This window comes from Mercurialis annua, linkage group LG6 (genome assembly GCF_937616625.2).
Source record: "Mercurialis annua linkage group LG6, ddMerAnnu1.2, whole genome shotgun sequence".
Taxonomy (NCBI): Eukaryota; Viridiplantae; Streptophyta; class Magnoliopsida; order Malpighiales; family Euphorbiaceae; genus Mercurialis; species Mercurialis annua.
Genome location: NC_065575.1, coordinates 24,093,938 through 24,166,026, shown reverse-complemented (window position 1 = coordinate 24,166,026; position 72,089 = coordinate 24,093,938). Strand labels below are relative to the sequence as shown.

General features: G+C 35.0%; 1 long non-coding RNA gene across 1 annotated transcript; it reads right to left on the bottom strand.

Moving 5' to 3' along the window:
* Positions 1 to 41,157: 41,157 nt before the first annotated feature.
* Positions 41,158 to 42,407, bottom strand: LOC126686353 (uncharacterized). The gene is made up of 3 exons (XR_007643922.2): positions 42,338 to 42,407; positions 42,190 to 42,243; positions 41,158 to 41,262 (listed from the first exon to the last, which is right to left on the bottom strand). It is a non-coding gene; the product is annotated as an uncharacterized LOC126686353 (long non-coding RNA).
* Between the last annotated feature and the right edge of the window lie 29,682 nt (positions 42,408 to 72,089).

Sequence of the window (72,089 nt, the reverse complement as noted above, 5' to 3'; positions counted from 1 at the left end):
AAACAAATCCAAACGTTTCACCTTTTTAGCGATTGAAACGAAACGTTTACAAATGTTATAAAACAAATCCACACGTCTCACCTTTTTAGCGATTTAAGCCAAAAGTTTACAAACGTTACGAAACAAATCCAAATGTTTCCCCTTTTTAGCGATTTAAGCCAAACGTTTACAAACGTTACGAAACAAAACCAAATGTTTCACCTTTTTTAGAGATTTAAGCCAAACGTTACAAAACAAATCCAAACGTTTCACCTTTTTGGGGATTTAAGCCAAACGTTTACAAACATTACGAAACAAAACCAAATGTTTTACCTTTTTAGCGATTTAAGCCAAACGTGTCAACTTTTAGCGATTTAAGCCAAATGTTTACAAACGTTACAAAACAAATCCGAACATTTCCCCTTTTTAGAAACGTTTGGATTAAATCGCTAAAATGGGGAAACATTTTGTCTTGTTTCGTAACGTTTGTAAATGTTTGGCTTAAATCTCTAAAAAGGTAAAACATTCAGATTTGTTTTGTAATGTTTTAAACGTTTGGCCTAAATAGCTAAAATGGGGAAACGTTTGAATTAGTTTCGTAACGTTTGTAAACGTTTGGCTTAAATTGATAAAAAGGTGAAAAGTTTGAATTTGTTTCATAACGTTTGTAAACATTTGGCTTAAATTGCTAAAAATATAAAACGTTTGGATTTGTTTCTTAACGTATGTAAACGTTTGGATTAAATTGCTAAAAAGGTGAAATGCTTGGATTTGTTTTGAAACGTTTGTAAACGTTTTGCTTAAATTGCTAAAAACCTGCAACGTTTAGATTTGTTTCGTAAAGTTTGTAAACGTTTGGCTTAAATCGCTAAAAAGGTGAAACGTTTGGATTTGTTTCGTAACGTTTGTAAACTTTTGGCTTAATTAGCTAAAATGGGGAAACGTTTGGATTTGTTTGGTACTGTTTGTAAACGACTGGCTTAAATTGCTAAAAATGGGAAATGTTTGGATTTGTTTCGTAACGTTTGGCTTAAATCGCTAAAAAGGTGAATCACTTGGATTTGTTTCGTAACGTTTGTCAACGTTTGGCTTAAATTGCTAAAAAGGTGAAATGTTTGGATTTATTTCGTAATGTTTGTAAACGTTTAGCTTAAATCGCTAAAAAATTGAAACGTTTGGATTTGTTTCGTAATGTTTGTAAACGTTTGGCTTAAATTGCTAAAATGAGGTAACGTTTGGATTTGTTTCGTAACTTTTGTAAACGTTTGGTTTAAATCGCTAAAATGGGGAAGCGTTTGGATTTGATTCGTAACATTTGTAAACGATTGGCTTAAATCGCTCAAATGGGGAAACGTTTGGATTTGATTCGTAACGTTTGTAAACGTTTGGTTTAAATCGCTAAAATGGGGAAGCGTTTGGTTTTGTTTCGTAACGTTTGTAAACGTTCGGCTTAAATCGCTAAAAAGGTGAAACATTTAGATTTGTTTCGTAACGTTTTAAACGTTTGGCTTAAATCGCTAAAATTGGGAATCATATAAATTTGTTTCGTAACATTTGTAAACGTTTGGCTTAAATCGGTAAAAACGTGAAACGTTTGGATTTGTTTCGTAACGTTTGTAAATGTTTGGCTATAATTGCTAAAAAGGTGAAACGCTTGGATTTGTTTCGTAACGTTTGTAAACGTTTGGCTTAAATTGATAAAAAGGTGAAATATTTGGATTTGTTTCGTAACGTTTGTAAACGTTTGGCTTAAATCGTTAAAATGGGGAAATATTTGGATTTGTTTCTTTACGTTTGTAAACGTTTGGCTTTAATTGTTAAAAATATGAAACGTTTGGATTTTATTCGTAGCGGTTGTATACGTTTGGCTTAAAATCGTTAAAAAGGGGAAATGTTTGGTTATGTTTCATAATGTTTGTAAACATTTGGCTTAAATCGCTAAAAAGTGAAACGTTTGGATTTTATTCGTAACGGTTTTAAACGTTTGGCTTAAATCTCTAAAATGGGGAAACGATTTGATTTGTTTCGTAACGTTTGGCTTAAATTACTAAAAATGTGAAACGGTTGGATTTGTTTCATAATATTTGTAAACGTTTGCCTTAAATTGCTAAAAAGGTGAAACATTTGGATTTATTTCGTAACATTTGTAAACGTTTGGCTTAAATCGCTAAAATGGGGAAACGCTTCGATTTGATTCGTAACGTTTGTAAACGTTTGGCTTAAATCGCTAAAATGGGGAAACGTTTGGTTTTGTTTAGTAACGTTTATAAATGTTCGGCTTAAATCGCTAAAAAGGTGAAACATTAGGATTTGTTTCGTAACGTTTTAAACGTTTCGTTTAAATCACTAAAATTGGAAAACATTTAAATTTCTTTCGTAGCGTTTGTAAACGTTTGGCTTAAATTGGTAAAAAGGTGAAACGTTTGGATTTGTTTCGCAACGTTTGTAAACGTTTGACTGCAATTGCTAAAAAGGTGAAACTCTTGGATTTGTTTCTTAACATTTGTAAACGTTTGGCTTAAATAGCTAAAAAGGTGAAACGCTTGGATTTTTTTAGTAACGTTTGCAAATGTTTGGCTTTAAACGCTAAAAAGGTGAAACGTTTGGATTTGTTTCGTAACGTTTGTGAACGTTTGGCTTAAATCGCTAAAAAGGGGAAACGTTTGGATTTGTTACGTAACGCTTATAAATGTTTGGCTTAAATCGCTAAAAAGGGGAAACGTATGGATTTGTTTCGTAATGTTTGTAAATGTTTGGCTTAAATTGCTAAAAAGGTGAAATGCTTGGATATGTTTCGTATCGTTTGTAAAGTTTTGGCTTAAATCGATAAAAATGTGAAACGTTTGATTTTGTTTCGTAACGTTTGTAAACGTTCGAATTAAATTGCTAAAAAGGTGAAACGCTTGGATTTGTTTCGTAACACTTGTAAACGTTTGGTTTAAATCGCCAAAAAGGAGAAACATTTGGATTTGTTTCGTAACGTTTGTAAATGTTTGGCTTAAATCGCTAAAAAGGTGAAACATTTGGATTTGTTTCGTAACGTTTTAAACGTTTGGCTTTAATTGCTATAATGGGGGAACGTTTGGATTTGTTTCGTAACATTCGTAAACGTTTGGCTTAAATCGCAAAAAAGGTGAAACGTTTGGATTTGTTTCGTAACGTTTGTAAATGTTTGGCTTAAATCGCTAAAAAGTGGAAACATTAAGATTTGTTTCGTAAAGTTTTAAACGTTTGGCTTAAATCGCTAAAATTGGAAAACATTTAAATTTGTTTCGTAACGTTTGTAAACGTTTGGCTTAAATCGGTAAAAAGGTGAAAAGTTTGGATTTGTTTCGTAACGTTTGTCAACGTTTTGCTTCAATTGCTAAAAAGGTGAAATGCTTGGATTTGTTTCGTAACGTTTGTAAATGTTTGGCTTAAATCGCTAAAAAGGTGAAACGCTTGGATTTGTTTCGTAACGTTTGTAAATGTTTGGCTTAAATCGCTAAAAAGGGGAAACGTATAGATTTTTTTCATAATGTTTGTAAACGTTTGGCTTCAATTGCTAAAAAAGTGAAACGCTTGAATTTGTTTCGTATCGTTTGTAAACTTTTGGCTTAAATCGATAAAAATGTGAAACGTTTAATTTTGTTTCGTAACGTTTGTAATCGTTCGGATTAAATTGCTAAAAAGGTGAAACTCTTGGATTTGTTTCGTAACGTTTGTAAACGTTTGGTTTAAATCGCTAAAATGGGGAAATGTTTGAATTTGTTTCGCAACGTTTGTAAACGTTTTGCTTAAATTGCTAAAAAGGTGAAACGCTTCAATTTGTCTCGTAACGTTTTTAAAGGTTTAGCTTAAATAGCTAAAAGGGTGAAACATTTCGATTTGTTTCGTAGCGTTTGTCACCGTTTGGCTTAAATTCCTAAAAAGGTTAAACGTTTGGATTTGTTTCGTAACGTATATAAACGTTTGGCTTAAATTGCTAAAAAGGTGAAACGCTTGGATTTGTTTCGAAACGTTTACAAACGTTTTGCTTAAATTGCTAAAAAGCTGAAACATTTGGATTTGTTTCGTAAAGTTTGTAAACGTTTTGCTTAAATTGCTAAAAAGCTGAAACGTTTGGATTTGTTTCGTAACGTTTGTAAACGTTTGGCTTAAATCGCTTAAAAGGTGAAACATTTGGATTTGTTTCGTAACGTTTGTAAACGTTTGGTTTAAATCACTAAAATGGGGAAACGTTTGGATTTGTTTCGTAAAGTTTGTAAACGTTTGGCTTAAATTGCTAATAATGGGAAACATTTGTATTTGTTTCGTAACGTTTGTAAACGTTTGGCTTAAATCGCTAAAAAGGAGAAACGCTTGGATTTATTTTGTAACGTTTTTAAACGTTTGGCTCAAATCTATAAAAAGGTAAAACGTTTGGATTGTTCTCGTAACGTATATAAATGTTTGGCTTAAATCGATAAAAAGGTGATATATTTGGATTTGTTTCGTAAGGGTTGTAAACGTTTGGCTTAAATCGGAAAAAATGGGAAACGTTTGGATTTTTTTCGTAGCGTTTGTAAACCTTTTGCTTAATTTACTAAAAATTTGAAACGTTAGGATTTTATTCTTATCCTTCGCAAAAGTTTAGTGAAATCGCTAAAACGGTGAAATGTTTGGATTTGTTTCGTAACATTTATAAAAGTTTGACTTAAATCTCTAAGAAGGTGAAACGTTTGGATTTGTTTCGTAACGTTTGTAAATGTTCGACTTAAATCACTAAAATGGGGAGACGTTTGGATTTGTTTCGTAACGCTTGTAAACGTTCGGCTTAAATCGCTAAAATAGGGAAACATTTGGTTTTGTTTCGTAACATTTGTAAAATGCGGAAACATTTGAATTTATTTGGTAACGTTTGTAAACGTTCATCTTAAATCACAAAAAAAGGTGAAACGTAAGGATTTATTTCGTAAAGTTTTAAACGTTTGGCTTAAATCGCTAAAAGGGGGAAACATTTGAATTTGTTTCGTAACGTTTGTAAACGTTTGGCTTAAATTGCTAAAAATGTGAAACGCTTCGATTTGTTTCGTAACGTTTGTAAACGTTTGGCTTAAATCGCTAAAAAGGTGAAATGCTTCGATTTGTTTCGTAACGTTTGTAAACGTTGGGCTTAAATCGCTAAAAAGGTGAAACGTTTGGATTTGTTTCGTAACGTTTGTAAATGTTTGGCTTAAATTGCTAAAAGAGGAAACGTTTGGATTTGTTTCGTAACATTTGTAAACGTTCGTCTTAAATCGGTAAAAAGGTGAAATGTAAGGATTTTTTCGTAACGTTTGTAAACGTTTGGCTTAAATCGCAAAAAAGGTGAAACGTTTGGATTTGTTTCGTAACGTTTGTAAATGTTTCGCTTAAATCGCTAAAAAGGTGGAACATTAGGATTTGTTTCGTAAAGTTTTAAACGTTTGGCTTAAATCGCTAAAATTGGAAAATATTTAAATTTGTTTGTAAACGTTTGGCTTAAATCGGTAAAAAGGGGAAACGTTTGGATTTATTTCGTAACGTTTGTAAACGTTTGGCTTCAATTGCTAAAAAGGTGAAACGCTTGTATTTGTTTCGTAACTTTTGAAAATGTTTGGCTTAAATCGCTAAAAAGGTGAAACGCTTGGATTCTTTTCGTAACGTTTGTAAACGTTTGGCTTAAATCGCTAAAACGGTGAAATGTATGGATTTGTTTCGTAAGGTTTGTGAACGTTTTGGCTTAAATTGCTAAAAAGAAAAAATGTTTGGATTTGTTACGTAATGTTTGTAAACGTGTTTGGCTTAAATCGCTAAAAAAGGGAAACGTATAGATTTGTGTCGTAATGTTTGTAAACGTTTGGCTTAAATTGCTAAAAAGGTGAAACGCTTGGATTTGTTTCGTATCGTTTCTAAACGTTTGGCTTATATCGATAAAAATGTGCAACGTTTGATTTTGTTTCGTAACATTTATAAACGTTCGGATTAAATTGCTAAAAAGGTCAAACTCTTGGATTTATTTCATAACGTTTGTAAACGTTTGGTTTAAATCGCTAAAATTTGGAAATGTTTGAATTTTTTTCGTAATGTTTGTAAACGTTTGGCTTAAATTGCTAAAAAGGTGAAACGCTTCGATTTGTTTCGTAACATTTGTACACGTTTTGCTTAAATTGCTAAAAAGGTAAAACACTTCAATTTGTTTCGTAACGTTTTTAAACGTTTGGCTTAAATCTCTAAAAGGGTGAAACATTTCGATTTGTTTCGTAACATTTGTCACCGTTTGGCTTAAATTGCTAAAAAGGTGAAACGTTTGGATTTGTTTCGTAACGTATTTAAACGTTTGGCTGAAATTTCTAAAATGGTGAAACGCTTGGATTTGTTTCGAAACGTTTACAAACATTTTGCTTAAATTGCTAAAAAGCTGAAACGTTTTGATTTATTTCGTAAAGTTTGTAAACGTTTAGCTTAAATTACTAAAAAGCTGAAACGTTTGGATTTGTTTCGTAACTTTTGTAAACGTTTGGCTTAAATAGCTAAAATGGGGAAATATTTGGATTTGTTTCGTAAAGTTTGTAAACGTTTGGCTTAAATTGCTAATAATGGGAAACGTTTGTATTTGTTTCGTAACGTTTGTAAACGTTTGGCTTAAATCGCTAAAAAGGTGAAACGCTTGGATTTGTTTCGTAATGTTTGTAAACGTTTGGCTCAAATCTATAAAAAGGTGAAACGTTTGGATTGTTTTCGTAACGTTTATAAATGTTTGGCTTAAATCGATAAAAAGTTGATATATTTGGATTTGTTTCGTAACGTTTAAATCGCTAAAAATGGAAAACGTTTGGATTTTTTTCGTAGCGTTTGTAAACGTTTGGCTTAAATTACTAAAAATATGAAACGTTAGGATTTTATTCGTAACCATTGCAAACGTTTAGTTAAATCGCTAAAAAGGTGAAACGTTGGGATTTGTTTCGTAACATTTATAAACGTTTGACTTAAATCTCTAAGAAAGTGAAACGTTTGGATTTGTTTCGTAACTTTTGTAAATGTTCGACTTAAATCGCAAAAATGGGGAGACGTTTGGATTTGTTTCGTAACGCTTGTAAACGTTCGGCTTAAATCGCTAAAATAGGGAAACATTTTGTTTTGTTTCGTAACATTTGTAAATGTTCGGCTTAAATCTTTAAAATGCGGAAACGTTTGAATTTATTTCCTAACGTTTGTAAACGTTCGTCTTAAATCACAAAAAAAGGTGAAATGTTATGATTTATTTCGTAAAGTTTTAAACGTTTGGCTTAAATCGCTAAAAGGGGGAAACATTTGAATATGTTTCGTAACGTTTGTAAAAGTTTGGCTTAAATTGCTAAAAATGTGAAACACTTCGATTTGTTTCGTAACGTTTGTAAACGTTTGGCTTAAATCGCTAAAAAGGTGAAATGCTTCGATTTGTTTCGTAACGTTTGTAAATGTTGGGCTTAAATCGCTAAAAAGGTGAAACGTTTGGATTTGTTTCGTAACGTTTGTAAATGTTTGGCTTAAATTGCTAAAAGGGGAAACGTTTGGATTTGTTTCATAACATTTGTAAACGTTCGTCGTAAATCGGTAAAAAGGTGAAATGTAAGGATTTGCTTCGTAACGTTTGTAAACGTTTGGCTTAAATCGCAAAAAAGGTGAAACGTTTGGATTTGTTTCGTAACGTTTGTAAATGTTTGGCTTAAATCGCTAAAAAGGTGGAACATTAGGATTTGTTTCGTAAATTTTTAAACGTTTGGCTTAAATCGCTAAAATTGGAAAATATTTAAATTTGTTTGTAAACGTTTGGCTTAAATCGGTAAAAAGGTGAAACATTTGGATTTATTTCGTAACGTTTGTAAACGTTTGGCTTCAATTGCTAAAAAGGTGAAACGCTTGGATTTGTTTCGTAACTTTTGTAAATGTTTGGCTTAAATCGCTAAAAAGGTGAAACGCTTGGATTTGTTTCGTAACGTTTCTAAACGTTTGGCTTAAATCGCTAAAACGTGAAATGTATGGATTTGTTTCGTAAGGTTTGTGAACGTTTGGCTTAAATCGCTAAAAAGGGGAAACGTTTGGATTTGTTACGTAACGTTTGTAAACGTGTTTGGCTTAAATCGCTAAAAAGGGAAACATGTAGATTTGTGTCGTAATGTTTGTAAACGTTTGGGTTAAATTGCTATAAAGGTGAAACGCTTGGATTTGTTTCGTAACATTTGTAAACGTTCGGATTAAATTGCTAAAAAGGTCAAACTCTTGGATTTGTTTCGTAACGTTTGGTTTAAATCGCTAAAATTGGGAAATGTTTGAATTTGTTTCGTAATGTTTGTAAACTTTGGCTTAAATTGCTAAAAAGGTGAAACGCTTCGATTTGTTTCGTAACATTTGTACACGTTTAGCTTAAATTGCTAAAAAGGTAAAACACTTCAATTTGTTTCGTAACGTTTGGCTTAAATCTCTAAAAGGGTGAAACATTTCGATTTGTTTCGTAACATTTGTCACCGTTTGGCTTAAATTGCTAAAAAGGGGAAACGTTTGGATTTGTTTCGTAACGTATTTAAACGTTTGGCTTAAATTTCTAAAACGGTGAAACGCTTGGATTTGTTTCGAAACGTTTACAAACATTTTGCTTAAATTGCTAAAAAGCTGAAACGTTTGGATTTATTTCGCAAAGTTTGTAAACGTTTTACTTAAATTACTAAAAAGCTGAAACGTATTGATTTGTTTCGTAACGTTTGTAAACGTTTGGCTTAAATCGCTAAAAAGGTGAAACATTTGGATTTGTTTTGTAACTTTTGTAAACGTTTGGCTTAAATCGCTAAAATGGGGAAACGTTTGGATTTGTTTCGTAAAGTTTGTAAACGTTTGGCTTAAATTGCTAATAATGGGAAACGTTTGTATTTGTTTCGTAACGTTTGTAAACGTTTGGCTTAAATCGCTAAAAAGGTGAAACGCTTGGATTTGTTTCGTAACGTTTGTAAACGTTGGACTCAAATCTATAAAAAGGTTAAACATTTGGATTGTTTTCGTAACGTTTATAAATGTTTGGCTTAAATCGATAAAAAGGTGAAATATTTGGATTTGTTTCGTAACGTTTAAATCGCTAAAAATGGGAAACGTTTGGATTTTTTTCGTAGCGTTTGTAAACGTTTGGCTTAAATTACTAAAAATATGAAACGTTAGGATTTTATTCGTAACCTTTGCAAACGTTTGGTTAAATCGCTAAAAAGGTGAAACGTTTGGATTTGTTTCGTAACATTTATAAACGTTTGACTTAAATCTCTAAAAAGGTGAAACGTTTGGATTTGTTTCGTAACGTTTGTAAATGTTCGACTTAAATCGCTAAAATGGGGAGATGTTTGGATTTGTTTCGTAACGCTTGTAAGCGTTCGGGTTAAATCGCTAAAATAGGGAAACATTTGGTTTTGTTTCGTATCATTTGTAAACGTTCGGCTTAAATCTTTAAAATGCGGAAATGTTTGAATTTATTTCGTAACGTTTGTAAACATTCGTCTTAAATCACAAAAAAAGGTGAAACGTTAGGATTTATTTTATAAAGTTTTAAACGTTTGGCTTAAATCGCTAAAAGGGGGAAACGTTTGAATTTGTTTCGTAATGTTTGTAAACGTTTGGCTTAAATTACTAAAAAGGTGAAACGCTTCGATTTGTTTCGTAACGTTTGTAAACATTTGGCTTAAATTGCTAAAAAGGTGAAACGCTTCGATTTGTTTCGTAACGTTTGTAAACGTTGGGCTTAAATCGCCAAAAAGGTGAAACGTTTGGATTTGTTTCGTAACATTTGTAAATGTTTAGCTTAAATTGCTAAAAAGAGAATCGTTTGGATTTGTTTCGCAACATTTGCAAACGTTCGGTTTAAATCGCTAAAAAGGTGAAGTGTAAGGATTTGTTTCGTAACATTTTAAATGATCGGCTTCGATAGCTAAAATGGGAAAACGTTTGAGTTTGTTTCGTAACATTTGTAAACGTTTGGCTTAAATCGCTAAAAAGGTTAAACGCTTGGATTTGTTTCGTAACGTTTGTAAACGTTTGGCTTAAACTGCAAAAAAGGTGAAACGCTTGGATTTGTTTCGTAGTGTTTGCAAACGTTTGGCTTAAATCTTTAAAAAGGTGAACGTTTGAATTTGTTTCGTAACGTTTGTAAATGTTTGGCTTAAATTGCTAAAAGGGGAAACGTTTGGATTTGTTTCGTAACATTTGTAAATCTTCGGCTTAAATCCCTAAAAAGGTGAAGTGTAAGGATTTGTTTCATAACGTTTTAAACGATCTGCTTCGATCGCTAAAATGGGAAAACGTTTGAATTTGTGTCGTAATATTTGTAAACGTTTGTCTTAAATCGTTAAAAAGGTCAAACGCTTGGATTTGTTTCGTAACGTTTGTAAACGTTTGGCTTAAACTGCAAAAAAGGTGAAACTCTTGGATTTGTTTCGTAGTGTTTGCAAACGTTTGGCTTAAATCGCTAAAAAGGTGAACGTTTGAATTTGTTTTGTAACTTTTTAAATATTTGGCTTAAATCGCTAAAATGGGGAAAGGATTGGATTCGTTTCGTAACGTTTGTAAAGTTTATCTTAAATCGCTAAAAAGGTGAAACGCTTGGATTTATTTCGTAACGTTTGTATACGTTTGGCGTAAATAGCTATAAATGTGAAATGGTTGGATTTGTTTCGTAATGTTTGTAAACGTTTGGCTTAAATTGCTAAAAATGGGAAATGTTTGGATTTGTTTCGTAACGTTTGTAAAGGTTTGGCTTAAATCACGAAAAAGGCGAAACCCTTGGATTTGTTTCGTAACGTTTGTAAATGTTTGGCTTAAGTCGCTAAAAAGGGGAAACGATTGGATTTGTTTCTTAACGTTTATAAATGTTTGGCTTAAATCGATAAAAAGGGGAGATGTTTGGATTTGTTTCGTAACGTTTGAAAACGTTTGGCTTAAATCGCTAAAATGGGGAAACATTTAAATTTGTTTCGTAACGTTTGTAAACGTTTGGCTTAAATTGCTAAAAATGTGAAATATTTGGATTTTATTTGTAACGTTTGTAAACGTTTGGCTTAAATCGCTAAAAAGGGGAAACGTTTGGTTATGTTTCGTACTGTTTGTAGACATTTGGCTTAAATCGTTAAAAAGGGGAAACGTTTGGATTTGTTTCCATACGTTTTAAACGTCTGGCTTAAATCGCTAAAATGGGGAAACGATTTGATTTGTTTCGTAACGTTTGGCTTAAAATGCTAAAAATGTGAAACGTTTGGATTTGTTTCGTAACGTTTGTAAACGTTTGGCTTAAATCGCTAAAAAGGTGGAACGTTTGGATTTGTTTCGTAATGTTTATACACGTTTGGTATAAATCGATAAAAAGGGGAAATGTTTGGATTTATTTCGTACCATTTGTAAACATGTGGCTTAAATCACTAAAATGGGGAAACATTTGGATTTGATTCGTAATGTTTGTAAACGTTTGGCTTAAATCGCTAAAATGGAGAAGCGTTTGGTTTTGTTTCGTAACGTTTGTAAACGTTCGGCTTAAATCGATAAAAAGGTGAAACATTAAGATTTGTTTCGTAACGTTTTAAACGTTTGGCTTAAATCGCTAAAATTGGGAAACATATAAATTTTTTTCGTAACGTTTGTAAACGTTGGGCTTAAATCGGTAAAAACGTAAAACGTTTGGATTTGTTTCGTAACGTTTGTAAATGTTTGGCTTTAATTGCTAAAAAGGTGAAACGCTTGGATTTGTTTCGTAACGTTTGTAAACATTTGGCTTAAATATCTAAGATGGTGAAACGTTTGGATTTATTTCGTAACTTTTGTAAATGTTCGACTTAAATCGCTAAAATGGGGAGACGTTTGGATTTGTTTCGTAACGCTTGTAAACGTTCGGCTTAAATCGCTAAAATAGGGAAACATTTGGTTTTGTTTCGTAACATTTGTAAATGTTCGGCTTAAATCTTTAAAATGCGGAAACGTTTGAATTTATTTCCTAACGTTTGTAAACGTTCGTCTTAAATCACAAAAAAAGGTGAAATGTTAGGATTTATTTCGTAAAGTTTTAAACGTTTGGCTTAAATCGCTAAAAGGGGGGAAACGTTTGAATTTGTTTCGTAACGTTTGTAAAAGTTTGGCTTAAATTGCTAAAAATGTGAAACACTTCGATTTGTTTCGTAACGTTTGTAAACGTTTGGCTTAAATCGCTAAAAAGGTGAAATGCTTCGATTTGTTTCGTAACGTTTGTAAAAGTTGGGCTTAAATCGCTAAAAAGGTGAAACGTTTGGATTTGTTTCGTAACGTTTGTAAATGTTTGGCTTAAATTGCTAAAAGGGGAAACGTTTGGATTGGTTTCATAACATTTGTAAACGTTCGTCGTAAATCGGTAAAAAGGTGAAATGTAAGGATTTGCTTCGTAACGTTTGTAAACGTTTGGCTTAAATCGCAAAAAAGGTGAAACGTTTGGATTTGTTTCGTAACAGTTGTAAATGTTTGGCTTAATCGCTAAAAAGGTGGAACATTAGGATTTGTTTCGTAAAGTTTTAAACGTTTGGCTTAAATCGCTAAAATTGGAAATATTTAAATTTGTTTGTAAACGTTTGGCTTAAATCGGTAAAAATGTGAAACGTTTGGATTTATTTCGTAACGTTTGTAAACGTTTGGCTTCAATTGCTAAAAAGGTGAAACGCTTGGATTTGTTTCGTAACTTTTGTAAATGTTTGGCTTAAATCGCTAAAAAGGTGAAACGCTTGGATTTGTTTCGTAACGTTTGTAAACGTTTGGCTTAAATCGCTAAAACGGTGAAATGTATGGATTTGTTTCGTAAGGTTAGTAAACGTTTGGCTTAAATCGCTAAAAAGGGGAAACGTTTGGATTTGTTACGTAACGTTTGTAAACGTGTTTGGCTTAAATCGCTAAAAAGGGAAACATATAGATTTGTGTCGTAATATTTGTAAACGTTTGGCTTAAATTGCTATAAAGGTGAAACGCTTGGATTTGTTTCGTATCGTTTGTAAACATTTGGCTTAAATCGATAAAAATGTGAAACGTTTGATTTTGTTTCGTAACATTTGTAAACGTTCGGATTAAATTGCTAAAAAGGTCAAACTCTTGGATTTGTTTCGTAACGTTTGGTTTAAATCGCTAAAATTGGGAAATGTTTGAATTTGTTTCGTAATGTTTGTAAACGTTTGGCTTAAACTGCTAAAAAGGTGAAACGCTTCGATTTGTTTCGTAACATTTATACACGTTTTGCTTAAATTGCTAAAAAGGTAAAACACTTCAATTTGTTTCGTAACGTTTGGCTTAAATCTCTAAAAGGGTGAAACATTTCGATTTGTTTCGTAACATTTGTCACCGTTTGGCTTAAATTGCTAAAAAGGGGAAACGTTTGGATTTGTTTCGTAACGTATTTAAACGTTTGGCTTAAATTTCTAAAACGGTGAAACGCTTGGATTTGTTTCGAAACGTTTACAAACATTTTGCTTAAATTGCTAAAAAACTGAAACGTTTGGATTTATTTCGCAAAGTTTGTAAACGTTTTACTTAAACTACTAAAAAGCTGAAACGTTTGGATTTGTTTCGTAACGTTTGTAAACGTTTGGCTTAAATCGCTAAAAAGGTGAAACATTTGGATTTGTTTTGTAACTTTTGTAAACGTTTGGCTTAAATCGCTAAAATGGGGAAACGTTTGGATTTGTTTCGTAAAGTTTGTAAACGTTTGGCTTAAATTGCTAATAATGGGAAACGTTTGTATTTGTTTCGTAACGTTTGTAAACGTTTGGCTTAAATCGCTAAAAAGGTGAAACGCTTGGATTTGTTTCGTAATGTTTGTAAACGTTGGACTCAAATCTATAAAAAGGTGAAACATTTGGATTGTTTTCGTAACGTTTATAAATGTTTGGCTTAAATCGATAAAAAGGTGAAATATTTGGATTTGTTTCGTAACGTTTAAATCGCTAAAAATGGGAAACGTTTGGATTTTTTTCGTAGCGTTTGTAAACGTTTGGCTTAAATTACTAAAAATATGAAACGTTAGGATTTTATTCGTAACCTTTGCAAACGTTTGGTTAAATCGCTAAAAAGGTGAAACGTTTGGATTTGTTTCGTAACATTTATAAACGTTTGACTTAAAAATCTCTAAAAAGGTGAAACGTTTGGATTTGTTTCGTAACGTTTGTAAGCGTTCGGGTTAAATCGCTAAAATGGGGAGATGTTTGGATTTGTTTCGTAACGCTTGTAAGCGTTCGGGTTAAATCGCTAACATAGGGAAACATTTGGTTTTGTTTCGTATCATTTGTAAACGTTCGGCTTAAATCTTTAAAATGCGGAAACGTTTGAATTTATTTCGTAACGTTTGTAAACATTCGTCTTAAATCACAAAAAAAGGGGAAACGTTAGGATTTATTTTGTAAAGTTTTAAACGTTTGGCTTAAATCGCTAAAAGGGGGAAACGTTTGAATTTGTTTCGTAATGTTTGTAAACGTTTGGCTTAAATTACTAAAAAGGTGAAACGCTTCGATTTGTTTCGTAACGTTTGTAAACGTTTGGCTTAAATTGCTAAAAAGGTGAAACGCTTCGATTTGTTTCGTAACGTTTGTAAACGTTGGGCTTAAATCGCTAAAAAGGTGAAACGTTTGGATTTGTTTCGTAACATTTGTAAATGTTTAGCTTAAATTGCTAAAAGGGGAAACCTTTGGATTTGTTTCGCAACATTTGCAAACGTTCGGTTTAAATCGCTAAAAAGGTAAAGTGTAAGGATTTGTTTCGTAACATTTTAAATGATCGGCTTCGATAGCTAAAATGGGAAAACGTTTGAGTTTGTTTCGTAACATTTGTAAACGTTTGGCTTAAATCGCTAAAAAGGTTAAACGCTTGGATTTGTTTCGTAACGTTTGTAAATGTTTGGCTTAAACCGCAAAAAAGGTGAAACGCTTGGATTTGTTTCGTAGTGTTTGCAAACGTTTGGCTTAAATCGTTAAAAAGGTGAACGTTTGAATTTGTTTCGTAACGTTTGTAAATGTTTGGCTTAAATTGCTAAAAGGGGAAACGTTTGGATTTGTTTCGTAACATTTGAAAACCTTCGGCTTAAATCGCTAAAAAGGTGAAGTGTAAGGATTTGTTTCATAACGTTTTAAACGATCTGCTTCGATCGCTAAAATGGGAAAACGTTTTGAATTTGTTTCGTAATGTTTCGTAACGTTTGTAAAAGTTTGGCTTAAACTGCAAAAAAGGTGAAACTCTTGGATTTGTTTCGTAGTGTTTGCAAACGTTTGGCTTAAATCGCTAAAAAGGTGAACGTTTGAATTTGTTTTGTAACTTTTTAAATATTTGGCTTAAATCGCTAAAATGGGGAAAGGATTGGATTTGTTTCGTAAGGTTTGTAAAGTTTAGCTTAAATAGCTAAAAAGGTGAAACGCTTGGATTTATTTCGTAACGTTTGTAAACGTTTGGCTTAAATTGCTAAAAATGGGAAATGTTTGGATTTGTTTCGTAACGTTTGTAAAGGTTTGGCTTAAATCACTAAAAAGGCGAAACCCTTGGATTTGTTTCGTAACTTTTGTAAATGTTTGGCTTATATCGCTAAAAAGGCGAAACGATTGGATTTGTTTCTTAACGTTTATAAATGTTTGGCTTAAATCGATAAAAAGGGGAGACGTTTGGATTTGTTTCGTAACGTTTGAAAACGTTTGGCTTAAATCGCTAAAATGGGGAAACATTTGGATTTGTTTCGTAACGTTTGTAAACGTTTGGCTTAAATTGCTAAAAATGTGAAATATTTGGATTTTATTCGTAACGTTTGTAAACGTTTGGCTTAAATCGCTAAAAAGGGGAAACGTTTGGTTATGTTTCTATCACGACCCATTTTCATGAATCGCGACCGGCGCTAGGGTATGGGTAATGTAGTACCGAAAACCGTAGCTAGCCTTCCTTAAACATACAATTCAATTAAACCTGCAGAAAACCAATGCTCGGGGGCAATCGAGACTTCAGCCTAAATCTAGCAGTTATAATATTCAACAGTTAATATAACATGCTTATCCAATACCGAGACTAAATAGATTTGTCATAAACCAAAGTAAATGATATAACATGCCAAAGCAATAAAACCAGTCGAACCAATCCGACAAAGATATAATAATAATAAAGACGTCTAGCTACTACTGCGGTCTAAGAATAAAACAGTTTCACAGTTCTACTGAAATAAATGGAACCTCCGAGGAAAAGTAAATGCGGAGATCACCAGACTCTCTCAGATCATAACCCTGGGGAAAATTTGGAAAACAACGGGGTCAGATATACTGAGATGAGTTCATACCACTATTTATATTTATTAAGTGGAAACCCTTTAAAACGTTTAAAACATTTAATAACAATATTACGAATAATAGTTGGAACCCTAATCCACAATTCTAAATAATAAACATAATCCAACAGGTCTGGTCCCGAGAGCTGAGCTACACCGAGTTACCACTGACCACACTTATACCAGAGTCCCGAGAGTTGAGCTACACCGAGTTACTCTACTTGGTCCCGAGAGCTATGCTCACACCGAGTTACCACATTTCCATATATATCTTACCCAGATCAATACCGGTGCGCACGCAGTCCTAATGATGCCCATTAGGTAGCATGTTCCAACTAAGAGCCATAATATAAAAACAGTTCGAAATATACGTACAGTATATATATTTAATATTAAAATAACAATTTACTTAATAAAGCGGTAAATAGTAAGTACAAACTCACTGCTTGCTAATCCACGTGAATACCGGCAAGCAACTAATCCTGGTTCGCCTCTGGAGCACGAATAATAGACGGGTCTAGACAAATAAAATAATTATTAAAAACAGACCCTAACTCTAGAGAGTACTAGACACCACATAGGACTAGCACAATTAGCACGTCGGAAATAAATAAGCCAGAACACACAAAAATACCCATTAGGTAATAAAGCCCAATTAATATAAGTCTATTGAGTTCTCGCTTAAAATCCAAATTTTTAATATTATTTAATAACTTTAAATAATAAATAATTTCCAAATAGTGGGTTAGCCGAGTTATCACAAACTACCAAGCTAACCTCACTTGTCGGGTGACCCAAGTCTAACCCAATTCAAAACGTTTATCAAATATAAACCCAAGTTTATATTTATAAAATAAATTAACAAAATAATAATCCATTTTAAAAACGGAACTCAATAACTTAAATTCTAAGTAACCCAAGTTACAAACCAAAAACTTAATCATTTTAAGTTAATAAAAGTTTAGGAACTAAATTGCACTTTAGCCAATTATGGACTAAATTGTACTTTAGCCAAATTGATATCCGAAATCAAAATAATTGCTTTTGTTTATAATTAAAACCCAATATAAAGTTACTAATCAAAAATCCACTTAATAAGGTTATAAATAAGTTCAGGGGCTAAATTGTAATTTAGCCAACTTTTGACAAAACGACATTGAAGGAAAATATAACTACCCGAGTAATTATATTAACTTAATTTATAATTATCTATCATTTCCACTTTTTCAATTTATATTCAAAATAAAACCCATGTTATTAGTTTAAAGTTTAACCTTAAGGATTAAGTTGATTTAAGTTAAAGTCTTTGGTGATTAAAATGGTTATTTGGCCAATCATCTTCCTAATTTAAACAAACAGTAGACCCGCCATGCCCAAACCAAAACAGAAGCCAAAAACATCAATTATGAACCTTTAAGTTTTCCAAATTCAACATGAATCTTACATTAAAACCAAATCATATACATCACACCATTTAACTACTACACAACCACGGCATTTTCCAATTCAAAAGAAGAACAAAACCATATGTAACATACGGCAGGAAACCGATCCAAACTTACGAAGAATAAACTCAGAACGATGGACTGAAACAAATCGAAAGCTTAAACTAATAAAGACCCAAAGGATTTATAACCAAAACTAAGCAAAGCCATGGCCAACAGTGAAGAACAAAACCGGCAGAAAACATACAACCCAAGAACAGAACACATAGCAAAAAGAAACGATGAAACAGATTGATTAGAACGAGATCGATAGCGTACCGTTCAGCAAAACTGAGATAGGGAAACGTAGCTACGTGAGTCGGGAACGTCTGGAATCAATCGGTTTCACTTTCGATCTAAAAACGAGTAAGAACGATCAACAATACGGAATATCGTTCAAAGGTAAAATCTGGAAATTATAGGAATTATGAACACTTACTGAACAACAATCTTTGGAGGATGATTACGGCTTCGATACTCAGCGAAAGAACGAAAGAAAAGTGGCTAGGGTTAGTTTGCAGTGTGATCTAGGTTTTCTGTTTAGAAGTCGACTTAAAATAACGCAAGGAAACGGGCCGTAAACGAGATCGAAAAGGGCTGGGCGAAGGGGTCCTATGGGCTACTTGGTTTCTCGAACGAGAACAGCCCATTTGGCTTGGTTCTCGTTCGAGAACCACCTGGTCTCGAACGAGAACAAGCCTGGAATTGGATTCTCGTTCGAGAATCCATATTCTCGAACGAGAATTCAATGAAAACTTTTTTTTTTTTGATTTAAAAAAAATAATAATTGGTTGAACCACCACATCAACCCATCACGAACCAACTCGAACCGGACCATTAACTTCAAATTTTTAATTCATAACGACCGGAAAAGTTGTCGGAAAAACGCTAAAAATTACGGGGTATTACATTCTCCCCAACTAATTAAAAGTTCGTCCTCGAATTTAACACGATAAGTAAATCACATCAGAACAACACGTAACACAAATAAAAAAAATCATAAAAGTCACAGAAATCAAGATATCGTACCTCACGGAAATAGAAAAGGATAGCGATTCCGCATATCCGACTCGGTCTCCCAAGTACATTCCTCTACAGAATGATTGCGCCAGAGAACTTTGACCATCGGAATCTCCTTGTTCCGCAATTCACGCACTTGCGTATCAACAATCTCAACTGGCTGTTCCTCATAGGACAGCTCTTGGTCAATCTCAACACTCTGAGGCACAATCACGTGCGAAGAATCAGAAATGCACTTTCTCAACATAGAAACGTGAAACACAGGATGTACTAACGACATGTCTGGCGGCAGAACCAGACGATAAGCCACAACTCCAATCCTCTCTGAAATCTCATAAGGACCAATATACCTCGGTGCCAACTTTCCCTTAACACCAAAACGAACCACGCCTTTCATAGGCGAAACCCGAAGAAATACAAAATCATCAACCTGGAACTCAATGTCTTTCCTTTTCGGATCAGCGTAACTCTTATGCCGACTAAAAGCAGTCTCTAACCTCCGCTTAATCAACGGTACCTTCTCCGAGGTAATCTGAATAATCTCAGCTCCCGAGAGTTTACGCTCTCCGACCTCCTCCCAACAAATAGGAGATCTACACTTGCGCCCGTACAAAGCCTCATACGGCGCCATCTCGATACTCGCATGATAACTGTTGTTATAGGAAAACTCAATCAACGGCAAATGAGTATCCCAGCTACCCTGAAAATCGAGAACACACATCCTGAGCATATCCTCCAACGTCTGAATAGTCCTCTCAGACTGACCGTCAGTCTGAGGATGAAAAGCTGTACTGAAATCCAACCGAGAACCCAAGGATTCCTGTAACGCTTTCCAGAACCTCGAAGTAAACACAGAACCTCTGTCTGAAACAATAGAAACCGGTACTCCATGCAAACTGATAATCCTGTCGATGTACAACTAAGCCAACTTTGAAGCAGTATACGAAACCTTGATCGGTAGGAAATGAGCTGACTTGGTCATACGGTCAACTATCACCCAGATGGAATCATACCCCTGTCGAGTACGTGGCAAACCAACCACAAAATCCATAGCAATCCGCTCCCACTTCCACTCTGGAATAGGTAGTGGCTGCAGATAGCCAAAAGGTCTCTGATGCTCCAGCTTCACCTGCTCGCAAGTCAGACACTTAGAAACATACTCAGCGACATCCTTCTTCATCCCGCTCCACCAATAGGTACCCTTAAGATCATGGTACATCTTAGTATAACCCGGATGAACACTATAAGCAGACTTGTGCGTTTCCTCCAGAATCTGGTCCCTCAAACCATCTGAATCCGGAACACACAGTCTCGAACCATGTCTCAGAACACCATCCACAAAAGTAAACTCAGAGATACCGTCCTGCTGAACCTCCTCAATAATTCATTTCAACTGTGGATCCTCACCTTGTAAAGCTTTGATCCGATCAATCAAAACAGGTTGCACTTGCAACTGTGCTAACAAACAACCAGCCTGAGAAATCTGAAAACCATATCCTGAAGCTATCAAACTGTGCCACTCTCTAACCATGGGTCTACGCCCAATCTCAGAAATATGAGCCAAGCTGCCCGAAGACTTGCGACTCAACGCATCGGCTGCCACATTAGCCTTACCAGGATGGTACTGAATAGTACAGTCGTAGTCTTTCAGCAACTCTAGCCACCTCCTCTGTCTCAAGTTCAATTCTCTCTGATCAAAGATATATTTCAGACTCTTATGATCAGTGAAAATCTCACAAGTAGCACCATACAAATAACGCCTCCAGATTTTCAGCGCAAAAACCACAGCTGCCAACTCTAAATCATGAGTAGGGTAATTCACCTTATGCTTCTTCAACTGTCTAGAAGCATAGGCAATCACCTGTCCATGTTGCATCAGAACGCAACCCAAACCGATCCGAGACGCATCACAATACACTGTGAAACCATCAATGCCAGAAGGCAATGCCAAAACCGGAGTTGTAGTCAAAATCTCCTTAAGCTTCTCAAAGCTCGCCTCGCACTTGTCAGTCCACTCAAACTTGACACCCTTCTGTGTCAGTTTAGTCAAAGGTGCAGATATTCTGGAGAAATCTTGCACGAACCGACGATAGTAGCCAGCTAAACCCAGAAAACTTCTGATCTCGGTAACTGACCTTGGCCTTTGCCAATCCATGACCGCCTCAATCTTCTTCGAATCAACCTTGATCCCATCTTTCGACACCACGTGCCCTAGAAAGGTAACCTGATCCAACCAGAACTCACATTTTGAGAACATAGCATACAACTGATGCTCACGCAACGTCTGTAGTATAGTCCTCAAATGATAAGCATGCTCCTCCTCACTCCGAGAATAGATTAAGATGTCATCAATGAAGACGATAACAAATTGGTCCAAAAACGGCTTGAACACTCTGTTCATCATATCCATAAACGCTGCTGGCGCGTTAGTCAGACCAAAGGACATAACCAGAAACTCAAAATGTCCATAGCGTGTCTGAAAAGCAGTCTTGGGCACATCTACATCACGGATCCGAAGCTGATGATACCCAGACCTCAAATCGATCTTAGAGAAGCATTTCGCACCTTGCAACTGATCGAACAAGTCATCAATGCAAGGAAGAGGATATATGTTCTTGACGGTTGCCTTATTCAACTGTCTGTAGTCAATACACATTCGAAAGGAACCATCCTTCTTCTTTACAAACAGAACAGGAGCACCCCACGGAGAAGTACTCGGTCTGATGAATCCACTATCCAACAACTCTTGTAACAGATCCTTCAACTCCTTCAGCTCTGCAGGAGCCATCCGATACGGAGGTATCGAAATCGGATTTGTTCCAGGAACAACATCTATGCAGAACTCGATATCCCGATCAGGCGGTAATCCAGGGAACTCCTCTGGAAAAACATCAGTGAACTCATTCACTATCGGAACACTATGCATATCAACACTCTCTGCCTCCAAATCTCGAACCGCAGCAAGAAAACCCTGGCAACCTTTGCCTAACATCCGCTTTGCCTTGATGGCGGAAATCAGATTCTTAGGTGTCTCCGCCTTTTCTCCCTGAAAGGAAAAAGGTAGATCACCCGGAATCCGAAACTCGACTGACTTCACTCGACAGTCAATAGAAGCATAATGGCGCGACAGCCAATCCATCCCCAAAATGACATCAAAAGAAAGAACGTCAAGCACAATCAAATCAGCACATAATTCTCTACCCTGAATAACCACTGGACACGAAGGATAAACAACGTCCACTACTACTCCTTCAGACATAGGTGTAGACACAGCTAGAGGTTCACTCAAAACAGATGGTGTCATACCCAATTTCCCAGCAAAACATGTAGATACAAATGAATGGGTTGCACCCGCATCAAATAACACCAAAGCATCTATAAAAGAAATCGGAATGGTACCTTGCACCACAGCATTTGATGCACGCGCATCCTGAGGAGTAAGTGCGAACACTCTGGCCTGACCCTGCGGCTGCTGCTGCGAACTCTGTCCAGTACCATAACCGTTGGAACCTCTTCCACTGTTTCCACGGCCACCAAAACCTCTGCCACCAGAACCACGGCCCCACTGGCCACCAAAAGATGCTGCAGGTTGAGAGTACCCTACAGACTGTGAAAACGCAGGTCTCTGCTGCTGATAAGAAGACTGCGCCACACTGGAGTTAGACATCTGCTGCCCAGATGTCGGACACTCCCTGGAAAAATGACCCGGCTGGCCACAAGTAAAACAACCTCCAGGAGCTAACTGACACTGACCATAGTGCCTGCGTCTGCAATTCTGGCAGAACGGAATGTTCGATCCACCACTGTGCCCGCGTCCTGAACCACGGTTACTCCCACTGCTACTGGAACTGTACGGAGCACTCATGGCACTATGCCTCCCTTTGTTGTGAGTCCGTCGACTCCCCCTGTTGGCCTGAGAAGAGCCACTGTAGTAATTCCCACTACTATGCTGTACTGGGGCCTGCTGCCCCCACTAGGAAGATCACTCTTTCCCTTTTGATTCTGGAAAGGGTCAGAGATCGTCCCAAACTGAACCATCGAATTCTCCATCTGTCGCGCACTATCCACTAACCGGGCAAACTCCATGTTTGTCCCTATCAGCAAAGGGAGAAACTCCGAGCCTAAACCCCTAATATAACGGTCGTTCACTCGCTCTTGATCACCCTGAAGATCTGTAGCAAACCGCCCCAAACGTACAAACTCCGTAGTGTAGTTTGTCACTGATTTATCCCCCTTCTTCAAATTTAGCAGCTTTTCTCTGAAACTCTCAGTAACAGAGAAGGGTAGATAGTATCCTCTGAACCTGATCACAAAATCAGCCCAAGACAAAGTATCCATAACTGGCCTGATGTTATCGCGATACCAGTCCTTAGCTGGACCCTTCAGCGACATCTCCACAAGCATCACTGATTGATGATCAGAAGCTTGAATCCTCTGACTGTTGTACTCAAATTCCTCCAAAAAATCAAGGGCATCCCCAGTACTATCAAAAGAAGTCGGATTTAACTTCAAGTAGGTCATCACCAACTCTCTGTCTGTCGAAATGTGACCGGCACCAGCAAGTCCAGCCATACCAGCTACAGCACCAGCCTGAGGTTGCTGTTGCTGCGCTAACTGACCCAGAATGTTACACTGATTCTGCAGAAGAGCCTGGTTGTTCTGCATCTCGACAACGCCAGCCAAGAAAGTAGTGAAGTCAAACGCTTGCATGTTCGGTGCCTGTTGCACCCCCGGTGCCTGCTGCACATCTGGTGCCTGAACACCTGCTGCACCACGTCCTCTAGCTCCACCTCTACCAGCACCAGCTCCTCTACCTCTACCGGCACCAGCTCCTCTACCTCTGCCAGCATCTCCACCTCGACCACGTCCAGCATTGGCCGGAACTGGTGGTACGTTCTGATCGACTTCCATGGAAATCGCATCATCAGCCACAGCTTCTTGCTCTGCCGCAGCACGAGCACGAGTACGAACAAAATTATCCATATCCTAAGGATTGAACAAAAACAATATAAATAACACATAATTCATACCCAAGTATGAAACAAAACAAGTAACAATCAGGATTTCCCGAGAAATCAACAGCAATATAATACTCACCCAAGTGAAATAGCCTTAACAATTAACAGCATCAAATCAACAAATAATGACTGACTCGACGCAATTCTATTAGTATAGGCAGAATGTTTTAAAATCAAAAGATGACGTTTTCAAGACAAGACATGAAACCTATATCCGCAGTAGTTCCTAAGACACAACATTGCTTAACAGAGTAAACACATAGCATGCAGATAGCCTTGGTTTGAAACCAAAGCTCTGATACCAAGTTTGTCACGACCCATTTTCATGAATCGCGACCGGCGCTAGGGTATGGGTAATGTAGTACCGAAACCCGTAGCTAGCCTTCTTTAAACATACAATTCAATTAAACCTGCAGAAAACCAATGATCGGGGGCAATCGAGACTTCAGCCTAAATCTAGCAGTTATAATATTCAACAGTTAATATAACATGCTTATCCAATTCCGAGTCTAAATAGATTTGTCATAAACCAAAGTAAATGATATAACATGCCAAAGCAATAAAACCAGTCGAACCAATCCGACAAAGATATAATAATAATAAAGACGTCTAGTTACTACTGCGGTCTAAGAATAAAACAGCTTCACAGTTCTACTAAAATAAATGGAACCTCCGAGGAAAAGTAAATGCGGAGATCACCAGACTCTCTCAGATCATAACCCTGGGGAAAATTTGGAAAACAACGGGGTCAGATATACTGAGATGAGTTCATACCACTATTTACATTTATTAAGTGGAAAACCTTTAAAACGTTTAAAACATTTAATAACAATATTACGAATAATAGTTGGAACCCTAATCCACAATTCTAAATAATAGACATAATCCAATAGGTCTGGTCCCGAGAGCTGAGCTACACCGAGTTCCCACTGACCACACTTATACCAGAGTCCCGAGAGCTGAGCTACACCGAGTTACTCTACTTGGTCCCGAGAGCTATGCTCACACCGAGTTACCACATTTCCATATATATCTTACCCATATCAATACCGGTGCGCACGCAGTCCTAATGATGCCCATTAGGTAGCATGTTCCAACTAAGAGCCATAATATAAAAACAGTTCGAAATATACGTACAATATATATATTTAATATTAAAATAACAATTTACTTAATAAAGCGGTAAATAGTAAGTACAAACTCACTGCTTGCTAATCCACGTGAATACCGGCAAGCAACTAATTCTGGTTCGCCTCTGGAGCACGAACAATAGACGGGTCTAGACAAATAAAATAATTATTAAAAACAGACCCTAACTCTAGAGAGTACTAGACACCACATAGGACTAGCACAATTAGCACGTCGGAAATAAACAAGCCAGAACACACAAAAATACCCATTAGGTAATAAAGCCCAATTAATATAAGTCTATTGAGTTCTCGCTTAAATCCAAATTATTAATATTATTTAATAACTTTAAATAATAAATAATTTCCAAATAGTGGGTTAGCCGAGTTATCAAAAATTACCAAGCTAACCTCACTTGTCGGGTGACCCAAGTCTAACCCGATTCAAAACGTTTATCAAATATAAACCCAAGTTTATATTTATAAAATAAATTAACAAAATAATAATCCATTTTAAAAACGGAACTCAATAACTTAAATTCTAAGTAACCCAAGTTACAAACCAAAAACTTAATCATTTAAAGTTAATAAAAGTTTAGGGACTAAATTGCACTTTAGCCAATTAGGGACTAAATTGTACTTTAGCCAAATTGATATCCGAAATCAAAATAATTGCTTTTGTTTATAATTAAAACCCAATATAAAGTTACTAATCAAAAATCCACTTAATAAGGTTATAAATAAGTTCAGGGGCTAAATTGTAATTTAGCCAACTTTTGACAAAACGACATTGAAGGAAAATATAACTACCCGAGTAATTATATTAACTTAATTTATAATTATCTATCATTTCCACTATTTAATTTATATTCAAAATAAAACCCATGTTATTAGTTTAAAGTTTAACTTTAAGGATTAAGTTGATTTAAGTTAAAGTCTTTGGTGATTAAAATGGTTATTTGGCCAATCATCTTCCTAATTTAAACAAACAGTAGACCCGCCATGCCCAAACCAAAACAGAAGCCAAAAACATCAATTATGAACCTTTAAGTTTTCCAAATTCAACATGAATCTTACATTAAAACCAAATCATATACATCACACCATTTAACTACTACACAACCACGGCATTTTCCAATTCAAAAGAAGAACAAAACCATATGTAACATACGGCAGGAAACCGATCCAAACTTACGAAGAATAAACTCAGAACGATGGACTGAAACAAATTGAAAGCTTAAACTAATAAAGACCCAAAGGATTTATAACCAAAACTAAGCAAAGACATGGCCAACAGTGAAGAACAAAACCGGCAGAAAACATACAACCCAAGAACAGAACACATAGCAAAAAGAAACGATGAAACGGGATTGATTAGAACGAGATCGATAGCGTACCGTTCAGCGAAACTGAGATAGGGAAACGTAGCTACGTGAGTCGGGAACGTCTGGAATCAATCGGTTTGACTTTCGATCTAAAAACGAGTAAGAACGATCAACAATACGGAATATCGTTCAAAGGTAAAATCTGGAAATTAAAGGAATTATGGATACTTACTGAACAGCAATCTTTGGAGGATGATTACGGCTTCGATACTCAGCGAAAGAACGAAAGAAAAGTGGCTAGGGTTAGTTTGCAGTGTGATCTAGGTTTTCTGTTTAGAAGTCGACTTAAAATAACGCAAGGAAACGGGCCGTAAACGAGATCGAAAAGGGCTGGGCGAAGGGGTCCTATGGGCTACTTGGTTTCTCGAACGAGAATAGCCCATTTGGCTTGGTTCTCGTTCGAGAACCACCTGGTCTCGAACGAGACCAGGCCTGGAATTGGATTCTCGTTCGAGAATCCATATTCTCGAACGAGAATTCAATGAAAACTTTTTTTTTTTGATTTTAAAAAAAATAATAATTGGTTGAACCACCACATCAACCCATCACGAATCAACTCGAACCGGACCATTAACTTCAAATTTTTAATTCATAACGACCGGAAAAGTTGTCGGAAAAACGCTAAAAATTACGGGGTATTACAGTTTCGTAATGTTTGTAAACGTTTGGCTTAAATCGTTAAAAAGGGGAAACGTTTGGATTTGTTTCCAAACGTTTTAAACGTCTGGCTTAAATCGCTAAAATGGGGAAACGATTTGATTTGTTTCGTAACGTTTGGCTTAAAATGCTAAAAATGTGAAACGTTTGGATTTGTTTCGTAACGTTTGTAAACGTTTGGCTTAAATCGCTAAAAAGGTGAAACGTTTGGATTTGTTTAGTAACGTTTATACACGTTTGGTATAAATCGATAAAAAGGAGAAATGTTTGGATTTATTTCGTACCATTTGTAAACGTGTGGCTTAAATCGCTAAAATGGGGAAACATTTGGATTTGATTCGTAATGTTTGTAAACGTTTGGCTTAAATCGCTAAAATGGGGAAGCGTTTGATTTTGTTTCGTAACGTTTGTAAACGTTCGGCTTAAATCGATAAAAAGGTGAAACATTAAGATTTGTTTCGTAACGTTTTAAACGTTTCGCTTAAATCGCTAAAATTGGGAAACATATAAATTTTTTTCGTAACGTCTTCAAACGTTGGGCTTAAATCGGTAAAAACGTAAAACGTTTGGATTTGTTTCGTGACGTTTGTAAATGTTTGGCTTTAATTGCTAAAAAGGTGAAACGCTTGGATTTGTTTCGTAACGTTTGTAAACGTTTGGCTTAAATTGATAAAAAGGTGAAACGTTTGGATTTGTTTCGTAACGTTTGTAAACGTTTGGCTTAAATCGCTAAAATGGGGAACATTTGGATTTCTTTCATAACGTTTGTAAAGGTTTGGCTTAAATTGTTAAAAATGTGAAACATTTGGATTTTATTCGTAACGTTTGTAAACGTTTGGCTTAAATCGCTAAAAAGGGGAAACGTTTGGTTATGTTTCGTAATGTTTGTAAACGTTTGGCTTAAATCGCTAAAAAGCGGAAACGTTTGGATTTGTTTCCAAACGTTTTAAACGTTTTGTTTAAATCACTAAAATAGGGAAACGATTTGATTTGTTTCGTAATGTTTGGCTTAAATTGCTAAAAATGTGAAACGTTTGGATTTGTTTCATAATATTTGTAAACGTTTGGCTTAAATTGCTAAAAAGGTGTAACATTTGGATTTGTTTCGTAACGTTTATTAACGTTTGGTATAAATCGACAAAATGGGGAAACGTTTGGATTTGTTTCGTAACGTTTATAAACGTTTGGCTTAAATAGCTAAAAAGGGGAAACATTTGGATTTGTTACGTAATGTTTGTAAATGTTTGGCTTAAATCGCTAAAAAAGGGAAACGTATAGATTTGTTTCGTAATGTTTGTAAATGTTTGTCTTAAATTGCTAAAACGGTGAAACGCTTGGATTTGTTTCGTATCGTTTGTAAACGTTTGGCTTAAATCGATAAAATGTGAAACGTTTGATTTTGTTTCGTAACGTTTGTAAACGTTCAGATTAAATTGCTAAAAATGTGAAACTCTTGGATTTGTTTCGTAACGTTTGGTTTATATCGCTAAACGGGGAAATGTTTGAATTTGTTTCGTAACGTTTGTAAAGGTTTGGCTTAAATAGCTAAAAAGGTGAAACGCTTAGATTTGTTTCGTAACGTTTGTACACGTTTTGCTTAAATTGCTAAAAAGGTAAAACGCTTGGATTTATTTCGTAATGTTTTTAAACGTTTGGCTTAAATCGCTAAAAGGGTGAAACAATTCGATTTGTTTCGTAACATTTGTCACCGTTTGGCTTAAATTGCTAAAAAGGTGAAACATTTGGATTTGTTTCATGACGTATGTAAACGTTTGGCTTAAATTGCTACGCTTGGATTTGTTTCGAAACGTTTGCAAACGTATTGCTTAAATTGTTAATAAGCTGAAACGTTTGGATTTATTTCGTAAAGTTTGTAAACGTTTTGCTTAAATAGCTAAAAAGCTGAAACGTTTGGATTAGTTTCGTAACGTTTGTAAACGTTTGGCTTAAATTGCTAAAAAGGTGAAACATTTGGATTTGTTTCGTAACGTTTGTAAACGTTTGGCTTATATCGCTAAAATGGGGAAACGTTTGTATCTGTTTCATAACGTTTGCAAACGTTCGGCTTAAATCGTTAAAAAGGTGAAACGCTTGGATTTGTTTCGTAACGTTTGTAAACGTTTGGCTCAAATCTATAAAAAGGTGAAACATTTGGATTGTTTTCGTAACGTTTATAAAAGTTTGGCTTAAATCGATAAAAAGGTGAAAGATTTGGATTTGTTTCGTAATGTTTGTAAACGTTTGGCTTAAATCGGTAAAAATGGGACACGTTTGGATTTTTTTTCGTAGCGTTTCTAAACGTTTGGCTTAAATTACTAAAAATGTGAAACGTTAGGATTTTATTCGTAACCTTTGCAAACGTTTGGTTATATCGCTAAAAAGGTGAAACGTTTGGATTTGTTTCGTAACATTTATAAACGTTTGACTTAAATCTCTAAAAAGGTGAAACGTTTGGATTTGTTTCGTAACGATTGTAAATGTTCGACTTAAATCTCTAAAATGGGGAGATGTTTGGATTTGTTTCGTAACATTTGTAAACGTTCGGCTTAAATCTTTAAAATGCGGAAACGTTTGAATTTATTTCGTAACGTTTGTAAACGTTCGTCTTAAATCACAAAAAAAGGTGAAACGTTAGGATTTATTTCGTAAAGTTTTAAACATTTGACTTAAATCGCTAAAAGGGGGAAACGTTTGAATTTGATTCGTAACGTTTGTAAACGTTTGGCTTAAATTGTTAAAAAGGTGAAACGCTTCGATGTGTTTCGTATCGTTTGTAAACGTTTTGCTTAAATTGCTAAAAAAGGTGAAACAGTTCGATTTGTATCGTAACGTTTGTAAACGTTGGGCTTAAATCGCTAAAAAGGTGAAACGTTTGGTTTGGTTTCGTAACGTTTCTAAATGTTTGGCTTAAATTGCTAAAAGGTGAAACGTTTGGATTTGTTTCGTAACATTTGTAAACGTTCAACTTAAATCGCTAAAAAGGTGAAGTGTAAGGATTTGTTTCGTAACATTTGTAAGTGTTTGGCTTAAATCACTAAAAAGGCGAAACCTTTGGATTTGTTTCGTAATGTTTGTAAACGTTTGGCTTAAATCGCTAAAAAGGCAAAACGTTTGGATTTGTTTCGTAACATTTATAAACGTTTGGCTTAAATCGATAAAAAGGGGAAACTTTTGGATTTGTTTCGTAACGTTTGTAAACGTTTGGCTTAAATCGCTAGAATGGGGAAACATTTGGATTTGTTTCGTAACATTTGTAAACGTTTGGCTTAAATTGCTTAAAAAGGGGAAAGATTTGGTTATGTTTCGTAATGTTTGTAAACGTTTGGCTTAAATTGCTAAAAAGGGGAAACGTTTGGATTTGTTTCCAAACGTTTTAAACGTCTGGCTTAAATCGCTAAAATGGTTAAACGATTTGATTTGTTTCGTAACGTTTGGCTAAAAATGCTAAAAATGTGAAACGTTTGATATTGTTTCATATCGTTTGTAAACATTTGGCTTAAATCGCTAAAAAGGTGAAACGTTTGGATTTGTTTCGTAATGTTTATACACGTTTGGTATAAATCGATAAAAAAAAGGGAAACGTTTGGATTTATTTCGTAACATTTGTAAACGTGTGGCTTAGATCGCTAATATGGGGAACATATAAATTTGTTTCGTAACGTTTGTAAACGTTGGGCTTAAATCAGTAAAAACGTGAAACGTTTGGATTTGTTTCGTAACGTTTGTAAATGTTTGGTTTAATTGCTAAAAAGGTGAAACGCTTGGATTTGTTTCGTAACGTTTGTAAACGTTTGGCTTAAATTGCTAAAATGGGGAAACGTTTGGATTTGTTTCGTAACGTTTGTAATCGTTTGGCTTAAATTGTTAAAAATGTGAAACGTTTGGATTTTATTCGTAGCGTTTGTAAACGTTTGGCTTAAATCGCTAAAAAGGGGAAACGTTTTGTTATGTTTCGTAATGTTTGTAAACGTTTGGCTTTAATCGCTAAAAAGCGGAAACGTTTGGATATGTTTCCAAACATTTTAAACGTTTGGCTTAAATCGCTAAAATGGGGAAACGATTTGATTTGTTTCGTAACGTTTGGCTTACATTGCTAAAAATGTGAAACGTTTAGATTTGTTTCATAATATTTCTAAACGTTTGGCTTAAATTGCTAAAAAGGTGAAACATTTGGATTTGTTTCGTAACGTTTATAAACGTTTGGTATAAATCGATAAAATGGGGAAACGTTTGGATTTATTTCGCAACATTTGTAAACGTTTGGCTTAAATCGCTAAAATGGGGAAACGTTTCGATTTGATCCGTAACGTTTATAAACGTTTGGCCTAAATCGCTAAAATGGGGAAACGTTTGGTTTTGTTTAGTAAAGTTTGTAAATGTTCGGCTTAAATCGTTAAAAAGGTGAAACATTAGGATTTGTTTCGTAACGTTTATAAACGTTTAGCTTAAATCGTTAAAATTGGAAAACATTTAAATTTGTTTCGTAACGTTTGTAAACGTTTGGCTTAAATCGCTAAAAAAGGGAAACGTATAGATTTGTTTCGTAATGTTTGTAAACGTTTGGTTGCAATTGCTAAAAAGGTGAAACACTTGGATTTGTTTCTTAACATTTGTAAACGTTTGGCTTAAATCGTTAAAAAGGTGAAACACTTGGATTTTTTCGTAACGTTTGTAAACGTACAGATTAAATCGCTAAAAAGGTGAAACGTTTTGATTTCTTTCGTAACGTTTGTCAACGTTTGGCTGAAATCGCTAAAAAGGGGAAACGTTTGGATTGGTTACGTAACGCTTGTAAACGTTTGGCTTAAATCGCTAAAAAGGGGAAACGTATGGATTTGTTTCATAATGTTTGTAAATGTTTGGCTTAAATTGCTAAAAAGGTAAAACGCTTGGATTTGTTTTGTAACATTTTTAAACGTTTGGCTTAAATCGCTAAAAATGTGAAACGTATGATTTTGTTTCATAACGTTTGTAAACGTTCGGATTAAATTGCTAAAAAGGTGAAACGCTTGGATTTATTTCGTAATGTTTGTAAACATTTGGTTTTAATCGTCAAAAAGGTGAAACGTTTGGATTTGTTTCATAACGTTTGTAAACGTTTGGCTGAAATCGCTAAAAAAGTGAAATGTTTGGATTTATTTCGTAACGTTTTAAACGTTTGGCTTAAATAGCTAAATGGGGAAACGTTTCGATTTGATACGTAACGTTTATAAACGTTTGGCCTAAATCGCTAAAATGGGGAAACGTTTGGTTTTGTTTAGTAAAGTTTGTAAATGTTCGGCTTAAATCGTTAAAAAGGTGAAACATTAGGATTTGTTTCGTAACGTTTATAAACGTTTGGCTTAAATCGCTAAAATTGGAAAACATTTAAATTTGTTTCGTAACGTTTGTAACGTTTGGCTTAAATCTGTAAAAAGGTGAAACGTTTGGATTTGTTTCTTAACTTTTGTAAACGTTTGGCTTCAATTGCTAAAAAGGTTAAACGCTTGGATTTGTTTCGTAACGTTTGTAAATGTTTGGCTTAAATTGCTAAAAAGGTGAAACGCTTGGATTTGCTTCGTAACGTTTGTAAACGATTGGCTTAAATCGCTAAAAAGGTGAAACGTTTGGTTTTGTTTCGTAACGTTTGTGAACGTTTGGCTTAAATCGCTAAAAAGGGGAAACGTTTGGATTTGTTACGTAACGTTTGTAAACGTTTGGCTGAAATCGCTAAAAAAAGGGAAAAGTATGGATTTGTTTCATAATGTTTGTAAACGTTTGGGTTAAATTGCTTAAAAGGTGAAACGCTTGGATTTGTTTTCGTATCGTTTGTAAACGTTTGGCTTAAATCGATGAAAATGTAAAACGTTTGATTATGTTTCGTAATGTTTGTAAACGTTCGGATTAAATTGCTAAAAGGGTGAAATTCTTGGATTTGTTTCGTAACGTTTGTAAATGTTTGGTTTAAATCGCCAAAAAGGTGAAACGCTAGGATTTGTTTCATAACGTTTGTAAACGTTTGGTTTAAATCGCCAAAAAGTTGAAACGTCTGGATTTGTTTCGTTACGTTTGTAAACGTTTGGCTTAAATCACTAAAAAGGTGAAACGTTTGGATTTATTTCGTAACGTTTTAAACGTTTGTCTTAAATCGCTAAAATGGGGAAACGTTTGGATTTATTTCGTAACGTTTGTAAACGTTTGGCTTAAATCGCGAAAAAAGTGAAACGTTTGGATTTGTTTCGTAACGTTTGTAAATGTTTGGCTTAAATCGCTAAAAAGGTGAAACGTTTGGTTTTGTAAGGTTATGAAATAAAACAAATGTTTAAAACGTTACGAAACAAATCCAAACGTTTCACGTTTTTAGCGATTTAACCCGTAACGTTTATAAACAATTTGCTAAAATCGCTAAAAAGGTGAAACGTGTGGATTTGTTTTATAACGTTTGTAAACATTTGGCATAAATTGAAACGTTTGGATTTGTTTCGTAACGTTTGTAAACGTTTGGCTCAAATTGCTAAAAAGGTGAAACAATTGTTTTTGTTTCGTAACGTTGGTAAACGTTTGGCTTAAATTGCTAAAAAGGTGAAACGTTTGGATTTGTTTCGTAATGTTTGTAAACGTTTGGCTTAAATCGCTAAAAAAGTGAAACAATTGGATTTTCTTCGTAACCTTTATAAACGTTTGGCTTAAATTGCTAAAAAGATGAAACGTTTGGATTTATTTCGTAGCGTTTGTAAACGTTTGGATTTGTTTCGAAACGTTTGGATTTGTTTCGTATCGTTTGTAAACGTTTGGCTTTAATCACTAAAAAGGTGAAACGCTTGAATTTGTTTCGTAACGTTTGTAAACGTTTGGCATAAATCGCTAAAAAGGGGAAACGTTTTGATTTGTTTCGTAAAGTTTGTAAACGTTTGGCTTAAATTACTAAAAGTTTGGCTTTAATCACTAAATAGGTGAAACACTTGGATTTGTTTCGCAACGTTTGTAAACGTTTGCCTTAAATTGCTAAAAAGATGAAACATTTTGCTTTGTTTCGTAAAGTTTATAAACGTTTGGCTTAAATTGCTAAAAAGGTGAAAAACTTTGTTTTGTTTCGTAACGTTTGTAAATGTTTGGCTTAAAGCGCTAAAATGGGGAACGTTTGGTTTTATTTCGCAAAGTTTGTAAAGGTTTGGCTTAAATCGCTAAAAAGGAGAAACATTAGGATTTGTTTTGTAACGTTTTAAACGTTTGGCTTAAATTGCTAAAATAGGGAAATGTTTGAATTTGTTTCGTAAAGTTTGTATATGTTTAGCTTAAATCGCTAAAAAGGTGAAACATTTGGAATTGTTTCGTAACATTTGTAAACGTTTGGCTTAAATTGCTAAAAATGTGAAACGTTTGGATTTGTTTCGTAATATTTGTAAACGTTTGGCTTAAATTGCTAAAATGGTGAAACACTTGGATTTGTTTTGAAAAGTTTGTAAACATTTGGCTTAAATTTCTAAAAAGCTGAAACGTTTGGATTTTTTTCAAAACGTTCGAAAACGTTTGGCTTAAATCGCAAAGAAGGGGAAACGTTTGGATTTGTTTCGTAACATTTAAAAACAGTTGGCTAAAATCTCTAAAAAGGTGAAACGTTTGGATTTGTTTCGTAACATTTTTAAACGTTTGGCTTATATCGCTAAAATGGGGAAAGTTTGGATTTGTTTCGTAACATTTGTAAACGTTTGACTTAAATTGCTAAAAATATGAAACGTTTGGATTTGTTTCGTAACGTTTGTAAACATTTGGCTAAAATCGCTAAATAGGTGAAATGTTTAGATTTATTTCGTAGCATTTATAAATGTTTTGCTTAAATCGATAAAAAGGGGAAACGTTTGGATTTGTTTCGTAGCATTTGTAAACGTTTGTCTTGAATCGCTAAAAATGTGAAACGTTTGGATTTTATTCGTAACGTTTGTAAACGTTTGGCTTAAATTGATTAAAACGTGAAACGTTAGGATTTTATTCGTAACGTTTGTAAACGTTTGGCTTATATTCCTAAAAGGTGAAATGTTTGGATTTGTTGCGTAACGTTTATAAACGTTTGACTTAAATCACTAAAAAGGTGAAACGTTTGGATTTGTTTCGTAACGTTTGTAAATGTGAGGCTTAAATTGCTAAAATGGGGAAAACTTTGGATTTTTTTCGTAACGTTTGTAAACGTTCGGCTTAAATCGCTAAAATGGGGAAACGTTTAGTTTTTTTCCGTAACATTTACGTTTGTAAACGTTTGGCTTAAATCGCTAAAAAGGTGAAACGTTTGGATTTGTTTCGTAACGTTTGTGAACGTTTGGCTTAAATGGCTAAAAAAGGTAAAAGTATGGATTTGTTTCGTAATGTTTGTAAACATTTGGCTTAAATTGCTAATAGGGTGAAACGCTTGGATTTGTTTCGTATCGTTTGTAAACGTTTGGCTTAAATCGATAAAAATGTGAAACGTTTGATTTTGTTTCGTAACATTTGTAAACGTTCGGATTAAATTGCTAAAAAAGTGAAACTCTTGGATTTGTTTCGTAACGTTTGTAAACGTTTGGTTTAAATCGCCAAAAAGGTAAAACGCTTGGATTTGTGTCGTAGCGTTTGTAATCGTTCGGTTTAAATCGCCAAAAAGGTGAAAAGTTTGGATTTGTTTCGTAACGTATGTAAACGTTTGACTTAAATCGCCAAAAAGGTGAAACATTTGGATTTATTTCGTAACATTTTAAACGTTTGCCTTAAATCGCTAAAATGGGGAAACATTTGGATTTGTTTCGTAACGTTTGTAAACGTTTGGCTTAAATCGCGAAAAAGGTGAAATGTTTGGATTTGTTTCGTAACGTTTTTAAGTGTTTGGCTTATATCGCTAAAAAGGTGAAACGTTTGGTTTTGTAAGGTTATGAAAAGAACCAAATGTTTGAAACGTTACGAAACAAATCCAAACGTTTCACGTTTTTAGCGATTTAAGCCGTAACATTTATAAACGTTTTGCTAAAATCGCTAAAAAGGTGAAACGTTTGGATTTGTTTCATAACGTTTGTAAACATTTGGCTTAAATTGAAACGTTTGGATTTGTTTCGTAACGTTTGTAAACGTTTGGCTTAAATTGCTATAAAGGTGAAAAAATTGTTTTTGTTTCGTAAAGTTGGTAAACGTTTGGCTTAAATTGCTAAAAAGGGGAAACGTTTGGATTTGTTTCGTAATGTTTGTAAACGTTTGGCTTAAAATTCTAAAAAAGAGAAACATTTGGATTTGTTTCGTAACGTTTATAAACGTTTGGCTCAAATTGCTAAAAAGATGAAACGTTTGGATTTGTTTCGTAGCGTTTGTAAACGTTTGGATTTGTTTCGAAAAATTTGGATTTGTTTCGTAGCGTTTGTAAACATTTGGATTTGTTTCGAAAAATTTGGATTTGTTTCGTAATGTTTGTAAACGTTTGGCTTAAATCGCTAAAAAGGTGAAACGTTTGGATTTGTTTCGTAACGTTTGTAAATGTTTGGCTTAAATTGCTAAAGGGGAAACGTTTGGATTTGTTTCGTAACATTTGTAAATGTTCGGCTTAAATCGCTAAAAAGGTGAAATGTTAGGATTTGTTTCGTAACGTTTTAAACGATCGGCTTCGATCGCTAAAATGGGAAAACGTTTGAATTTGTTTCGTAACATTTGTAAACGTTTGGCTTAAATCGCTAAAAAGGTTTAACGCTTGAATTTATTACTTAACGTTTGTAAACGTTTGGCTTAAACTGCAAAAAAGGTGAAACGCTTGGATTTGTTTCGTAGTGTTTGCAAACGTTTGACTTAAATCGCTAAAGAGGTGAACGTTTGAATTTGTTTCGTAACTTTTAAAATATTTGGCTTAAATCGCTAAAATGGGGAAAGGTTTGGATTTGTTTCGTTACGTTTGTAAACGTTTAGCTTAAATCGCTAAAAAGGTGAAATGCTTGGATTTATTTCGTAACGTTTGTAAACGTTTGGCGTAAATAGCTATAAATGTGAAACGGTTGGATTTGTTTCGTAACGTTTGTAAATGTTTGGCTTAAATTTCTAAAAATGTGAAATGTTTGGATTTGTTTCGTAACGTTTGTAAACGTTTGGCTTAAATCGCTAAAAAGGTGAAACCCTTGGATTTGTTTCGTAACGTTTGTAAACGTTTGGCTTAAATCGCTAAAAAGGCGAAACATTTGGATTTATTTTGTAACGTTTATAAACGTTTGGCTAAAATCGCTAAAAAGGGGAAACGTTTGGACTTGTTTCGTAATGTTTGTAAACGTTTGGCTTAAATCGCTAGAATGGGGAAACATTTGGATTTGTTTCGTAACGTTGGTTAACGTTTGGCTTAAATTGCTAAAAAGGTGAAACGTTTGGATTTGTTTCGTAATGTTTGTAAACGTTTGGCTTAAATTGCTTAAAACGTGAAACATTTGGATTTGTTTCGTAACGTTTATAAACGTTTGGCTTAAATTGCTAAAAAGATGAAACGTTTGGATTTGTTTCGTAGCGTTTGTAAACGTTTGGATTTGTTTCGAAACGTTTGGATTTGTTTCGTAACGTTTGTAAATGTTTAGCTTAAATTGCTAAAAAGGTGAAACGCTTGGATTTGTTTCGTATCTTTTGTAAACATTTGGCTTATATTGCTGAAAATGTGAAGCATTTTGATATGTTTCGAAACGTTTGTAAACGTTTAGGTTAAATCCCTAAAAAGGTAAAACGCTTGGATTTGTTTCGTAACGTTTGTAAACGTTTGGCTTTAATCACTAAAAAGGTAAAATGCTTGGATTTGTTTCGTAATGTTTGTAAACGTTTGGCTTAAATCGCTAAAAAGGTGAAACATTTTGATTTGTTTCGTAAAGTTTGTAAACGTTTGGCTTAAATTACTAAAAAGGTAAAAGGCTTGGATTTCTTTCTTAACGTTTGTAAACGTTTGGCTTTAATCACTAAAAAGGTGACACTCTTGGATTTGTTTCTTAACGTTTGTAAACGTTTGTCTTAAATCGCTAAAAAGGTAAAACGTTTTCCTTTTTTTCGTAAAGTTTATAAACGTTTGGCTTAAATTGCTAAAAAGGGGAAACGTTTGGTTTTGTTTCGTAACGTTTGTAAATGTTTGGCTTAAATCGCTAAAATGGGGAACGTTTGGTTTTATTTCGCAAAGTTTGTAAACGTTTGGCTTAAATCGCAAAAAAGGTGAAACATTGGGATTTGTTTCGTAACGTTTTAAATGTTTGACTTAAATTGCTAAAATGGTGAAACGTTTGAATTTGTTTCGTAAAGTGTGTAAACGTTTGGCTTAAATCTCTAAAAAGGTGAAACATTTGGATTTTTTTAGTAACGTTTGTAAACGTTTGGCTTAAATTGCTAAAAATGTGAAACGTTTGGATTTGTTTCGTAACGTTTGTAAACATTTGGCTTAAATTGCTAAAATGGGGAAACACTTGGATTTGTTTTGAAAAGTTTGTAAACGTTTGGCTTAAATTGCTAAAAAGCTGAAACGTTTGGATTTGTTTCGTAATGTTTCTAAACGTTTGGCTTAAATTGCTAGACTGGGGAAACATTTGGATTTGTTTCGTAACGTTTGTAAACGTTTCGCTTAAATTGCTAAAAATGTGAAACGTTTGGATTTTATTCGTAACGTTTGTAAACGTTTGGCTTAAATCGCTAAAAAGGGGAAATGTTTGGATTTGTTTCCAAACGTTTTAAACGTCTGGCTTAAATCGCTAAAATGGGGAAACGATTGAATTTGTTTCGTAACGTTTGGCTTAAAATGCTAAAAATGTGAAACGTTTGGATTTGTTTCATAACGTTGGTAAACGTTTGGCTTAAATCGCTAAAAAGGCGAAACGTTTGGATTTGTTTCGTAACGTTTATACATGTTTGGTATAAATCAATAAAAAGGGGAAACGTTTGGATTTATTTCGTAACATTTGTAAACGTCTGGCTTTAATCGCTAAAATGGGGAAACGTTTAGATTTGATTCGTAACGTCTTTAAACGATTGGCTTAAATCGCTAAAATGGGTAAGCGTTTGGTTTTGTTTCGTAACGTTTGTAAACGTTCGGCTTAAATCGCTAAAACGGTGTAACATTAAGATTTTTTTCGTAACGTTTTAAACGTTTAGCTTAAATCGCTAAAATTTGGAAACATATAAATTTGTTTCGTAACCTTTGTAAACTTTTGGCTTAAATCGGTAAAAACGTGAAACGTTTGGATTTGTTTCGTAAAATTTGTAAATGTTTGGCTTAAATTGCTAAAAAGGTGAAACCCTTGGATTTGTTTCGTAACGTTTGTAAACGTTTGGGTTAAATTGATAAAAAGGCGAAACATTTGGATTTGTTTCGTAACGTTTGTAAACGTTTGGCTTAAATCGATAAAATGGGGAAACATTTGGATTTGTTTCATAACGTTTGTAAATGTTTGGCTTAAATTGTAAAAAATGTGAAATGTTTGGATTTTATTCGTAACGTTTGTAAACGTTTGGCTTAAATCGCTAAAAAGGGGAAACGTTTGGTTATGTTTCGTAATGTTTGTAAACGTTTGGCTTAAATCGCTAAAAAGCGGAAACGTTTGGATTTGTTTTCAAAAGTTTTAAACGTTTGGATTAAATCGCTAAAATGGGGAAACGATTTGATTTATTTCGTAATGTTTGACTTAAATTGCTAAAAATGTGAAATGTTTGGATTTGTTTCATAATATTTGTAAACGTTTGGCTTAAATTGCTAAAAAGGTGAAACATTTGGATTTGTTTCGTAACGTTTATAAACGTTTGGTATAAATCGATAAAATGGGGAAATGTTTGGATTTATTTCGTAACATTTGTAAACGTTTGGCTTAAATCGCTAAAATGGGGAAACGTTTCGATTTGATTCGTAACGGTTGTAAAAGTTTGGCTTAAATCGCTAAAATGGGGAAACGTTTGGTTTTGTTTAGTAACGTTTGTAAATGTTCGGCTTAAATCGCTAAAAAGGTGAAAAATTAGGATTTGTTTCTTAAAGTTTTAAACGTTTGGCTTAAATCGCTAAAATTGGAAAACATTAAAATTTGTTTCTTAACATTTGTAAATGTTTGGCTTAAATCGCTAAAAAGGTGAAACGCTTGGATTTTTTTCGTAACGTTTGTAAACGTTTGGCTTAAATCGCTAAAAAGGTGAAACGTTTGGAATTCTTTTGTAACGTTTGTGAACGTTTGGCTTAAATCGTAAAATAGGGGAAACGTTTGGATTGGTTACGTAACGCTTGTCTACGTTTGGCTTAAATCGCTAAAAAGGGGAAACGTATGGATTTGTTTCGTAATGTTTGTAAATGTTTAGCTTAAATTTCTAAAAAGGTGAAAGACTTGGATTTGTTTTGTATCATTTGTAAACTTTTGGCTTAAATCGATAAAAATGTGAAACGTTTGATTTTGTTTCGTAACATTTGTAAACGTTCGGATTTGTCACGACCCAATTTCATGGATCGTGACCGGCGCTAGGGTATGGGTATGGTCGTACCAAAACCCGTAGCAAGCCTCGCGGAAAACAATCAAGCATATAAACCTGCAGAAAACAATGCTCGGGGCAACCGAGACTCCAACCTAAGTCTAGCAGTTTATATGACAGTTCTAGTATAAACAACTTAAATATCTGAAATGCTCAGCTCAACCGAGTCTCGACAGCATGCCTTATATATAACGAGATAAATCCAAAGTATACATGCCAAAGGTAATAGTAAAACAATCGGATCAATCCGACAATCCAAAGTACGATAATCAATATAAATACTAGTTCTACTGCGGTCTAAGAGTTTAAAACAATAGACTAGTTTTATTGACATAAAAACCTCCAAGAATCAAGAATTGGAGATGACCAAGCTTTCAAATCATAAACCTGGAATAATTGGGAAAACAACGGGGTCAGATATACTGAGATGAGTTTGCAATACTATTTACATTTATTAAGCTTAAAACCCTTAAATCAAAACCTTGTATACTAATATAGTATGATTATGGAATAACAGTATTGAAATGATCCCATCGTAAGTATGTCATAACATAATGATAAACCTAGAGTTGACAGGAACAAATCCTCGTCAAATTACCAGCGTAAGCAATACCTTAGTCTGCCGATCCCAGAGTACTTACCGGTGCACACAGTCTCGATACAAGCCTATCGAGTAGCTCGTTTCAATCTAGATCCATAATCGCTTAAAACAGTTCGAAAACATTTATAATATTAAAATAAATTGCGGTAATTAATAAAGCGGTAAATAGCACTACAAACTCACTGCTTTCTTATCCGCGTGAATCTTAGCAAACAGCTAACCCTGCGTAGACTCCGAAGCACGAGCAGTCGACGAGTCTAAAACAATGTATATGTTAAACTATGAACAACCCCTAACTCTAAGATTAAGACACCATATAGGACTAGCATCTTAACACAACCAAAGATCAACATTCGAAACACAGTAATCCCAAAACCAAAGTACATACATATCCAACCAATACAATAACTAGTTAAGTTTAGGTGAGTTCTCGTTTTCAAAAAAACAATCCAGAGTAATATAATTCAACAACACCCTTTTCGAAATCTAAGAAATCCCAGAGTAGTGTGTTAGCCATATATCAACTATATGCTTAACACAACATGTCGGGCGACACAAGTCTAACCCGACCCAACCATAGTAAAATCCAAAGTTAAATCCTTTAAAACCAAACCAATGTATTTGAAAACAAGGAACTCACTATAAGTTTAACCAAAATCAAACCAATACCACAAATAGCAATAATAACCAATAGATTGTCAACGCTTGACAATTCCACCCGGAGTTCATACTTCTCAATTAAAACACATTAAGTGTAAATAAACATGATTCCAAAACACATTGAAATAATAAACTCAGATCTGAACTATACACTTAGATAGCCTTTAAAACCATTGTAAAACAATTCTACCTTAAATGCCATAACAACAATTTGTTATCCAAATAACCCAAGGTAAACTAACATCCATTATATACTCAAACAATTTCCAGATTTTTAATAAAGGCTTAAAACAGAATTATAAATCAAGAACGACAAAAATTCCATATAACCCTTCAATCAAACAAGTATTCCAATCATCCAATGGATAGAAAACATCCATAAATCACAACCAATACACAAAGATTATTTCTAGAATTTGAAATCAAAGCAAAACAGAAAATATAAGGCCAAAACACCCAAGTATTGATTCATACAACAATCTAGCAATCTCTACACCACATAAGAAGGGATTAGAACCACATACCTCTTGATTAGACTAAGAACAATAAAACCCAGAAATCAATCAACCCAAATCAGCCTACAACCACACACATATAGGGATATAGGATTTAGAATTGCTAGAATTGAAGAACTAGATTTAAAACCACAAAGGAAAGATTACAAACACTTACCAAGGATTAAAATTGAGAGGAATGTTGATAGGAATGAGTTAGAATATGACTCCAGCCGTTTTAGGGTTTTAAAATCGAAGGAAAAGAGTTTAGGTCGAATAAGGGGTCTTTAAATAGAAAAACAGCGAACTGAACAGTGCAAGTTCGCGCCCGCTAAGTATAGTTCGCACCCGCCAACTTCAACAGCATTAGTTAGCGACCGCTAACTATAGTTCGCGCCCGCGAACTCTATAAAAACACGATCCGACCGACTAGATTTTAGTAAATCCTCTCAGGAACAACATATCCGAACGGCGGCCCGATCCGACGGTGCAATTGGGAGATATGGACATTTTACTAAAGCATGTCATATCAGGAAAACACATAAACACTTATTCGATAAGGCTCGTAACCTAATCAAAGCAACACACCGAAGGTTATGAAAACCAAACCATGGTTTCAAGGAACCAAACCAGCAAGGACAAACCCGAAACACATCGAAAAATCATCGGAACAAGCCGGAAAAACACGGAGTATTACATGATTAAATTGCTAAAAAGGTAAAACGCTTGGATTTGTTTCGTAACGTTTGTAAACGTTTTGGTTTAAATCGCCAAAAAGGAGAAACGTTTGGATTTGTTTCGTAACGTTTGTAAACATTTGGCTTATATAGCTAAAAAGGTGAAATGTTTGGATTTATTTTGTAACGTTTTAAACGTTTGGCTTAAGTTGCTAAAATGGGGAAACGTTTGGATTTGTTTCGTAACGTTTGTAAACGTTTGTCTTAAATAGCAAAAAAGGTGAAACGTTTGGATTTGTTTCGTAACGTTTGTAAATTTTTGGCTTAAATCGCTAAAATGGTAAAACATTAGGATTTGTTTCGTGAAGTTTTAAACGTTTGGCTTAAATCGCCAATATTGGAAAACATTTAAATTTGTTTCGTAACGTTTGTAAATGTTTGGCTTAAATCGGTAAAAAGGGGAAACGTTTGGATTTGTTTCGTAACGTTTGTAAACGTTTGGCTTCAATTGCTAAAAAGGTGAAACGCTTGGTTTTGTTTCGTAATGTTTGTAAATGTTTCGCCTAAATCGCTAAAAAGGTGAAACGCTTGGATTTGTTTTGTAACGTTTGTAAACGTTTGGCTTAAATCGTTAAAAAGGTGAAACGTTTGGATTTGTTTCGTAACGTTTGTGAACGTTTGGCTTAAATCGCTAAAAAAGGGAAAAGTATGGATTTGTTTCGTAATGTTTGTAAACGTTTGGCTTAAATTGCTAAAAAGGTGAAACGCTTGGATTTGTTTCGTATCGTTTGTAAACGTTTGGCTTAAATCGATAAAAATGTGAAACGTTTGATTTTGTTTTGTAACATTTGTAAACGTTCGGATTAAATTGCTAAAAAGGTGAAACTCTTGGATTTGTTTAGTAACATTTGTAAACGTTTGGTTTAAATAGCCAAAAAGGTAAAACGCTTGGATTTGTTTCTTAACGTTTGTAAACGTTTGGTTTAAATAGCCAAAAAGGTGCAACGTTTGGATTTGTTTCGTAACGTTTGCAAACGTTTGGCATAAATCGCTAAAAAAGTGAAACGTTTGGATTTTTTTCGTAACGTTTTAAACGTTTGTCTTAAATCGCTAAAATGGGGAAACATTTGGATTTGTTTCGTAACGTTTGTAAACGTTTGGCTTAAATCGCGAAAAAGGTGAAACGTTTGGATTTGTTTTGTAACGTTTGTAAATGTTTGGCTTAAATCGCTAAAAAGGTGAAACGTTTGGTTTTGTAAGGTTATGAAACAAAACCAAATGTTTAAAACGTTACGAAACAAATCCTAACGTTTCACGTTTTTAGCGATTTAAGCCGTAACGTTTATAAACGTTTTGCTAAAATCGCTAAAAAGATGAAACGTTTGGATTTCTTTCGTAACGTTTGTAAACATTTGGCTTATATTGCTTAAAATGTGAAACATTTGGATATGTTTCGAAACGTTTGTAAACGTTTAGGTTAAATCCCTAAAAAGGTAAAACGCTTGGATTTGTTTTGTAACATATGTAAACGTTTGGCTTTAATCACTAAAAAGGTGAAACGCTTGGATTTGTTTCGTAACGTTTGTAAACGTTTGGCTTAAATCGCTAAAAAGTTGAAACATTTTGATTTGTTTCGTAAAGTTTGTAAACGTTTGGCTTAAATTACTAAAAAGGTAAAAGGCTTGGATTTGTTTAGTAACATTTGTAAACGTTTGGCTTTATTCACTAAAAAGGTGAAACTCTTGGATTTGTTTCGTAACGTTTGTAAACGTTTTACTTAAATCGCTAAAAAGGGGAAACGTTTTGCTTTGTTTCGTAACGTTTGTAAATGTTTGGCTTAAATCACTAAAATGGGGAACGTTTGGTTTTATTTCGCAAAGTTTGTAAACGTTCTGTTTAAATCGCAAAAAAGGTGAAACGTTAGGATTTGTTTCGTAACATTTTAAACGTTTGGCTTAAATAGCTAAAATGGGGAAACGTTTAAATTTGTTTCGTAACGTTTGTAAACATTTGGCTTAAATTACTAAAAAGGTGAAACTCTTCGATTTGTTTTGTAATATTTGTAAACGTTTGGCTTAAATTGCTAAAAAGGTGAAACGATTCGATTTGTTTTGTAACGTTTCTAAACGTTTGGCTTAAATAGCTAAAAAGGTGAAACGTTTGTATTTGTTTCATAACCTTTGTAAATGTTCGGCTTAAATTGCTAAAAAGGTGAAACGTTTGGATTTGTTTCTTAACGTTTGTAAATGTTCGGCTTAAATAGCTAAAATTGGGAAACATTTGGTTTTGTTTCGTAACTTTTGTAAACGTTCGGCTTAAATCACTAAAAAGGTGAAATGTTAGGATTTGTTTCGTAACGTTTTAAACTTTTGGCTTATATCGCTAAAATGGGCAAACGTTTGAATTTGTTTCAAACGTTTGGCTTATATCGCTAAAAAGGTGAAACGCTTGGATTTGTTCGTAACGTTTGGCTTAAACTACTAAATAGGTGAAACGCTTGGATTTGTTTCGTAACGTTTGTAAACGATTGGCTTATATAGCTAAAAAGGAGAAACGTTTGGATTTGTTTCGTAACTTTTTAAATGTTTGGCTTAAATCGTTAAAATGGGAAAATGTTTGGATTTGTTTCGTAACGTTTGTAAACGTTTGGCTTAAATCGCTAAAAAGGTGAAATGATTGGATTTTTTGTAACATTTGTAAACGTTTGGCTTAAATTGCTAAAAAGGTGAAACGCTTGGATTTGTTTCGTAATATTTGTAAACGTTTGGCTTAAATCGCTAAAAATGGGAAACGCTTGGTTTTGTTTTGTAACGTTTGTAAACGTTTGGCTTAAATCGCTAAAAAGGTGAAACGCTTCGATTTAATTTGTAAAGTTTGTAAACGTTTGGCTTAAATCGCTAAAAAGGTGAAATGTTTGGATTTGTTTCGTAACGTTTGTAAATGTTTGGCTTAAATCGCTAAAAAGGGGAAACGTTTGGATTTGTTTCGTAACGTTTTAAACGTCTGGCATAAATCTCTAAAGAGAGGAAGCGTTTGGTTTTGTTTCGTTACGTTTTCAACGTTTGGTTTTGTTTCATAACGTTTGTAAATGTTTAGCTTCAATCGCTAAAAAGATGAAACATTTGGTTTTGTTTCGTAACGCTTGTAAATGTTCGGCTTAAATTGCTAAAATGGTGAAACGTTTGGATTTGTTTCGTAACGTTTGTGAACGTTTGGCTTAAATCGCTAAAAAAGGGAAAAGTATGGATTTGTTTCGTAATGTTTGTAAATGTTTTGCTTAAATTGCTAAAAAGGTGAAACGCTTGGATTTGTTTCGTATCGTTTGTAAACGTTTGGCTTAAATCGATAAAAATGTGAAACGTTTGATTTTGTTTTGTAACATTTGTAAACGTTCGGATTAAATTTCTAAAAAGGTGAAACTCTTGGATTTGTTTCGTAAAATTTGTAAACGTTTGGTTTAAATAGCCAAAAAGGTAAAACGCTTGGATTTGTTTCTTAACGTTTGTAAACGTTTGGTTTAAATAGCCAAAAAGGTGAAACGTTTGGATTTGTTTCGTAACGTTTGTAAACGTTTGGCTTAAATCGCTAAAAAAGTGAAACGTTTGGATTTTTTTCGTAACGTTTTAAACGTTTGTCTTAAATCGCTAAAATGGGGAAACATTTGGATTTGTTTCGTAACGTTTGTAAACGTTTGGCTTAAATAGTGAAAAAGGTGAAACGTTTGGATTTGTTTCGTAACGTTTGTAAATGTTTGGCTTAAATCGCTAAAAAGGTGAAACGTTTGGTTTTGTAAGGTTATGAAACAAAACCAAATGTTTAAAACGTTACGAAACAAATCCTAACGTTTCACGTTTTTAGTGATTTAAGCCGTAACGTTTATAAACGTTTTGCTAAAATCGCTAAAAAGATGAAACGTTTGGATTTGTTTCATAATATTTGTAAACATTTGGCCTAAATTGCAACGTTTGGATTTGTTTTGTAACGTTTGTAAACGTTTGGCTTAAATTGCAAAAAAGGTGAAACAATTGTTTTTGTTTCGTAACGTTGGTAAACGTTTGGCTTAAATTGCTAAAAAGGTGAAACGTTTGGATTTGTTTCGTAATGTTTGTAAACGTTTGGCTTAAATTGCTAAAAAAAGTGTAACATTTGGATTTGTTTCGTAACGTATATAAACGTTTGGCTTAAATTGCTAAAAAGATGAAACGTTTGGATTTGTTTCGTAACGTTTGTAAATGTTTAGCTTAAATTGCTAAAAAGGTGAAACGCTTGGATTTGTTTCGTAACGTTTGTAAACATTTGGCTTATATTGCTTAAAATGTGAAACATTTGGATATGTTTCGAAACGTTTGTAAACGTTTAGGTTAAATCTCTAAAAAGGTAAAACGCTTGGATTTGTTTCGTAACATATGTAAACGTTTGGCTTTAATCACTAAAAAGGTGAAACGCTTGGATTTGTTTCGTAACGTTTGTAAACGTTTGGGTTAAATCGCTAAAAAGTTGAAACGTTTTGATTTGTTTCGTAAATTTTGTAAACGTTTGGCTTAAATTACTAAAAAGGTAAAAGGTTTGGATTTGTTTCGTAACATTTGTAAACGTTTGGCTTTAATCACTAAAAAAGGTGAAACTCTTGGATTTGTTTCGTAACGTTTGTAAACGTTTTACTTAAATCGCTAAAAAGGGGAAACGTTTTGCTTTGTTTCGTAACGTTTGTAAATGTTTGGCTTAAATCGCTAAAATGGGGAACGTTTGGTTTTATTTCGCAAAGTTTGTAAACGTTCTGCTTAAATTGCAAAAAATGTGAAACGTTAGGATTTGTTTCGTAACATTTTAAGCGTTTGGCTTAAATAGCTAAAATGGGGAAACGTTTGAATTTGTTTCGTAACGTTTGTAAACATTTGGCTTAAATTGCTAAAAAGGTGAAACTCTTCGATTTGTTTTGTAATATTTGTAAACGTTTGGCTTAAATTGCTAAAAAGGTGAAACGATTCGATTTGTTTTGTAACGTTTGTAAACGTTTGACTTAAATAGCTAAAAAGGTGAACCGTTTGTATTTGTTTCGTAACCTTTGTAAATGTTCGGCTTAAATTGCTAAAAAGGTGAAACGTTTGGATTTGTTTCTTAACGTTTGTAAATGTTCGGCTTAAATAGCTAAAATTGGGAAACATTTGGTTTTGTTTCGTAACTTTTGTAAACGTTCGGCTTAAATCGCTAAAAAGGTGAAATGTTAGGATTTGTTTCGTAACGTTTTAAACTTTTGGCTTAAACCGCTAAAATGGGCAAACGTTTGAATTTGTTTCATAACGTTTGTAAACGTTTGGCTTATATCGCTAAAAAGTTGAAACGCTTGGATTTGTTCGTAACGTTTGGCTTAAACTACTAAAAAGGTGAAACGCTTGGATTTGTTTCGTAACGTTTGTAAACGATTGGCTTATATAGCTAAAAAGAAGAAACGTTTGGATTTGTTTCGTAACTTTTTAAATGTTTGGCTTAAATCGTTAAAATGGGAAAATGTTTGGATTTGTTTCGTAACGTTTGTAAACGTTTGGCTTAAATCGCTAAAAAGGTGAAATGATTGGATTTTTTTGTAACATTTGTAAACGTTTGGCTTAAATTGCTAAAAAGGGGAAACGCTTGGATTTGTTTCGTAACATTTGTAAACGTTTGGCTTAAATCGCTAAAAATGGGAAACGCTTGGTTTTGTTTTATAACGTTTGTAACGTTTGGCTTAAATCGCTAAAAAGGTGAAACGCTTCGATTTAATTTGTAAAGTTTGTAAACGTTTGGCTTATATCGCTAAAAAGGTGAAACCTTTGGATTTGTTTCGTAACGTTTGTAAATGTTTGGCTTAAATCGCTAAAAAAGGGGAAACGTTTGGATTTGTTTCGTAACGTTTTAAACGTTTGGCATAAATCTCTAAAGAGAGGAAACGTTTGGTTTTGTTTCGTTACGTTTTCAACGTTTGGTTTTGTTTCATAACGTTTGTAAATGTTTGGCTTCAATCGCTAAAAAGATGAAACATTTGGTTTTGTTTCGTAAAGTTTGTAAATGTTCGGCTTAAATTGCTAAAATGGGGAAACGTTTGGATTTGTTTCGTAACGTTTTAAACGTTTGGTTTTGTTTCGTAACGTTTAAAACGTTTGGCTTAAATCGCTAAAATTGGGAAACGTTTGGTTTTTTTTCGTAACGTTTGTGAACATTTCCCCAAATTGTTTAACATTTTCACGTTTTGATTTGGATTTGTTTCGTAACGTTTTAAACGTTTGATTTTGTTTCGTAACGTTTAAAACCTTTGGTTTAAACTGCTAAAAATGGTAAACGTTTGGTTTTGTTTCGTAACTTTTGTAAACGTTTCCCCAAATCGTTTCACCTTTCCACGTTTGGATTTGTTTCATAACGTTTTAAACTCTTTGGATTTGAATTTGTTTCGTAACGTTTTAAACATTTGGATTTTTTTCGTAACGTTTTAAACGTTTGGCTTAAATCACTAAAAAGGTGACACGTTTTGATTTGTTTCGTAACGTTTGTAAATGTTTGGCTTAAATGACTAAAAAGGGGAAATGTTTGGATTTGATTCGTAACGTTTGTAAACGTTTTGCTTAAATTGCTAAAAAGATGAAATGTTTTAATTTGTTTCGTAATGTTTGTAAATGTTTGGCTTAAATCGCTAAAAAGGTGAAATGTTTGGTTTTGTTTCGTAATGTTTGTAAACGTTTGTCTTAAATCACTAAAAAGGTGAAATGTTTGGTTTTGTTTTGTAACGTTTATAAACGTTTGGCTTAAATCGCTAAAAAAGTGAAACGTTTGGATTTGTTTCGTCCCATTTGTAAACGTTCGGCTTAAATTACTGAAAAGTGAAATGTTTGGTTTTGTTTCGTAACGTTTGTAAACGTTTAGCTTAAATCACTAAAAATGTGATGTGTTTGGCTTTTTTGGTAACGTTTGTAAACGTTCGGCTTATATCGCTAAAAAGGTAAAAAGTTTGGATTTGTTTCGTAACGTTTGTAAACATTTGGGTTAAATTGCTAAAAAGGTGAAAAGTTTGGATTTGTTTCGTAACGTTTGTAAACGTTTGGCTTAAATTGCTAAAAAGGTGAAACGTTTGGATTTGTTTCGTAACTTTTTAAACGTTTGGGTTAAATTGCTAAAAAGGTGAAAAGTTTGGATTTGTTTCGTAACGTTTGTAAACGTTTGGCTTAAAACCCCCAAAAAGATGAAACGTTTGGATTTGTTTCGTAACGTTTGGCTTAAATAGCTAAAATGGGAAAACTTTGGATTTGTTTCGTAACGTTTTTAAACGTTTAGATTTAAGCCAAAACTACTGCTTGTGTGCTAGCACTATTGCTTCACAAGCAATTTCGAATTTTTAGTGATTTAGTGAATAATGAATTTCGTCATTCTCAAACTAATTGCTTAATGTGTATTTATAGTGATACAACAACACTAGGGTTTGAGACAAATTCGAATTTCAATCTCATTGCAATTCTACAAGTTTATGTTTATCAAAAACTCCTTTTTGATAATCATCCATATATATATTAATTACTATATTTATTATCTTCCAAAAATAATAAATTAAAGAAAACACTTATCCTTAAATTTCGAATTAATATATATATTTATTAATATATATATAATTAATCACTTAATCACATTGGGCTTGTACAACCCATAACTGTTTTGGGCCTGTTCTTAGTGTGCGACCCTGTAGGTTCATATAACGTTGGCAGTAGGCTCGAAATCCCTATTTCAACTCAGAAGTCATAAGTGGCCTCTAGTAAGACATTATGACTACCCAAGTTTTACGAATATCGATAATCTGATTTAACCATTTACAATAATATTTTAATCCATTTGTCTCTCGATATCCAGATTGAATATAAGGCATAGTCCTGTCATCCTTATAATATTCAATCATTAGTTTCTTGACTCTAAGTATACTGAAAATGATAACTCTTTATCAATTCATTTAGCATGGCCATGCATTTCCTTCCGTCTATCTTCTTCAAGGGGCCCATAGATATCTTACTCAAATAAATGACGGACAAATTCCTTCTCAGTCACTCACATTTCTCACAGTTACTTTCATATCCAATGACAATCTATTCCATTATCCTGTTAAAGATATGTAAGACTGTATCAAAATATGAAATAGCTATGTAGAAATCCATGATGATTTCAAGGTCAAAGGATTATACTAATAGAACTGTAATGAGAATTACTTATGAGAGTGATCTATGTAGTATTCTCACAGTGGGTCATCCAGTGCCTTATTTCTCAAATAGCACCTATGATTTGACTTAATATCTCATATACATGATTAGTAAAACATAATCATCAGTCAACATCATACTAGTCTCAATGTTCTATTAAGACTAGGGATAGATGGTATATAATTCTTTTATTAAACCTAAGGGTTCTACTATCATGTCACATACTTGATGACCTTAGAAAGAATTAACCATTCAAGCATTTTAATCATTAATATAAAATGATAAAAACTGCCAATCAATAAATAACAAAATGATAAAGTTAAAACATGGTCAAACATGATTGACCTAGTGCATATCACTAATAATCTCCCACTTGCACTAGGCCCAATCTACATTAAATCTAATTCCCATGGACCTAGTATGACTCTCATGCTTAGGCTGTGGAAGAGCCTTAATTAGCGGATCAGCAACATTATCATTTGTCAAAACTCTGCATATCTTCACGTCTCCTCTCTCAATGATTTCTCGAATGAGATAATAACGTCTAAGTATGTGTTTGGATCGCTGATGTGATCTGGGCTCCTTTGCTTGTGCTATGGCCCCATTGTTATCACATAACGAGTTCACTGGATCGGATATACTACGAACAACTCCTAATCCAGTTATGAACTTTTTGATCCAAACAGCCTCCTTAGCTGCGTCTGAAGCAGCTATATATTCAACTTCTGTTGTAGAATCAGCAACGGTGTCCTGCTTCGAGCTCTTCCAGCTGAAAGCACCTCCATTCAAACAAAACACATATCCTGACTGTGATTTATAATCATCAATGTCAGTTTGGAAGCTAGCGTCTGTGTAACCCTTTACAATCAACTCATCTTCCTGACCACCATATAGCAAGAATGCATCCTTGGTTCTTCTCAAGTACTTAAGGATGTTCTTAACTGCTGCCCAATGACTTTCACCTAGATTTGACTGGTATCTGCTCGTTGTACTCAAAGCATACGAGACATCAGGTCGAGTGCACAACATTGCGTTCATGATAGATCCAATAGCAGAAGCATATGGAATCTTACTCATGCAGTCTCGCTCATCCTGTGTCTTAGGACACTGAGTCTTGCTGAGACTGATGCCATGTGACATTGGCAAGAATCCTCTCTTGGAGTCTTGCATACTAAACCTGTTTAATACCTTATCAACATAAGTGCTTTGACTTAGGCCAATGAGTCTTCTAGATCTATCTCTATAGATCTTGATGCCTAATATATAAGCAGCATCGCCCAAGTCTTTCATTGAAAAACACTTCCCTAACCATGATTTAACATTTTGCAGTATGGGAATGTCGTTTCCAATGAGTAGTATGTCATCAACATAAAGAACTAAGAAAACAATCGCGCTCCCACTAACCTTCTTGTACACACAAGGTTCATCTTCATTCTTGATGAATCCAAACTCTTTGATTGCTTCATCAAAACGAAGATTCCAACTCCGAGAAGCTTGCTTTAATCCATAAATGGATTTTTGAAGTTTGCAAACCTTTCCAGAATTCTCTGGACTGGCAAAACCCTCAGGTTGTGTCATGTACACATCCTCAAGTAAGTTTCCATTAAGAAACGCTGTTTTGACATCCATTTTCCATATCTCATAGTCATAATATGCAGCTATGCAAGGAGAATTCGAATGGATTTGAGCATAGCAACTGGTGAAAAGGTTTCATCATAGTCTATACCATGTATTTGTCTGAAACCTTTTGCAACTAGTCTTGCTTTATAGGTATGCACATTTCCATCCATGTCAGTCTTCATTTTGAAGACCCATTTGCACCCAATGGTTTTTACACCATCCGTTGGGTCAATCAAGGTCCAAACTTGATTATCATACATGGATTGCATTTCAGATCTCATGGCTTCGAGCCATTTTTCAGAGTCAGGACTATTTATGGCCTCTTGATAGGATGTGGGTTCTTCTTGATCCACAATCGTCACATCATTGTTCTCAGTAATGAGAAATCCATATCTCATAGGATTATGACGTGTCCTATCAGACCTCCTTTGGCCTTGTGGTACTTGTACTGGTTCAGCAATTGCTTGTTGATTCTTTTGAGGTTCCATACTTGGTACAATGCTACTTTGTGGTTCTTGAATTTCTTCAAGTTGTACTGTACTCCCACTGGTTCCTTTGGAAATAAATTCTCTTTCCAAAAAGACACAATTTTAGCAACAAACACTTTGTTCTCATAAGCATTGTAGAAGTAATATCCTTTAGTTTCTTTAGGATATCCTACAAAAAGGCATTTGTCAGATTTGGGTGCTAATTTATCTGAAATTAGTCGCTTCACATAAGCTTGACATCCCCAAATCTTAAGAAAAGACAAACTAGGAGTTTTTCCAGTTCATATTTCATATGGTGTCTTTTCAACTGTCTTTGATGGAACTCTATTCAAAATGAATGCAGCGGTTTCTAAAGCATAACCCCAAAATGAGATTGGAAGATCAGTTTAACTCATCATTGATCGAACCATATCCAATAGAGTTAGATTTCTCCGTTAAGACACACCATTCCATTGTGGTGTTCCAGGTGGAGTCAATTGAGAAACGATCCCACAATCTTTTAGATGATCTACAAATTCTTGGCTTAAATATTCACCACCTCGATCAGATCTTAGTGTTTTAATATTTTTACCAAGTTGATTTTGTACTTCATTCTTAAATATTTTGAACTTTTCAAAATATTCAGATTTATGTTTCATCAGATAAACATAACCATATCGACTGAGATCATTAGTAAAAGTAATGAAATACTGAAATCCACCTCTAGCATTTGTACTTAATGGACCACATACATCTGTATGTATAAGGCCCAATAAGTTTTTAGCTCTTTCACCTTGTCCAATAAAAGGTGTTTTTGTCATTTTGCCCATTAGACAAGATTCACATGTTTCAAATGATTCATAATCAAATGAATTCAAAAGTCCTTCTCTTTGAAGTTTTGATATGCGTTTCTCATTTATATGGCCTAAACGACAATGCTAGAGATAAGTAGAGTTTAAATCATTTGACTTAAACTTCTTAGCATTGATGTTATAGATTGATTTTTCATTAGTGTCTTCAACATTTAAAATATAAAGACCACTACTGCGTGGAGCATTTCCATTGTAATACCCCAAAATATTTTAAGGTAATTAAGTCATGCCACGTGTCGTGATTTCCGATAAATTAAATTAAGGAGAATGTAATTTAATTATATCGGAAATTTAGAATAAAATATAATAAGTCAATTAGCGGGATTGAAGGAGTTAATTTTGAAAATTTGGATGTGGAGGCATTTTGGGGCTAAATTGTAAATTTTGAAAAGTTTAGGTGCTAAAGTGCAAATTAGCCAATTAAGCCCCGAAAATAGAAATTTGAGGATTTCCGATGGAAATATATATTTTGAGTTAGTATTATTTATTCGGATATAAATAATACGTATATGAATTAATAGAAAGATTAATTGAATAGGTTTTAGACTAAATTGAAACTTTTGAAAAGTTTCCAGGACCAAATCATCTTCTTCCTTCATCATCTTCTTCCTTCATCATACGATCGTATATGAATTAACAGAACCTTCATCATCTTCTTCCTTCTCTCGATCAAAAACGGCGATCGATTACGGTTCGTCGCGCGGTTTTCGTTTCTCGTCCGTTTCCGACGTTTAATAGCTTCGTACTATACTAAATGGGCAAAGCTCCGGCTAAGAAAAGAGAGGCGGAGCTATGGAGGCCAAAACGATCGTAATTCAGTGACGTATCACGGTAAGCTTGACGTTTTCTCGTTTACACGAATATATTTTGAGTTATATCGATTCAAAGTTTTAGGCCACGAAACGATTTTATCGTTTTAGCGAGTATAGGATTGATATATAGCGTTTTGAGCTTAGAATACGCGTTTTGGTTGAGTTTGGAGCGTTTTTACGTATATAGCAGGTCGGAAACCCCAAAAATTGATTCCGGGGGATCGTGCACTTGTGGTACACGAACATGTACCATCAATGGTGCACGAACGTGTACCAAATTACATGAACGTGCACCAATACATGGTACACGACCGTGTACCAAGGTACACGGTCGTGTACCATCAAGGTGCACGATCGTGTACCCCCATACACGAGCGTGCACCCTACGATTCTCGCACCCCGATTCTTCGTACCTCGATTGAATTAATTGAATTCGCGTATTGAATCGGAAATCGAATAGTAGTTAATCGATTAATGTGAATAGTTAACCTAATGGGGTTAAATGGGAATTGAATTAGAAGCGATTTACGATCCGTAAACGAGTTTGATATCGTTATCGGAGTATACATGAGAAGCACGATGATTAATAACGGTTCAGCGTGTCGAGTCTCGAGTCTAGAGTCAATCTTAGAATAGGATTCTAATACAAGTCAAATGTTTTAAAATTGTTTTAGATCCGGCGAGGCAAGAAGCAGCTGGACCAGTAGTTCGGGAAGCTTGACGTTTTAAAGCCCCGACATATTTTTGGATAAGCGTTTTCAGTGAGTTTATACGATTTGCTTTTAAAGTATTTATTTAAGCAAATATTTTATATTTCTTTATGTTTGTTTTGCATGATTTCGATGCGAATTCTTTTTATGAATTGTATATGCTTGATTTGAAACCAGTATTGATCCGATGGAACGTGCTACCTATTGGGTGACAATAGGACTGTGTGATCACCAGTTTTAATGTGACTCAGCTGGGAGCTGATGATGATTATGAAAATTACGATTGGGTATATGATTTTGATACGAGTGAGCACTCGGCTACGGTGTAGTCTGGAGTCCCCGAATCGAGTGGCTGGGCCACCAGTGAGTTGGACTCACAATTTGATATTAATGATTGGGTTGCTTGATTGATTAATTAGTATGTTTGAGGATTAAGGTTTCAATCGGATCCTGTACTTGGCTGCATACGATTGAGTATTGTTTTATGTTTTATTTGAATACTTATTAGTAAATGTATGAACTCACTCAGTATATCCCAATATACTGACCCCTCACAGATTTCCTTTCAGGTTAAAGACGCTTTGAAGCAACGGACTTCTATCCTAGTTTCAGAAGTCTGTATTTTTGAGTATGTAAAGAAACCGTACTTTACTCTTAGAGCTGCAGTAGATAAGAGTTTTGCAAGTCAGCCTGTAATATATAGTTTTCTGTAAATATAACTTTAATATTTTAAAGTATATATGTTTTACTCTAGCTGCGTTGTGATGTTTGTGATTTCCAGAAGATATGTGTGCCTGGCATGTGTTTCTGCATGACACGTGTCTATGTATGTCATGCATGACGTTTATGTTTCGCGAAAAATTATTTTACGTTTTTAGGCTTGCTACGGGTTTCGGAGAAACCACTTCCATTCCCTAGCGCCGGTCTCGGCCCTGAGATTGGGTCGTGACAATGTTGGTATCAGAGCATGGTCCAGTTACCATTGCTTATGTTAGAAGAGTAATTGATTTTCCTAGGAATCTACTGCAGCACATAGGATTTGAGTCTTGTCTTTGTTACGTATTCATTTGATTTTCAAACTCTCAGCTTTCCCTCTAGGATGTGAGTCTCTCTTACGTGTGTGTTCGCATGTGATGAGATGCACGTTTAATTCGTTATGCGATTATGTGGCTAAGTAACGTTGTTTGCCTTGGTCAGGATGTCTGACCAACGACAAGAAGTAGAGCGAGCTGCCGCTACAGCACGAAATGTTATAGAAGGGACGCATGACGTCCATCCAGAAGCTCAAGAAGAGTCTTCTGTTCAGGATGGAGGAGGTGGTGGCCAAGAGGCCCAGGAGCAGGCACCTGGAATGCAAGCGCAAGCCCAGCAACCTAATGTTGTAGGTTTTGATCTGAATCAGTTTCTTACGGGAATTGCGGCTATGCAAGCCAATCAGGCTGAGGTGCAGAACATGCATCGTGAACAGCTACAGCAGCAACAGTTACGTAATGTTGCTTTCACTGATCGAGATATCGTCTTGGCTTATATGTGCCTTAAGCCAACTAAGTTTGACGGCTCAGGCGATGCTCTCGATTTCCTCGAAGAAGTAGAACGTAACGCTCGACGCCTGCAAGCTAATGAGAGACAGACCATCATTATGGTGGAAATGTCAATGAAAGGACCCGCGAAAGACTGGTTTCAGCAGCACATTCAGCCAACCATGGATACTATGACCTGGGTTGAATTTGCAAATCACTTTAGAGAGTACTTCTTACTATATGCGGTAACAGAGAGTTATCGTAGTCAGTGGTTGACCCTGAGTAGAGGCAATCGGTCTGTGCAAGAGTATGTGACGGAATCTACCAGAGTAAGTAGGTTTGCACCAGACTTGACTACGGACCCAGCCAGAGTGAACTCAAGGTTTGTGGAGGGTCTAGGAGCTGAATTTGTGAGTCTGACGTCTGATATCGGAAGAACCCTAGTGCAATTGATCGATAGCGCTAGGCAAATGGAAGTTTCTCTGATCCGTTTTAGAAAGATTCCTGATCCTTCCAGTGTTGCTCCTGTAAGGAGTGATGTGTTCCGCAGCATACAGAGCGCACCTACCCAATCATATGTTAGGAGTTATTCTCGACCCCCATCACGGCAACAAAGAAATAAGAAATCTCGGTATGGAACCAGAGTCAGTACTTCAGGCACCGAATTTAGCGCCAAATCGATGAGTGATATGGGAGGCGGAGTTCCTTTATGTCTAAACTGTAATAGGAGACACTACGGCGCGTGCTACATTGCTAGTGGAGCATGTTTCAACTGTGGTCAACGGGGTCATTTTGCTAGAGATTGTCCGAGGCAGATGCCCCAGGGTTCCATGGCTACTGTAGTACAACCTTCTTATCAGCAGCAGAGAACTGCGCAGCAGATAGCGTCAGGATATGATCAGACAGGAAGTACCTTCACGGGCCAGAAAGGCCGTGGTTACGCAAATCGATGAGGAAGGAATGGCGGAGGACGCGGTACTGGCCAGACTTCGCAGGCTGGCGGAAGTCAGGCTAGGGTCTTTGCACTGAATCCTCAAGAGGCTCAGGTTTCCAATGATGTGGTGCAAGGTACCTTTCCTATCGCTTTTCAAGACGCACTAATTTTGTTTGATCCGGGCGCTACACATTCGTTTGTTTCGCCTAGTTTCGCTAGTAAGTTAGGAGTGCAACCAACATATCTTAGGAATCCCTTGTCAGTAGCTACTCTAGTTGGAGAAAGTGTGGAAGTTAGTATCGTTTATCCGTCTTGTCTTGTGAGAGTTCAAGGACGAGATTTGTTAGTTGATTTGATTTTACTCGAGGTATTAGCTTTTGACGTCATACTAGGAATGGATTGGTTAGCTCAGCACTACGCCAATGTGGATTGTCGAAAGAAGACAGTAACGTTTAACACGCCTGGAATTGAAGCGGTTTCAATTCAGGGTGATAAGATGGAATCTTCTACGAGTATTATTTCAGCTATTAAAGCTTGTCGTATGTTGAAGAAGGGATGTCAAGGATTCTTAGCGATAGAACGAGACATGGAGAAGAAAAGTGCAAATTTAAGTGACGTGCCAGTTGTATCGGAATATCCAAACGTTTTTCCAGAGGAATTACCTGGGTTACCCCCAGATCGTGGGATTGAATTTTGTATCGAATTGGCTCCTGGCACAAAGCCGATATTGGTACCACCTTATCGAATGGCGCCAGCAGAGCTCAAAGAACATAAGGGTCAACTAGAAGAGTTGTTTGATCGCGATTTTATCAGACCGAGTGTATCCCCGTGGGGTGCACCAGTGTTGTTCGTAAAAAAGAAATATGGATCGCTTCGACTATGTATCGATTATCGACAACTGAACAAGGTGACGATCAAGAATAAGTATCTGTTACCTAGAATCGACGATTTGTTCGACCAGTTACAAGGAGCGAAGTACTTTTCCAAGATCGACTTGAGATCAGGCTATCATCAATTGAAGATTCGCGATGATGACGTTCAAAAGACTGCTTTTCGAACTCGATACGGTCATTACGAATTTCTTGTTATGTCGTTCGGATTGACAAACACCCCAGCAGCCTTCATGGATTTGATGAATAGGATATTCAAACCGTACTTGGATCAGTTCGTGATCGTGTTTATCGACGATATTTTGATCTATTCACGTTCAGAAGAAGAGCATGCTCAACATCTGCAGATAGTACTACAGACGCTAAGAGAGCATCAGCTTTACGCCAAATTCTCTAAATGTGAATTTTGGCTAACGGAAGTGGCTTTCTTAGGTCATGTGGTATCACAAAGCGGTATCAAGGTTGACCCAAAGAAGATCGAAGTTGTGATAGAATGGAAGTGGCCTGAATCAGTTACAGAAGTCCGAAGTTTTCTCGGATTAGCGGGATATGGCAGACGATTTGTACAAGACTTTTCAAAAATCGATGTACCTTTGACGAAGCTAACTCAGAAGAACGCGAAGTTCAACTGGACAGATCAGTGTGAGCTCAGTTTTCTGAAACTGAAAGAGTGTCTGACGACGGCACCAGTTCTAGCATTACCAGAAGGAACGGAAGGATTCACAGTTTATTGTGATGCGTCAAGAGTTGGACTAGGATGTGTCCTTATGCAACATGGTCGAGTAATAGCGTACGCGTCGCGACAGCTTAAGAAGCATGAGACGAACTACCCGACGCATGATCTGGAATTAGCAGCAGTGATTTTTGCGCTGAAGATTTGGAGACATTATTTATACGGCGCTACGTGCGAGATCTTTACAGATCATAAAAGTTTGAAATACATTTTCGACCAGTGAGAATTGAACCTCGGACAGCGGAGATGGATGGAGTTATTAAAAGATTACGATTGCACGATACAATACCATCCAGGCAAGGCCAACGTTGTGGCAGATGCATTAGGCAGGAAGTCGGCAGGAAGTCTCGCGCATGTTACAACGACATGGCAGAGACCATTAATTAACGAGATTCACGCGATGTTTAGCCAAGGGGTTGAGTTCGAGATTTCATCTCTCGGAAACCTAATGGCTCAGTTAACGATACGATCGACGTTGATAGATCAGATCAAAGAATTGCAAACAGACGACCCTCAATTGAAGCATTTAATTGAGGAAGTTCAATAAGAAAAGAGTCAAGATTTTAGTATTGTCAATGGAATACTGAAATATGGCAATCGAATGGGTGTACCAGACATTGACGGCTTAAGACAGAAGATCATGGAAGAGACTCATGGAACGATCTATAGCGTTCATCCTGGTTCCACGAAGATGTATCACGACATCAAGGCGACGAATTGGTGGAGCGGAATGAAAAAAGATATCGCAGAGTTCGTGGCGAAATGCCCGACTTGTCAGCAAGTCAAATTGGAACATCAGCGACCTTACGGATTTCTTCAGCCGTTACCCATTCCGGAGTGGAAGTGGGAGCAAATCACGATGGATTTCGTAATCGGATTACCCAAGACGCAGAAAGGTTTTGATTCCATTTGGGTAATCGTGGATCGTTTGACGAAGTCAGCGCACTTCATTCCTATCAAGACGACGTATTCTGCAGCAAAGTTGGCGGAGATTTATATCGATATGATCGTGAGCTTACACGGAGTCCCCGTGTCGATCGTTTCAGACAGAGGTTCCGTATTTACCTCTCATTTCTGGAAGAGTTTACAAGACGCGTTAGGAACACGATTGAATTTCAGCACTGCTTTTCACCCTCAGACAGACGGCCAGTCTGAACGAAAGATTCAAACGCTAGAAGATATGCTTCGGCTATGCGTATTAGACTTCGGAGGTAGTTAGGATACGTACCTACCTTTAGTCGAGTTCGCCTATAATAATAGTTATCACTCGAGCATCGAGATGGCACCATATGAAATGTTATACGGTCGCAAGTGTCGATCCCCTATCTGTTGGGACGAAGTCGGTGAGCGGAAGCTCACTACAGCAGAGATCATCCAGATTACGTCAGAAAAAGTACCATTGATAAAGCAGCGTTTGAATACTGCTTCCAGTCGACAGAAGAATTACGCGGACCCCAAGAGTAAGGACATCGAATTTCAGATCAGAGATTACGTTTTCCTCAAGGTATCACCGAAGAAGGGAGTGATACGTTTCGGAAAGAAGGGCAAGTTGGCTCCGAGATATATCGGACCATATGAGATTGTAGAACGTATAGGCTCAATTGCCTATAAGCTAGACTTGCCACCGGAGATGTCACAAGTTCATCCTGCCTTCCATATTATCATGCTTCGGAAATATGTACCAGACCCTTCTCGAATAATTCAACCGCAAGTGGTGGACGTGAGCGAGGAACTGACTTACGAAGAACGGCCAGTGCAGATTGTCGACACGCAGATACGACAATTACGAACGAAGAGGATATGAGGCAGAAGTATCCTTACCTTTTCACTCAAGGTACGTGGCTAATTTTAAATTCGAGGACGAATTTATTTTAAGAGGGGGTGAATGTAATACCCCAAAATATTTTAAGGTAATTAAGTCGTGTCACGTGTCGTGATTTCCGATAAATTAAATTAAGGAAAATTTAATTTAATTATATCGGAAATTTAGAATAAAATTTAATAAGTCAATTAGCGGGATTTAAGGAGTTAATTTTGAAAATTTGGATGTGGAGGCATTTTGAGGCTAAATTGTAAATTTTGAAAAGTTTAGGGGCTAAAGTGCAAATTAGCCAATTAAGCCCCGAAAATAGAAATTTGAGGATTTCCGATGGAAATATATATTTTGAGTTAGTATTATTTATTCGGATATAAATAATACGTATATGAATTAATAGAAAGATTAATTGAATAGGTTTTGGACTAAATTGAAACTTTTGAAAAGTTTCAAGGACCAAATGGCAAATTAACCAGCATATATAAAAGTTAAATCTTTCTTATGAAGGTTACAGAACCTTCATCATCTTCTTCCTTCTCTCGATCAAAAAAGGCGATCGATTACGGTTCGTCGCGCGTTTTTCGTCTCTCGCCCGTTTCCTTTAATAGCTCAAAACGATCGTATTTCAGTGGCGTATCACGGTAAGCTTGACGTTTTCTCGCTTAAACGAATATATTTGGTGTTATATCGATTCAAAGTTTTAGGCCACGAAACGATTTTATCGTTTTATCGATTATAGTATTGATATATAGCATTTTGAGGTTAGAATACGCGTTTTGGTTGAGTTTGGAGCGTTTTTACGTATATAGCAGGTCGGAAACCCAGGAAATTGATTTCGGGGGATCGTGCGTGCACTTGTGGTACACGAACGTGTACCATCAATGGTGCACGAACGTGTACCAAAGTACACGAACGTGCACCAATACATGGTACACGACCGTGTACCAAGGTACACGAACGTGTACCATCAAGGTGCACGATCGTGTACCCCCATACACGAGCGTGCACCCTACGATTCTCGCACCCCGATTCTTCGTACCTCGATTGAATTAATTGAATTCGCGTATTGAATCGGAAATCGAATAGTAGTTAATCGATTAATGTGAATAGTTAACCTAATGGGGTTAAATGGGAATTGAATTAGAAGCAATTTACGATCCGTAAACGAGTTTGATACCGTTATCGGAGTATACGTGAGAAGCACGACGATTAATAAAGGTTCAGCGTGTCGAGTCTCGAGTCTAGAGTCAAACTTAGAATAGGATTCTAATACAAGTCAAATGTTTTAAAATTGTTTTAGATCCGGCGAGGCAAGAAGCAGCTGGACCAGTAGTTCGGGAAGTTTGACGTTCTAAAGCCCCGACATATTTTTGGATAAGCGTTTTCAGTGAGTTTATACTATTTGCTTTTAAAGTATTTATTTAAGCAAATATTTTATATTGCTTTATGTTTGTTTTGCATGATTTCGATGCGAATTCTTTTTATGAATTGCATATGCTTGATTTGAAACCAGTATTGATCCGATGGAATGTGCTACCTATTGGGAGACAATAGGACTGTGTGATCACCAGTTTTAATGTGACTCAGCTGGGAGCTGATGATGATTATGAAACTTACGATTGGGTATATGATTTTGATACGAGTGAGCACTCGGCTACGGTGTAGTCTGGAGTCCCCGTATCTAATGGCTGGGCCACCAGTGAATTGGACTCACAATTTGATATAAATGATTGGGTTGCTTGATCGATTAATTAGTATGTTTGAGGATTAAGGTTTCAATCGGATCCTGTACTTGGCTGCATACGATTGAGTATCGTTTTATGTTTTATTTGAATACTTATTAGTAAATGTATGAACTCACTCAGTATATCCCAATGTACTGACCCCTCACAGATTTCCTTTCAGGTTAAAGACGCTTTGAAGCAACGGACTTCTATCCTACTTTCAGAAGTCTGTATTTTTTAGTATGTAAAGAAACCGTACTTTATTCTTAGAGCTGCAGTAGATAAGAGTTTTGCAAGTCAGCCTGTAATATATAGTTTTCTGTAAATATAACTTTAATGTTTTAAAGTATATATGTTTTACGCTGGCTGCGTTGTGATGTTTGTGATTGCCAGAAGATATGTGTGCCTGGCTTGTGTTTCTGCATGACACGTGTCTATATATGTCATGCATGACATTTATGTTTCGCAAAAAATTATTTTACGTTTTTAGGCTTGCTACGGGTTTCGGAGCAACCACTCCCATTCCCTAGCGCCGGTCTCGGCCCTGAGATTGGGTCGTGACATCCATAAAGAATGTTATTATGCGAAATACTGCATTTATTATTCCTAATAATAAATTCAAAACCATCCTTGTCCAAACAAGAAACAGAAATAATATTCCTACACATGGTAGGTACATAATAACAATTGTTCAAAGATAAAATAAGTCCACTAGGCAAAGATAACTCATAAGTCCCTACAGCTAAAGCAGAAACTCTTGCTCCATTGCCAACTCGTTGGTCCACTTCGCCTTTTGTCAAACTTCTACTCCTTTTGAGACCCTGCACATTAGTACAAATGTGAGATCCAGATCAAGTATCTAATACCCATGAATCAGAAGTAGAAAGATTAATTTCTATAACATGAATACCTGAAGTGGTAGTCTCACTACCCTTGTTCTTCTTCAGATCATCCAAATATTTATTGCAATTCCTTTCCCAATGTCCAGGTTCCTTGCAGAAAAAGCAAGTTCCTTCCTTTGGCGGTTTTGCTTTGGGTTCATCCTTGGTCTTGGGCTTGGACTTGGGTTTAGACTTCTTGAAAGCCTTTCCCTTGCCCTTACCAGACCTTTTCATACCCTTTCCCTTGTTGACGATAAGAACATCCTTAATCGCATTCTTGATGTTCTTTTCAGCAGTTTGAAGCATCCCATGCAACTCTGTGATGGTCTTTTCCATATTATGCATATTGAAGTTCATGATGAAACCATCATAAGCCTCAGGCAAAGATTGGAGAACAATGTTTGTAGCCAACTCTTGGGTAATTGGGAGACCGAGCCTGTCCAAATGTTCAAGATGACCCTTCATCTTCAAAACATGAGGACTAACTGAGCCGCTAGTAGTCAACTTGCAAGAAAGCAAATCCTTGATGGTATTGAACCTTTCAATTCTTGCTCTCTCTTGGAACATTTCCATGAGATCAGTAATCATGGTGTTCGCATCCAATTCCATCATTTGCTTTTGGAGTTCATTCTCCATGCATCCAAGCATAATGCAAGTGACATCAGTAGAGTCATTGAGATGCTTCGTATAAGCATCCCTTTGAGCTCTAGTAGCAGCAGGAGCTGGTTCCTCAGGGAGGGGTTGATCAAGGATATATTCCTTTCTTTCTTGCCTAAGAACAATTCTTAGATTTCTGTACCAGTCCAGAAAGTTAGTGCCATTGAGCTTATCCTTCTCAAGGATTGATCGCACTGATAAAGTATGTGTAGTGTTTGTAGCCATCTCTACAACAATAAATATACAAGTAACATTTAATAAAAAGCACAATAAAATTCCCACAACATATATCCATAATTCATATAAAAACCCTTAATGATAATTTCAACAATTGAAAAATAATAGTGGGACACGATCCATATTTCACCCTACTTCAAGTAAGCTTTGGCTTATCACTTTAAGTGTGGTTTATTTAGGTAGGTAACACTTTACCAATTACATCTCATGCAATTCTTGAACATAGAATATTAACATCACATGTAATCTTGATATTCTATCTTATACCCTAGGTTCAAAACTATTTTGATAACCTAGTTAAGTCTAACCAAATCAAAAATATGGATATCAATTTTATCCAACTTATCTTACTTAGATGACTTTATACATCATGCTTTGGCATAGCCTATACATAGCAATCTAAGTCTTGATAAGTGTTATTACAATGGGAGGTATATTGAAGACTTAATGTTAAATAAGGGTTTGTTATTTATCCTATTTAGTTATCCTATCTTATCACATATAAAATAATCATGAAAAGCATATAACCAATAAGATAAACATTAAAAACATATTATTTCACTATTTTAAATCATATTTAACAACAATCACATAAGTATGTTATTCATGATAATTTAAATCATATTTAAAATTTATCATTAAAATATTAAAATAAAATACATGACAAAAACACGCCGGCTTAAAAGGATAACGGTCCTCAATGGGGTGTATCAGCGGGGTCCAAGGGGTGCGGCCCCTTGGCGGGGTCTGGGGGCAGTGCCCCAAGCGGTGTCCAAGGGGCAGCGCCCCTGGCAGGGTCCGGGGGCAGAGCCCCAGGCGATGGTCCCGCTAACCGACTAGCGGGTCCATAAATTTTTCTCACATGTTACACTTAACAGAATTAAAATTTCTTTATCCAAAATCAATAATCTTAATTGATTACGGTCTATTTTAATATGTTCGAAACAGATTAAAATAACCCCAAATCCCTACTTACTGCATCTTAAAAACTGATCTGAAACAATTTATTTAACACTTAAATAACAACAATTTCTTTAATTTAGCTCATAGCGAAATTAAGCACAGTTTTATAAATTATGTTCACAACATAATCAAATACAGTTTTATCAATAGAATTAAAAACAGTTTCACAAACAGTTTACTAATCATATTTAAAACAGAATTACTAATAGAATTAAAACCAGTTTCACAAATAGTTTACTAATCCTATTCAAAACAGAATTACTAATAGAATTGAAACCAGTTTCACAAACAGTTTACTAATCCTATTCAAAAACAGGTTTCCTAATAGAATTAAAACAGTTTCATAAACAGTTTACTAATCCTATTCAAAAACAGTTTTATTAATCTGTTTCCCCTTTTCTTATCAATTCGTATGAAAATTAATACTACGAAACCTTTAATCAAATTAAAACGTAATATTAATTTAGAACAGTATATTCGAAGTTTTAATCACATTAAACGATTAATCAAATTAATTCTTCATACTGTTTTTCATACAATTTAATCACATAAACGTTTTATGTATAATTACAACGAATTATAATTCCTTCAAAAACAGTTTCGAAAAACAACCCCTTTTTCAAAACATAACATACAATAAGCATATATCACATATATACTCAGAATCTAATTAATCAAATTACAAGCAGCTCCGATACCACTGTTGAGTTTTCTAGGTTCATAACGCAGCGGAATTTCAAAAATTTTATCTAAAACCCAAACCAAGATCCATGTTATGCCAATAAATAGATTAACCACATAATTAATACTTACTTGTATGTCGAATTCAACAGCAATGTAGGAAGGAAGGAGGTGGTTCATTTTGGTGATACCTGGCCTCGGATCAGAAACGCCTCCAAAAGAATGCGTCCTCTACGAGTATCCACACGAACAGACCTTAGCCAAAACTAGTGCTTGTGTGCTAGCACTATTTCTTCACAAGCAATTTCGAATTTTTAGTGATTTAGTGAATAATGAATTTCGTCATTCTCAACCCAATTGCTTAATGTGTATTTATAGTGATATAACAACACTAGGGTTTGAGACAAATTCGAATTTCAATCTCATTGCAATTCTACAAGTTTATTTTTATCAAAAACTCCTTTTTGATAATCATCCATATATATTAATTACTATATTTATTATCTTCCAAAAATAATAAATTAAGGAAAACACTTATCCTTAAATTTTGAATTAATATATATATTTATTAATATATATATATTACGAAATATATATATATATATATATATATATATATATATAATTAATCACTTAATCACATTGGGCTTGTACAACCCATAACTGTTTTGGGCCTGTTCTTAGTGTGCGACCCTGTAGGTTCATATAACGTTGGCAGTAGGCTCGAAATCCCTATTTCAGCCCACAAGTCATAAGTGGCCTCTTGCAAGACATTATGACTACCCAAGTTATATGAATATCGATAATCCGATTTAACCATTTACAATAATATTTTAATCCCTTTGTCTCTCGATATCCAGATTGAATATAAGGCATAGTCCTGTCATCCTTATAACATTCAATCATTAGTTTCTTGACTCTAAGTAGACTGAAAATGATAACTTCTTATCAATTAGCATGGCCATGCATTTTCTTCAGTCTATCTTCTTCAAGGGGCCCATAGATATCTTACTCAAATAAATGAGGGACAAATTCCTTCTCAGTCACTCACATTTCTCACATAGTTACTTTCATATCCAACGACAATCTATTCCATTATCCTGTTAAAGATAATGTAAGACTGTATCAAAATATGAAATAGCTATGTAGAAATCCATGATGATTTCAAGGTCAAAGGATTATACTAATAGAACTGTAATGAGAATTACTTATGAGAGTGATCTATGTAGTATTCTCACAGTGGGTCATCCAGTGCCTTATTTCTCAAATAGCACCTATGATTTGACTTAATATCTCATATACATGATTAGTAAAACATAATCATCAGTCAACATCATACTAGTCTCAATGTTCTATTAAGACTAGGGATAGATGGTATATAATTCTTTTATTAAACCTAAGGGTTCTACTATCAAGTCACATACTCGATGACCTTAGAAAGAATTAACCATTCAAGTATTTTAATCATTAATATAAAATGATAAAAACTGCCAATCAATAAATAATAAAATGATAAAGTCAAAACATAGTCAAACATGATTGACCTAGTGCATATCACTAACAATCCCGTGACCCTAGCTCATGAAAGATATAGCGATAAGGAGTATCAAACTCTAATCACCTATATACAAGATAGTGTCACAACAAGTCAAACGATATATGTACAATTATGAACTAGATGACATCAAATTGACTTTGATAAGATACCATGTATAAGTCATCTAGCATCACTAGTTTGACTCACTCAACTCCCTTGAGTGTCCACATGTTTATTCTGATCTCCATCAAGTAGTATGAGACTCACTACTTCCTGTAATTAGTAACTCTTTACTAATTAGGAGAATAAATAACAGTGACGATGAAGTAGCACCATTGTGATCGCAGAAAAGAGGAATTGTCGACTTAATGGAAGAAAACGTACTTAGTTCAATTACGAACTAATTTATCAAAGCACCTTCTATTACGACATCTCATGTCATAATGTATTCGACTTCTATAATGGAATCTGGAGTTGATTCTTGCTTAAAACACTTCTAGCTCACTACTCCTTCATTATAGATAAATATGAATCCAGAGATAGACTCTCTATTATCCATACCTGATTATTCATCATAATCTGTAAAACGGTCTACTTAAAAAATAATTCTCCATTTGTTAATACCATATCTTTAGTTCTTCAAAAGTACTTAAAGATATCCTTAACAACCATCCAATGTTCTCAACATGGATTGGATTGAAACCGATTAGTCCCACTAACCGCATAGACAATTTCTAGCTTTGTAAGTGACAACACATACATCAGACTACCAATTGTGAAAGCCCGTGGTATCTTTGCTAGATTCTTTCTTTCTTCAGAAGTCTCGGAAAAGATTTTCTTTGAAAGAAGAATTCATGCCTAACTAGTATCAATCCTCTCTTATAACTTCAATATTGAACTACTTCAACATCTTTTTTAAGATGAGCCTTTACGAGAAACCAATTATTCTCTTAGATCTATCTCCATAGTAATACTGATAATTTAGGCTACCTCTCCAATGTCTTTAATACAGTACGTACTATATAAACCAAAGTTTTACAAAAGTTCACATTTCGATATTATTATTTATCAGTAATATGTTATTCTCATACAAGATCACGAAAGTGAGTATGCTCCAACTAACCTTCTTGTAAACATTGGGTTAATCATCGTTTTTATTAAATCTGTAACTCTTTACGGATTTATCAAAACGCTTGTATTTGTTTCGTAAAGTTTGTAAACGTTTGGTTTCAATCGCTAACAGGGGAAATGTTTGGATTCGTTTTGTAAGGTTTTTAAACGTTTGGCTTAAATCGCTAATAAGGTGAAACATTTTTATTTATTTCGTAGAGTTTGTAAACGTTTGGCTTAAATTGCTAAACGGGGAAACGCTTGGATTTGTTTCGTAGCGTTTGTAAACGTTTGGCTTAAATCGCTAAAAAGGTGAAACGTTTGGATTTGTTTCGTAGCGTTTGTAAACGTTTGGCTTCAATTGCTAAAAAGGTGAAATGTTTGGATTTGTTTCGTAACGTTTGTAAACGTTTGGCTTAAATCGCTTAAAAGCTGAAATGTTTGGATTTGTTTCGTAACGTTTGTAAACGTTTGGCTTAAATTGCTAAAATGGGGAAACATTTGGATTTGTTTTGTAACGTTTGTAAACGTTTGGCTTAAATTGCTAAAAAGGTGAAACGTTTGGATATATTTCGTAACATTTTTAAATGTTTGGCTTAAATCGCTAAAATGGGGAATAATTGGATTTGTTTCGTAAACGTTCAGCTTAAATCGCTAAAAAGGTGAAACGTTTGAATTTGTTTCGTAACGTTTGTATACGTTTGGCTTAAATCGATAAAAAGGGGAAACATTTGGTTATATTTCGTAATGTTTGTAAACATTTGGCTTAAATCGCTAAAAAGGGGAAACATTTGGATTTGTTTCCAAACGTTTTAAACGTTTGGCTTAAACCGCTAAAATGGGGAAACGATTTGATTAGTTTCAAAACGTTTGGCTTAAATTGCTAAAAATGTGAAACGCTTGGATTTGTTTCATAACGTTTGTAAACGTTTTGCTTAAATCGCTAAAAAGGTGAAACATTTGGATTTGTTTCGTAACATTTATAAGCGTTTGGTATAAATCGATAAAAAGGGGAAATGTTTGGGTTTATTTCGTAATTTTTGTAAACGTTTGGCTTAAATCGCTAAAATGGGGATACGTTTGGATTTGATTCGTAACGTTTGTAAACGTTTGGCTTAAATCGCTAAAATGGGGAAGCGTTTGGTTTTGTTTCGTAACGTTTGTAAACGTTCGTCTTAAATCGCTAAAATGGTGAAACATTAGGATTTGTTTCGTAACGTTTTAAACGTTTGCCTTAAATCGCTAAAATTAGGAAACATTGAAATTTGTTTCGTAACGTTTGTAAACGTTCGGCATAAATCGGTAAAAACGTGAAACGTTTGGATTTATTTCGTAAGGTTTGTAAATGTTTGACTTCAATTACTATAAAGGTGAAACGCTTGGATTTGTTTCGTAACGTTTGTAAACGTTTGGCTTAAATTGTTAAAAGTTGAAACATTTGGATTTGTCTCGTAACGTTTGTAAACGTTTGGCTTAAATCGCTAAAATGGGGAAACATTTGGATTTGTTTCATAACGTTTGTAAACGTTTGGCTTAAATTGCTAAAAATGTTAAACGTTTGGCTTAAATCGCTAAAAAGGGGAAACGTTTGGTTATGTTTCGTAATGTTTGTAAACGTTTGGCTTAAATCGTTAAAAAGGGGAAACATGTGGATTTGTTTCCAAACGTTTGGCTTAAATCGCTAAAATGGGGAAACGATCTGATTTGTTTCGTAACCTTTGGCTTAAATTGCTAAAAATGTGAAACGTTTGGATTTGTTTCATAACATTTGTAAACGTTTGGTTTAAATCGCTAAAGAGTTGAAACGTTTAGATTTGTTTCGTAACATTTATAAACGTTTGGTATAAATCGATAAAAAGGGGAAATGTTTGGATTTATTTAGTAACATTTGTAAACATTTGGCATTAATTGCTAAAATGGGGAAACATTTGGATTCGTTTCGTAACGATTGTAAACGTTTGGCTTAAATCGCTAAAATGGGGAAACGTTTGGTTTTGTTTCGTAACGTTTGTTAATGTTCGGCTTAAATCGCTAACAAGGTGAAACATTAGGATTTGTTTCGTAACGTTTTAAACGTTTGGCTTATATCGCTAAAATTGGAAAACATTTAAATTTGTTTCGCAACGTTTGTAAATGTTTGGCTTAAATCGGTAAAAAGGTGAAACGTTTGGCTTCAATTGCTAAAAATGTGAAACGCTTGGATTTGTTTCGTAACGTTTGTAAACGTTTGGTTTAAATTGCTAAAAAGGTGAAACGCTTGGATTTATTTCGTAACGTTTGTAAACGTTTGGCTTAAATCGGTGAAAAGGTGAAACGTTTGGATTTAATTAGTAACGTTTGTGAACGTTTGGCTTAAATCGCTAAAAAGGGGAAACGTTTGGATTTGATACGTAACGTTTGTAAACGTTTGGCTTAAATCGCTAAAAAGGGGAAACATATGGATTTGTTTCGTAATGTTTGTAAATGTTTTGCTTAAATTGCTAAAAAGGTGAAACGCTTGGATTTGTTTCGTATCGTTTGTAAACTTTTGGCTTAAATCGATAAAAATGTGAAACATTTGATTTTGTTTCTTAACGTTTGTAAATGTTCAGATTAAATTGCTAAAAAGGTGAAACGCTTGGATTTGTTTCGTAATGTTTGTAAACGTTTGGTTTAAATCGCCAAAAAGGTGAAGCGTTTGGATTTGTTTCTTAACGTTTGTAAATGTTTGGCTTAAATCGATATAAAGGTGAAACGTTTGGATTTATTTCGTAACGTTTTAAACGTTTGGCTTAAATCGCTAAAATGGGGAAACGTTTGGATTTGTTTCGTAACGTTTGTAAACGTTTGGCTTAAATCGCAAAAAAGGTGAAACATTTCGATTTGTTTCTTAACGTTTG